At 35.6% G+C, this 72,089-nt stretch overlaps 1 long non-coding RNA gene across 2 annotated transcripts; it reads right to left on the reverse strand.

The window, feature by feature from the left end:
* Nucleotides 1–19,538: 19,538 nt before the first annotated feature.
* LINC01853 (long intergenic non-protein coding RNA 1853) lies at nucleotides 19,539–57,662 on the reverse strand. Of its 2 annotated transcripts, none has more exons than NR_183815.1 (6): nucleotides 57,453–57,662; nucleotides 56,352–56,405; nucleotides 54,003–54,065; nucleotides 27,648–27,752; nucleotides 24,739–24,899; nucleotides 19,539–20,095 (listed from the first exon to the last, which is right to left on the reverse strand). It is a non-coding gene; the product is annotated as a long intergenic non-protein coding RNA 1853 (long non-coding RNA). The 2 variants fall into 2 exon arrangements; NR_183816.1 differs by having other exon boundaries at nucleotides 57,408–57,662.
* Between the last annotated feature and the right edge of the window lie 14,427 nt (nucleotides 57,663–72,089).

Consider the following 72,089-nt stretch of genomic DNA (forward strand, 5'->3'; position numbering starts at 1 on the left):
TGGCTCATTTTGTTCATGTTTTTGATACTCATCCAATTTGTTTCATTATTTTTTATTGCTCTGTAGCATTCCATTGTAATAATGTACAACAACTTTTTATTCATTCATCTCCAGTGGATATTTGGGTTCTATCACTTTTTGGCTCTTATGAATAAAGCTGCTATTCATGTGCAAGTTTTTAACTGCAAGGTCAGAAGATTTTTCTCATACCTTTTTCTTCTAAAGGTTTTTATATTTTTTGCTTTTATATTTAGGTTTATTGTCTAATACAAATTAATTTTCTCTATAGTGTGAGGTAGAGATCAATATTCATTATTTTTCCTTTTAGAAATTCTTCTGCTTTAACAGCATTTATAAAATACATATCTATTGTCATTGGATTACTTTGGTGTCTTTTTACAAAAAACAATGAACATATATATAGTTAGTGTATTTATGGGCTTTATTCTATTTCATTGAACTCTTGTTTATTCTTACACAATTATCACACAGTGTTGATCAGTGCAGCTTTCTAAAACCCTTGAAATCACATAGTTCTGTGTATTTTTTTCAAAACTTTTTGGCTATTCTTCTATGTTTGCATTTCCAGATAAATTTAAAAACTAATTCTAGTGTCCATAAAATTACTTTAGATGATTTTGATTGGCATTGTGTTCAATATATATGGATCAACTTGAAGAGACTAGATATCTTAATAATATTAATCTTCCAATTTATGAACATCATATAACATCATTTATTTACATAGGCTTTAATTTTTCTCAGCAATGTTTTGTCATTTTAAGTGTGAAAGTCTTGAATAATTTTCTTTACAGTTATTCCTAAATTATTACATTATATACTTTTGTAAATGAAACTGCTAAATTCACCTAATAGTTCTTGTTGCCTCTTTGTAGATTATGTAGGATTTCCTACTAAAAAATCTTACCATCTACAAATAGCAACAACTTTAATTCTTTTCCTCCCATTTTTATGTAGTTCATTCTTATTATTACCTTATTGTACTACCTACTACCAACAGCACAACTTTGAGTAGAGGTAGAGAATGAACATCCTTGACTCTTCCCATTTTATGGGAAAAACATTTAATATTAACCATTAAGTATAATATCAGCAGTACGTTTTTGATATACATCCTTCATCAAATTGAGGAAATTCCATACTATTCCTAGTTTGCTGACAGTTTTTGTCACGGATGAAATTGAGTTTTGTTAAATACTTTTCCTGTTTTCACTGAATTGATCAAATGATTTGTCTCATTTATTATATTTATGGGGTGAATTGCATTAATTGATGTTTAAATATTGAAACCACTTTTGCCTCCCTGGACCTCCCTCCTCCTCTTGGTAGTGATACATTACGCTTTTTTATTTTATTTTATTTATTTATTTATTTATTTATTTATTTATTTATTTATTTAAGATTGCTGTGCTAAAATCTTAGTGAGGAGTTTTGTTGATAAGGGATCTAATTTTATCAATAATTTCAAATAGTAAATTGTTGGCTTGGATAATTTTCTCTTTTAATGTTTGTTTTCTTGTTCATAATTTGTTCTTCTACCTTTAACATATTAAAGTATAAACTTATGTCATTGACTTTTTTTCCTCCAAGGACTCTTCTAGATTTATACCATAAAGTTTCATATGTTGTGTTTGCACTGTCATTTAATTGAAAATACTGTGTTTGCTTGTAATTTCTTCTTTGATCCATGTGCTATTTAGACAAGCACAGTTTAAATGCAAATATGTGAGGATTTTCCCATTATTATTTTTGTTATTGAATTCCTTTAATCCTTGATGGCCAGAATCAAACAATATATGATTTCTATATATATAATATAAAATATATATTCTATTTTATCGAGGAGATCTGCGGCAAACCCAAGATTTACCCAGTTTCTCTCTACGTTGGCAAGACTCCAATCTAAACTCTGTTTCTCCTGTGGATTTTGTTGAGGCATGGTTTTAAATTTTCACAGGGCAGGTCTAAAATAGACCTTCCTCTAGAACATGGTTGTTAACTCCTTAGGCATGTATATTCCATCATCTTAGTTGCATGCTCAGAGTGCTAAAATGTTCTCTTCACTCTGACTAAACCAGAATTCTACCATCTCCACGAGTTGCTCAAATTCTAGTATCTCTTGTGTTCCTGGCTCTGTAGCAACCACTTTCTGGTAGACCTGACATAATCTCACTCTTTGCATGCACAACTCTACCTTTGGTGAAGAATTCATGGCCATCCTTCTCCTATGGTTTCACACACACTTCCTATGTAGTTCCCTGCTCTCCAGTGCTCTGCCCATTAGATTCCAGCCACTTCAGCCATTCTGAACTCTGAGGTCCCCAGTTCAGCAGACCCACCATATTTTATTCTATTCTAGCTCTCTGTCTGCAGCCATGAAATTGTCTCCATGCAGAAGAAAAGGAAGGGAGAGCATGGGTTCCATCTCATGAATTCTCCTTCTCTAATTGGTCACAGTTTTGCTTTACCTGTTGCCTAACACCGGAAAATCGCTGCCTTAAATTCTTTCTCTCAGTTTTATGGCTTTTTTCTTTTGTAAGAAGACTAGTCCAGTGTCAGTTATGTTATTACTTCATTGGGACCAGAAGTGAAAGTCTGCTTAATTGAATTTGTTTTAAATTCTTGGCTCACCATCTTCCATCAATTTCAATTTTCTTTAAAATATATGAAAATTCATATTGTTGCTATATATTCTTATCTCCTTAAATGACTCTTATAGAAATAATTCAAAGTAGGAAATTTATGTATTTTTCTAATTTAAAATGATTTACAAGCCTATGTCTTCAATTCTAAAGTTCAGTACTCTATCCTAAACATCTTTAATATAAAATAAATGTATTTTATCTCCTCTAACTCTCCATAAGTAAACTACAAATCAATAATCTTGAGGGTCCTCAAGGAGAAGTGAGAAAGGATTCTATCCTGTGTTGAATATCATTTGTATTACATGAAAATAAATTTATTTCCCTGGTTCCATTAGGCTTATCCGTATAAAAATGTTGTACAAAGCTATTTATGTACATTTTGTCACTGAGATTCTAAAATTTTTCATGATATAATAAGCACAAAATTAATCCCCAAATTTCCCTTCTAGCCATGGATTTCATCTCAATTGAATTTTATATGCTACAGAAGTGTCAGCAGTGCCTAAGTAAAAATGTATCTAAACCTCTCCAGAATACTAGCAGAGTGATTTATTCATAAGTGTTTTTTGTTTTGTTTTTTTCTTTCAACATCTTCCCTAACTAAGGAAACATGTGAAAGAATTGTGAAAGGAGTCTTATATTGTCAGGGAATCAAAATTTTTTGAAGTACAGCTTTAGTCAAAAGATAGTTTTGCTGTGAAAAGAACAAAAGAGAAAAAGAGAGAGGTTCTGCCTGAAATGTATTAGCAATAGAGACCCGACCTTCCAACAATCTCTGAGCAGGAGAAGTTATTATGCAAATTGATGTGTCCAGCTGTTGTTCTTTTCCATGGTGGATAAAATAAAAGGAAATAGGCTCAGATTGCAGCATGGGGGATGTAGGTTTGGCAGCTCTGCAAATGGCCCTTTGCCTGTTAGCCTGAGGAAAGTGACAACTGATTGCCGGAGGGAATTAAGAAATACTGATTTCACTATTAATATATGGTTTCTCCACCCCTAGTTGGAACACAGACCAGTTAATACTCAACTGTTATAATACTGTATTCAACTTAACATGTAATGTAGAACTTTTATATACAGTAAAGAACATAGACAAAATTTTATAGATTTTTTTTAAAATTTGGAATTACATTCTAACAAACAGAAAGTCTTCTCTACCTCCTTGATTTGATGGACAAAAAAAGTACTTGGGTTAAATAATTTTGACTCCTAAATAGGGCAGCAATTGAAGTAGAAATAGATGATCCATACACAGGAACTTAGGCTTTTTCAATAATTTTTGACCTATATTATCTCACATGTTCTTTTATTCCCATTTTACAGAACAGGGAACTGGGTCCATGAAAGATGGGTCACTTGGCCCAGTGGGTATTAGCAGATCTTGGAATAATACTATATCGACATGGGTCTCCTCTTGCTCAATCTAATGATCTTCCCCCAGAAGCTTCCTGGTGCTCTCTCACTCATGCGACGATGTTCAACTCTAAATTTCCTTTGGAGAGTACCAACGGACTTGACTGGTAAAGCCAATCACAGTGCTTGTCATACCCTCAGACCCCTCTAGAAACTCTTCTTGGGAACTGGAGGCTAAAAGTATGAGAAAATAAATCAGTTGCAGATTCTGCTGGAAAGCTTAGGAGACATGACAACCTGGAGTCAAGAGGAAGGAGAAGCTATGGATATTCAGAATAAGATATGCAACAGATAAAGAATCACTGATTACAGAGTGAGAAAGCAGATGGTATTTGAATAGCAGGAAGTAACACTGAGAGAGAGAGAGAGAAAAAAAAAACCAGGCAAATGGAATAATGCAGCAGTGCAGGTTAAACACAGAACACTAAGAGGATCAGAGATCTTTTGCTCCTAAGATTCCGCTCATAGCTTTGATTCTGAATGTCTTCCCAGGGGAACTCTCCTTGGGGAAGGCTTATGATTCCCATTCTTTCTAAAAGCAGGCTACCCGTACTCCCTTGCCTTGTGCTTTTTTCTGAATATGCATGGTTGACATGTTTCTGGCTACTTGGGTGTACTTATCTTGCCAATGCCCCTACCAGCACTCAATATTTGAGGTTTCTTGAATATTATTGGTGTTTTGTCATTAAAAGACTTCAAGCAAGTGATATCAGAAAGCACTGACATCAGCGGCTGACAGAGTTAGTGCTGACAACTGAGAACAGAAATGTTTGGGGAAAATAATTTAAAATAATACTAAAATTAATGATGTTCAGTTCTATCAAGTCATTCAGTTAGTATTTAGATGTATACATGGTTGTGAAATAAACGTATGCTTCTGAGATGAGAGAGTAAACAGATGGATTTTCCTACATATATCTTATTTTTTGACATCCTAGGACAGTTATTTATGATCAGCATTGCAAGATTTAATCTTTATTTTAATTGTTTAAAATACTTCATCTTTGTATTCCTGGCTAGCTAGAACAGAAGTACCTTGAGGTAAAAATTCTGTAGTGTGCTTTCCTTAACTTATAGCAGTATCTTTGGAAAATTCACTGACCAAATTCAGGAAGTTTACTTTTTACTGAGTACCATCATGTTACAGGCAAAGTACTGAGTGCTTTATACTGCTTGGCATTTGATTTAATATTCATAAAAACCTTATTAATGATGTGTTTTTACACACAAGAATATGGTGTCTCAGAATGACAAGTGATATGCTGCACCACGATTTGGATGTATTAATAGCAGAGCTAGAATTTGAAACCAGCATCTCTGATTTAGCAGCTGCTGATATTTTCACCACTCAACGCTAGCTCCTATCAATTCATCGATTCATTCATACAACGCAAATGTGCGAAATATAGCTCCGTGCCAGGCACCGGCCTAGGAACTAGAGATGCAGTGCTGAACAACAACAAAAACAAGACTCCCAGCCATTCTGGAACTCCTACTCTGAGTCTTGACCTTTATGGTTCAGGGATTGTCCCCAAATCAGTAATCTCTATTCATTTCTTCACCCTTATCTTCAATATATAAAATCCAATGTGCAAGGTTACTATGTTGCATATACAAAATTAAGTGTCTAGTCTCTTCAGTTTTCCTTATACAGCCATATGCTTCTGATCCATCAAAAAGTTTCATTCCCAGGGTAAAGGAGTAGACTTTCCCTGAAGTCAGTAAAGGGAAATACACATCCAACCGACCCAGATATGGTAGATCATTTTTTTTCCAGAAGATACCATGGGTTTCAGTAACAAACTTCATTATTTCCAGACTACATTGTGAAATTAATTTTAATTAGCAAAACCCTCTTTTATGAGTTGAATTATGTCCTACCCAAAAGATATGTTGAAATCCTACCCCCTAGTACCTCAGAAGGTGAGCTTAATTGGAAATAGTTGCTGATGCAGATGTAATTAGTTAAGATGAGTTCATACTATAGTAGGGTGGGCCCCTAAACCTGTAGGATTGGTGTCCTTAAAAGAAGAGGAAAAACTTGGACACAGAGATGCACACACGGAAGACGACGGAAGAAACACAAGCAGAAGAATGTCATGTGGTGATGGAGGCAGAGATTGGAGTGATGCATCTACAAGCTAAGGATTACCAAGGACTTCAAATACAGAAACCTAGAAGAGACAAGGAGGGATTGTCTCCTAAAGTTTTAGGGGGAGCATAAGCCTGCTAACATTTGGATCTCTGCCTTCTAGCCTCCAGTATTGTGAGACAATAAATTTCTGTTGTTTTCAGCCACCAGTTTTAAGTAATTTGTTACTTGGTCTTTGAAATTGAATACACCTTTATACTTCTTTTTCTTTTTCACACTCTCTTTTCTCTTTCTCCTTTTTCCTCCTTTCTACTTTTCTTATTCCTCTACTCCTTCTTGTTCTTTTCTCTCATCTCTCACTAACCAGTGGCAAGAATTTTTTAAAAAATTACTTAAGTCACCATGTCTTCCAACTTAATTGATTTCCCAGGTCTGACATAATCTTAGCTGTTACCTTGCAAAAGCCACTGTCTGAATTATTTGATAAAGATCCCCTTTTATCCATGAATGCCAATGAATGCTTGAAAGGTTCAGAAACTCTCCCCTCAGTCTATGATGTTACAAAATACATGAATTGCTGGCAAAGTCTTGGAGCAATGTTGCTGCTCCATTTGGAGATGCTGAAGCATCTGTTTCATTGATCCTCTGGCATCTTTATGTCTTCAAAGACATGCAATATTCTTCCTTAAGGGAGTTGTTACAGTGCACTGCAAACAATTAGCAAGTCTCAGGACATGTGAACATGTGGATGCTTACCAGTCCCAGGTAGATGGGGTATTTTTCCTTGGTACTCAGTGTCACAACTAATCATATTTTGCCTCTCATAGAAGCACTGGGCCACTTCAGGAAGCGATTTTTCTACTCCAGATAATCACACTGCCCTGCTGGCTATGCAAATAATCTAGTATAGAACATCCTTCTTGAAAACCTTTGCTCAAGGAAATGTTATTTTAAGACCTGATTTTGTGCAACTAAAAAGGAACACTTGTCATTGACTATTTCCTTCTTTTAACATCTCAGCTTGCAAAGTTTTCTTGGTTACTTTGCCCTTTTATGTCAGGAACAATAATGAACAAGAAGAAAGCACAAAAACATTAGAGAAAGCTCACTTCATTTTTCAGGTCAATGCAGTTTTAAATGTATAATACACTTTTCAAAATAGGAATAAATAATATTTTCTAAGAAAGTGTATGTACTTTATGTAACAAATAATTATAAAGTGTTTTTATTATTCCTAGGGACCATAAAAGAGACAAGCTGGGAATATTATAATCTATTTCCTTAACACGTTTTCAGTCTAGCAGAGGAAGCAAGCACATACACAGATGACTACCTTTCATGCACAGCATATACAGGGCAGGCTGAATGACACATTGGAAAAATGTGCAGGCTCTGAAGTCACATTATCTAGGTTCAAATCCTGGCTCAGACATTTGCAAACCTCTAATCGTGAGCAAATTACTTAAACTTCTAAACTTCAGTATTCTCACTGGTCACTAAGTCCCCAGTCATGAGGCCATTTTGAGGGCCCTACAAGTTAATTTCAACATAAAGCGTTGGCATTGTTCCAGGCACATTGGGAGCCCTTAGAAATAGTAAGTTTTTATTCTACAAGAGGAAAAGATTTGGGCAAAGAGACTGAATAAAAGTAGCCTATTACAATAGGAATGCTGTTGTGGAATATTAACAATCTGGAAGCTATTCAACTTTGGCTGTGCTGAGTAGCTTCACAAATCTGTTCAACTCTCTCTACAGAGACCAACTAGTGACAACAACCAAAGAAGGAGGAAAAAAAAAAAAGAACTACAGGACATATGAAACAATGACTTAAAAAGAGGCAGTGACATTCTCACCACCTGCCCTGTTGTCTCCTGAGGTATCAGCAGCTGCTCCAAGGAGAACACTATCTATGTCATACATGGCAATTGCTTGAATGATTTTCTACAGAGACTTGCTATTTTTCTGTTGACAAGGCATATTGAATTGATCATTTGGCATTATATCATATTCAATTTACTGTCTCATAACACTTTGTTTTATATAAGGTGCTGTGTGCCAGAGGGCTCTGATGATGTTGAAAATGTATCACTTCAGTCACTCACCTCTACTGCTAATCTTTTTTGCTGCCAGCTTTTTAAACTTGAATTAATTTGGCAACTTAGCTGTGAAGTAAGCGTAGAAAATTTACTTTTGAACATAGGTAAAGCCAGCTGGAAGCTGAGGTGTAAGGTAAAAGAATGTACTTTGTTGGAGTTTGTTATACCAGATTTTTACCATTTGTTAATATAAACTTTTTAAAGAATAAACTATTTTAATAAAGTTTTAGATTCATGGAAAAGCTATGAAGATAGTTCAGAGAGTTACTATACATCTAACAGTTTCCCCTACTGTTAGCATCTTATATTGTGTATGATACATTTGCAGCAACTAATGAACTAATATTGACGCATTGCTATTAACTACAGTCCATACATTTTCAGATTTCCTTAGATTTTTCCTAATGTTCTTTTTTTATTCTAGCCTGTGACCCAGGATACACATTATGTTTAGTGACCATGTTTCTTCATACTCCTTTTGGCTGAGACAGTTTTTTACACTTTCCTTGTTTTTAATGACCTTGGCCAGCTGAAGTACTGGTCAGGAATTTAATAGAATTTCCTTAATTTTAAAGTATTTTTCTCATGACGAGACTGAGAATTTGGGGATTTGTGAGGAGGACTACAGAGCTAACATTCTATGCTCACCATCATATCATATCAAGTGTGCATGCCATCAACAAGACTTAGCATGTCAACCCTGATTCCCTGGTTAAAACAGCGTTTGTCAGGTTTATACATTGTAAAGTTTCCCTTTTCTTCTTCTTTTCCATACTTCATTCTCAGGAGGGACGTCAGTTAACTTGTATGAATTTCTGCTCCATCTCCTTGAGGGTAGAGTGTCTACACAAATTATTTGGAATTCTTTAATGCTTGATATTTGTCAAACCCCCCCATTTACTTATTTATTCAATTATTTACACCAATATGGACCTAAAGATATTTATTTTATACTTTGGGTTATAAACCAATGCTATGCTATTTATTTTACAGCTTAAATTATTTTAGCTTTGGCCATTGGGGTTCATTGAGTTGGCTCTTATATCCCTTTTACATCCCCTCATCATTGTGGGTTGTTTAGTTTTCAGAAATTTTTGAAATACTTCCTTACTTTCTGCAAATACAAGATACTCAACAATCATCTTGCCCCAGACCCATAATTGGCCATTTCTCCAAGAGGAACTTGTTCCGCTTATGGGGGAATACTCTTAGATAGTGAGATCTGACTATTGGGTATGCTCACTGCTCTTGGAGTGTCATTGCTTCCGATACCAGCCTTTTTGCCAATTGCACTTCCTCATAATTCCCTAGGATCTCATGGACCTCAAAATGCCCAGGTCCCCACACTCTAGCAGCTCTGAACAAGCTAGCCATTGGATAGCAGGGCAGAACCATCTTTTCCCCTTCCCCAAATGAAAAGTTATTTACCTGTGTCCAGTTTCTTCACTGCCCTTGCAATCAGCTTCCTAAGATAATTAGTGATTTAAAACTTGGACAGAATCTTACAGTTGATTTTAAATAAGTGTTTGTTACATTGAATTGAATCTGATACTCTAATTCCCATTAAATTGTCAACAACCAATAATGAATGAAAGTGTTACTATTCACACAGGACAATTGAATTTTTGGTAGAAAGTATCTGAAAACACAGCCATGGCTCAAATAAATGACACCAAAAGGTAGCAGATGCTCAGGAAGATGTATATGCAAGGAAGCAACCCTCAGTGCAATGATTTCTGATCTAGAATCTTGAAAAATTAAAAGGATATGGAAAATCCTATAATACATCAAACAAAATTAGAATAAACATTGTTTTCAGAAATTTGGGTGGGTATATATATGTGCCAAGTCATTATGTTCATCACATCACAATTCACATGTTTACGAGGCTATTTTTTTCATAATTTTATGTAAGCATAAAGAAGATATTAGAAATCTGGAAGATTTCTATGCCAAATCCTAATTTGGCAAATCAAATAATTTCTGTTCCATGTTTTTTCATTTCTTTGGAAACATTCAGCATCATTCATAAGGGCAGTGGCATGTCATACTCGTCAGTTTTTCTTTGCTGTGGTCTGCTCTTATGGATATGGAAAAGTAAAATCAATCTGTGAGAGGAACCACATTCTTTGCTTCTACTTCCAGGCTTATTATCTTTATTAAGTGACATTCCCATCCATCAGGTAAGCCGTAAGAAAATTAAGTGTGTGGGTTTAGCTTTATACATAATTCAAGTTCTGTCATTCGTAACTGTGAAGCTTTAGCCCAATAACCTCAGTTGACTCATTTGTAAAATGGAACTAATGATACTATGTACTGGTAGGGTTGTTGTAATCGCTAGGAACATTTAGTAGGGCGTGCATTCAGTAAATATTGTAAGCAAGTCAGTATTTTGTAAACTACAGATGACAACTTCTGAGTGAATCATGAAGTCAATTGAATGAGCTGTCGAAACATTAAAATAATAGAATTATTTTATAAACAGCATGACTAACAGCATACTTAACAGCTCAACAGAGTACACTCAAGTAGTTAGAGTAAATTTAATATCCAAAACTTTTGTTCTGTGTGCATGCATGCTTGTGTGTTTCTGTGTGTCTGTGTATGTGTGTGTGAGACTGTTATGTCTGTGTATAAGAACTAAGTCATTAGTTAAAATGCATTTCCTACTAATGGTCATGATAAGAATTATTTGAAATTCCAGACAGATGCTTCTTTACTAGTAATTAAATTGACCCTTCCCTACCCTTCTTTAAAGCTCAGCTTTCCCTTTTGGGGTAAACCTTCCTTTACCTCACTCTCTTGGTTAAAACATTTCTCACAATGTGAACCCCTAAATTGTACAGTTATCAGAGTCACATTGTTCATGTGATTGTTTGATTAATAGCTGCATCTCTTTTTAGCCAGTAAAGTTGCTGAAAGTGATGATTTGTCCTTTTTGCTCACACCTGTGTTCCCTGCATCTAACACGGTGCCTGGCCCACAACAGATGCTGATAAAATATTAAATGAATGAATGTGTCCTCCATGTCCTCCCACATCACTTCAAGCATATGCAGCCATTATGTCCTATAAATTCTTTGTACTTAATATCCCTCAGGTTCATCCACTCCACTGCATTATTTAGGCAACTTAAATCTTCTTGTATGAATTTCAGCAATATTCTTCTAACTGGCTCCTTATCTATGCCCTGCTGCTTTTCCTCCCACTGAATCCAATTAATTTTCTCCCTAAGTGATTTTTTACTAAAATAAAAATCTGATCATGCCACCTCTCAGCTTAGTATCTTTCAATGGCATCTAATTGCCCTTAGGAAGATGTTTAAACTCTTATTATGTAGGGGGTACAGACATTCACAGTCACAAATTCCATTGTACAAGTTTTTAACTTTATTTTCTTATAACTCGATTTGATTTTCAGATTCCAAACTACAACTATCTGACTCAGAATCAATTTAATCAATTTAATGTAAACTCAGTCCGACTTAGTGATTTATCAGTCAATTAAGATTTATATTTCAGTCACATCAAGGACTATAACCCTCATATTCTCATTTTTTTGCACTGCTTTTCCTATAGGAGTTGAGTCTAATCTATGGGAGAATAAGGGAGGACGACAGAAGGGCCTTATGCAATTGCCAAGACAACACGTTAGGAAAAAGGGCTTCAACTTCTTGTGCTCCATGTGCTGCAGGTTCATATTGGCCTTCTAATTCTGGATGTGCTCTCTGAATCTCCACTGGAGGTGAGCTCATCTATTTTAGGCGACTTGGACAGTCCAGGTATGCTGATGTAGCTGTATTACCTTTTCAGTGATGGTGGTCTATGGAGAGGGCAGTCCTGCACGCCTCCAGTTTCCAGAGGTAATTGTCTACATCAAAGCCTTCTGATGAGTGACCTCTGTGTTGCTACATTAATATTCCAAGTCAGCACTCTGGCAAATGTGTCCTGTATCTTCTCCATCTTCCTGTTTCTGTCTGCCCCTCTCTCCTATCTGCCTCCCGTTTCCCTTCTTAAATACAATGCCTCATTCAGAACCTATGGGAACGGCCATATGACATGCCTTTTAGAAACTGGGGATTACCAATGGGCTGCCACTGTGTCCCTCAAAGCTTTCAACAGGCATTTGGACTATAAGAGCCACATAGCTTCACTGAAGCACTGATTTTTCCTTTTTTCAAATTCCCCAAAGTTGAAGTCCTCAAGGAGGGGATTCTATTCTCTGAGATCCCCATATTTCTCCGCACTTGCTAAACACTCTAGGATATAATATGACTGCAATTTTTCTTCAAAGCCTATAGGAATTTTAGTATCAAGAATGGAAGAAAAAATTGAGCTATGCTCACTTACATCCTGTATTTTATCTCTGGATGATGACTTTGATACATTTATACATGACCAATTTGTCTTTATCCCTTTTATTCTCCCAAGTTGAAAAATTTACTCTGGGATTTATGGTTACTTAGAGACTTTCACAGAAACCTGACCAGTTGGAGTTGGAGGTCGTGGTAGCATTTATTTTGCCAAGCATTGTTCTAAGCACTTTATTTCATTATTTCATTTGATTCTTACAACAAATATCTGAGGAAGGTATGACTACTATTTTTTGCCAGTGGGGAAACACAAATATGAAAAAGAAGTAATCTGTTTACAATTGTACAACATATGGTAAGAAAAAATCTAATCCAGAGACATTTCTGTTGTTGTTCTTGCTGTGTATTGTTTTTGGCCTATATTTACTTTCTCTTCTAATTTTTATTTTTTAAACAAATTTTATTGTTTATATTTGAAGTTTGCAAGATGATGTTATGAGACATACATAGTAAAATGGTTACTACAGTGAAGCAGATTAACCTATCTATCATCTCACACAGTTACAGTTTTTTGTGACGTGAGCAGCTAAAATCTACTTATTTAACAAGAATCCCTAGTATTGTATAATTTTATTAACTATGACCCCCATGTCATACATTAGATATCTAAACTTGTTCATACCACATATCTGCTACTTTGTATCCTTTGACCTACATCACTCCTGTTTCTTTCTCCCACTCCCCCAAACTGGTAACCACTGGTTTATTCTCTATCTCCATATATTTGACCTTTTAAAAAAAATATTGTGCATATAAGTGTGATCATGAAATATTTTTCTTTTGAGTCTGGCTTATTTTACTTAGCATAATGTTCTTCAGGCCCATCTTTATCTACTCATCCATCAATGGACACTTCATTTGTTTCTATATTTTGGTTATTGTGAATCGTGATGCAGTGAACATGGAAGTGTAAATACCTTTACAAGGTGGTGATTTTGAGAGGTGACAGCATGCTGGCAGTCCTCACAGCCCTCGCTCGCTCTCGGCGCCTCCTCTGCCTGGGCTCCCACTTTGGCGGCACTTGAGGAGCCCTTCAGCCCACCGCTGCACTGTGGGAGCCCCTTTCTGGGTTGGCCAAGGCCGGAGCCGGCTCCCTCAGCTTGCAGGGAGGTGTGGAGGTAGAGGCGCGAGCCAGGGCTGCGCTCGGCGCTTGCGGGCCAGCTGGAGTTCCAGGTGGGCGTGGCTTGGCGGGCCCTGCACTCGGAGCAGCCGGCAGGCCCTGCCGGCCCCGGGCAATGAGGGACTTAGCACCCAGGCCAGCGGCTGCGGAGGATGTACTGGTTCCCCCAGCAGTGCCAGCCCACCGGCGCTGCGCTCCGGGCCTCAGCTGCCTTCCCGCGGGGCACGGCTCAGGACCTGCAGCCCGCGATGCCTGAGCCTCCCACCCGCTCCATGGGCTCCTGTGCGGCCCAAGCCTCCCCCATGAGCGCCGCCCCCTGCTCCACGGCGCCCAGTCCCATGGACCACCCAAGGGCTGAGGAGTGCGGGCGCACGGTGCGGGACTGGCAGGCAGCTCCACCTGCAGCCCAGGTACGGGATCCACTGGGGGAAGCCAGCTGGGCTCCTGAGTCTGGTGGGGCCTTGGAGAACCTTTATGTCTAGCTCAGGGATTGTAAATACACCAATCAGCACTCTGTATCTAGCTCAAGGTTTGTAAACACACCAATCAGCACCCTGTGTCTAGCTCAGGGTTTGTGAATGCACCAATGGACACTCTGTATCTAGCTACCCTGGTGGGGCCTTGGAGAACCTTTGTGTCCACACTCTGTATCTAGCTAATCTGGTGGGGACCTGGAGAACCTTTGTGTCTTAGCTCAGGGATTGTAAACGCACCAGTCAGCACCCTGTCAAAACAGACCACTCGGCTCTACCAATCAGCAGGATGTGGGTGGGGCCAGATAAGAGAACAAAAGCAGGCTGCCCGAGCCAGCAGTGGCAACCCGCTGGGGTCCCCTTCCGCACTGTGGAAGCTTTGCTCTTTCGCTCTTTGCAATAAATCTTGCTACTGCTCACTCTTTGGGTCCACACTGCTTTTATGAGCTGTAACACTCACCACAAAGGTCTGCAGCTTCACTCCTGAGCCAGTGAGACCACGAACCCACCAGAAGGAAGAAACTCCGAACACACCGGAACATCAGAAGGAACAAACTCCAGAAGCGCCACCTTAAGAGTTGTAACACTCACCACGAGGGTCTGCGGCTTCATTCCTGAAGTCAGTGAGACCAAGAACCCACCAATTCCGGACACAATTTCATCTTCTTTGGCTATATTCCCAGAAGAGGGATCACTGGGTCATATGGCAATTCTATTTTACAAATTTGCATACTGTGTTCCATAATGGCTGTACCAATCTTCATTCCCATCAATAGTGTATTAGAGTTCCCTTTTCTTCACATCCTTGCCAGCATGTCTTACCACTTGTCTTTTTGATAATAGTCATCTTAACAATGTGACATCATATCTCAAAGTAGTTTTAATTTGCATTTCCCTAATGAGGACTGATGTTGAGCACTGTTTTATTTATCTTTTGGGCATTTTTATATCATCTTTGGAGAAACGTCTGCTCAGGTCCTTTTCCCATTATTTTAATCTTACCCAGAGACCTTTAATTTGGAGTTCATGTTTTCAATTATTTTACTATGCTGCAAACATCATCATGATGCATAGTGCCTCCATATCTTGGTGTCAGATGTTTTCACCTCTGGGTAGAATATTCTTTCTCTGATTTTCTTTTCCTTATCATTTAAAATTAAATGCATGAACCCACCTCCTCTAAAAGAAAGGTATCTTCTTTATCACCTATCTCCCTTTTCCCCTGTTGCCTAATTTCACATTTCTTCTTTGTGATCTTGCCATGCCCCCGGCTGCTCTTCATCCTTCCAGACATCAGTGTCCTGTAATGGCTGCTTTAACTGTTTGTGTGTCAATCAGATCATGAGTTTAGTAAAATTTTGGCAAAAACCATATCTTCTTGATATCTGTACTCCAATGCATAATATAGTGTCTGGCATATTAATAAGTCTTTAAAATAATTTGTTGAATGAATTAGTGAGGAATGAAGGCACCCTGCAGTGTTGATGGTCAAATAAGAGAAACTTTAAAAATGAGAAATATGGCAGGTTTAAATATGCCTGTTTAATAATAATAGAAAATCTTGTTTTTAGGTCTCTGGGAGACGGGTAAAAATAGCAGTTCTTCTGAGGCTAATGACTCTCACTAACCTTAGATATCCATCTTGTTCCCTCGACTTTGAAGAAAACATCTGAAATAGTATGTTTTCCCAAAGGTGTCTATTGTTCATGAGTTTTGAAGTTACTAAAATACCAGTAAAGGAATATTCTTTCTGCTGCTTTCAAGGATTATCTGTGATTTTTCTGAAGTCAATCTTCAGAATCTCAACAGGCAAAAGACTACCACAGGTTCCTGTAAGAAGTCCTATAGATCTGGCTTTGAGCAATAGCTATGGAAAGAATTGTGTGGGCAGCAGCCAGTGGGACCCAAAAAACAGAAGTTGTCACAGCAATGGGGCACAATTAGTTCAAATATATCCAGGAGAAACAAAAAGAGTTTCACGGACTAAGACACCTGGACTCTTGGTAAATTTCCCAACCACTTTACCCACCAGAAAGAGCAGTATTCGGTGGGTAAATGTGGAAATGTGAGCCATGTCTATTACAGCCAGCAGTCATGTTGTTTGGCCAAATGGCTAACTTTCAAGGGTATCCACAGAAAATATTCAAGACTAAAAACCTGGCAGAACTTACTACTAGCCCATTCAAAAAAGACACATTTGTCCTGTTCTCTATATTCCCTAATACAAGCATCTACTAAAGGTCAACTGTTGATTTATTAAGGAAAGATAAATTAGGAATTCAAACAAAATGTTTGCAGAATGTCAGAAACGCAAGAGCCTGAACTAATTACTTGAACATAACTGCTTGAGATTTGACCAAGAATCAATTCATTAGCATTCAGCACCATCTCTTTTGCATAAAGAAGGAAAATAAAACATGCCAAAAAGAATGGACAGTTTCTAGGAGTGAATAAAGGAATAGCCTTTTCAGAGTAAAGCTGCATATCTGCTGTATATTTTAGGTGCAATTATCAAATGTTGATATGCTATTCAGCTTGCTAATTGCATTTCTGAATTCAGTGTGTGAAATATTGAAGGCATTTAAGAACCACAATAGTGGGGAATGGTTTCCAAGTGCTAATAGCTAATGTCAAGCAATATAAGTATGATGAATGCTACTGAATTCTCCAGATAGACATATATACCTCTAAAAATGTAAATAAAGATTCCTAGATTTGAAGACACCTTCTTCCTCTATTTTTATGGTAGCAATTTCTATATACAGACCTTTGATTAACTTTTAAATTAAATTGTGTTTTCTAGCATTGTAACCAATTTCTGAACAATCAATTGAACTATCCATGCAGGTGAATTTGCAAAACTTTCACTATTTTTATAATCAAATGTTGACATACTGTTTTTTGACTTTTGGTTCTTCATTTGTTTGGAGGTCGAGAGTGAACAAAAGCTTCTAGAGAAAATGTTAGCTACACAATTGAGTTTCCTCAATACCCTACTTAACTCTTGATTGTACACGGGTACACAACATTAATCTCTTCTCAGATTTTAAACACAGAAAATTTGTGGTCCTCTTTTCCTTATATCTCAAAAAGCACAAAGCAAGTAAAGGGTATACTGGAAGCAGTCAATTCATACTCAGTTGACTAACTCTACTCATATTCCTTCCAAAACACTGCAACATTTTGCCTGTTGTCTCATATAATAATAGTTCCCTGTATTTTTGTTTGTATGTTGATTTTTCAGTCCCAAACATTCCTCAATTCTAAATAATAAATCTTTAAACCAATTAAGAGTCATCACTGGATATGATTATTTTTTCCAATAATATTAGATACTTTCCAAATATTAATAAGCCTGTTTTCAAGATGTAGTGCATAGCAAAAAAAATAATGAGTATTGTTATGTGTTATAATCTGGGTATTAATGACCATCTGGGAAAGCTGATAGCCCAAGGAAATATCCTATGGTGACTTTATGATTTCTATTGTAGCTCATTGGTTTCATTTTAATTAGGTAAGAAAAGAAAAGAAATCTTTTCCCCCACTGTGGCTGTCTGAAGGAATAATAGTGCCCTGGGCAACAGGTATGCCTGTTTTTATTAAATTGGAAACAAAAATAGGATTCAGTTTCTTAGAACTGATTAACCCTTGGGGAAGAAAGATCTTGAAAGTACTATACAAACTGTCATTTTGCAGCATTTTAATTGATACACACACACACACAACTTCTGTTTATAAAACACCTAAAATAGCATTTTTGAATGTGTTTTAAGATTTTCTGGTGAATCATCAGCAGAATATAGATGTTTCCAGAATAAAATAATGTGATTTGTGACATAATTTTATGCAAGCGAGTGCTCTTTGATTATCATATCAAAAATGCTGTCCTTCTGACAATGACCAAAGATGTTTTTTCACAATAATAAGTAGATTACATGCATCTGATAGTAAATAGTTATAAAAATATGCAGGTTTTTAGTGCTGTTATTTGGTTAGATAATTTAAAATAAATGAATACTGAACATTCATGTACCTCAAAAATTCTTACTTATTGTTATACATTACAATCAGAGATAGAATATTTAAAAGCATGAAATACAAAGCAAGGTCCTTTGCTCCATAAAATATCAAATTCAAATTAAACATAAATAAATTGCTCACTAATGGGAATCGGGAAATGTTTTGTCTTGCTTGTTGGAGCAGAGAGAGGTCATGAGAAATAAAACAAGACAAAGACAAGAAAGTTTGAGGAAAGGCACTGAACAGAAAATTTAGTAGAAAAGATATGGAAAAAAAAAAAACCCTAGGGAGGTAATGAAAATAAGACACTAAATGTGAAAGAAAGATAATAGTAAGATACCATTCACAGCTGGGTGCAGTGGCTCATGCCTGTAATCCCAGCACTTCGGGAGGCCAAGGCCCGTGGTTGGCTTGGGCTTAGGAGTTCGAGGCCTGCCTGGGCAACATGGTGAAACCCAGTCTGTACAAAAAAATACAAAAATTAGCTGGGTGTGGTGGTACACTCCTGTAGTTCCAGCTAATGAGGGGCTGAGGCAGGAGGATGGTTTGAACCTGGGAGGTTGAGGCTGCAAAGGAGCCAAGATCACGCCACTTACTCCACTTACTCCAGCCTGGGTAACAAAGTGAGACTTTGTCTCAAAAGAAAAAAAAAAAAAAGAAAAAGAAATTTCATTCAGCAAATATATAGTTAAGAACAAACAAATACAAAATTCAACTTCATTGGAGAGCTCCCTAATTTTATTTTTAAGGGGTCAGGAAAATGTATTTTTGAATTTATTTTTTTTCTAGAGCTTTTTAAATGAATACTTTATGGGCACTATCTCATTAATCTTTTCTTACTGTACAGAATATAATTACTTCTGTTTTACATTTGAAGAAACATGTTTATGGTCTATTTTGATGTAGAGCTTTGCTGTAGTTCAGTGAACATGAATTGGGAATAAAGCTGAGACAGTCTGGCTCCATTTACCAAAACATGGACAGGACTGTAAATTCAGTGGGCAAAGTGTAAAAGGAGACACAAAATGCTTTTGTGTAGTTTTTTGGTAAGTGAACTGAAGTGATAGATGTCAAATGTGAGCAGTATATTTATTACCCTGCCCCAGTTTCTGAATATATATATAACTTTGTGAAAATATATTGAGCTTTATATGTGTGGGGGGGATTTGCATACTTTTTTAAAAAATTACAAAAAGATACTTTTACGAAACAGTATATAACAAAGAAAATAAATAGCAATCACTTAAAATTTGTCTTAATGAGAAAATTAATACTTGCTAAGCAATCTTTTACCTTTGGGAAGCTCCACACACATTTTATTTTTGCTTTCATTGATTAAAACATTTTTGAACTTCGTGTTTAGGATATATTTTTAGGCAGTGGGGCATTTTGTTGTTGTTGCTGTTGTTGTTGTTGTTGTTTCGAGACGGAGTTTTGCTCTTGTTGTCCAGGCTGAAGTGCAATGTTGCAATCTCAGCTTACCACAACCTCCGCCTCCCGGGTTCAAGCAATTCTCCTGCCTCAGCCTCCTGAGTAGCTGTGATTACAGGCATGCGCCACCATGCCCGGCTGATTTTGTATTTTTAGTAGAGATGGGGTTTCTCCACGCTGGTCAGGCTGGTCTCACACTTCCGACTTCAGGTGATCTGCCCCCCTTGGCCTCTCAAAGTGCTGGAATTATAGGCGTGACACTGTGCCCGGCCACAGTGGGGCATTCTTATAGGTGTCCCCAGGAGCAGTAAAATGTATTCATGTTAGATGAATATTATCTTTGAGAATCATCAAAAGCCACCTGATGCCAAGTCTGGAAATTTGCCACAGCTTCCACAGAGAAAGCATGTACACTAGAAAGATACAAAAGAATCACTACATGACCCATTGAAAATGGAAACCTATGAAGATATGTATCCAACAGTTAAAGATTATTTATGCCCACATCATTTGTCAGTGCAAAATCTTAGAAACAATCTTAATTCCCATACATTGGAGAATGGTTTAGTAAACAATATACACAATGTAAATGTAGCTGTAAGGTGAATGAGGAAGAACTCTATGAACTGATATGGAGTAATTTCCAGGGCATAACCATTAAGTGAAGAAAATAAAAATAAGAGAGAGAGACTTTGCAGTAAGTTATCTGTCATGTAAGGCAAAAAGATTATATCTATCTTTTTTCCACATATATATATTTTCCATATATATATATATATATATATATATACATATATATATATATCCCTTTTGTGGAAAAAAAAAGAACAATAGAAAAAACTAACAGGAATGAATGAATTTGTTTGCCTGTAGATGATGAGTGAGAATGGTATGGAAAGAACAAGAAATGGGAACACAGTAGAAGGGACAATGAGAGAGTGAAACTTCTATAAATATGCCTTTTGTGGTACGATTCTTAGAACTATGCTAATATTTCATATTCTCAAAAAATTAAAAGAATTAATTTAAATCAACAGGTCATATGAAGGAATCAAAAATGAGGCCAAAAAATAGATGTTCCTCTATTTCAAATAAATATCATAAACACATTGAAGTAGATGTAGAAGAAAAGAACTAACCTAATTAATTTTAGACAACAGTATTTTGACTATGTACTCTAAATGAATTAAAACTGTACACAATTGGCCGGGCATGGTGGCTTACGCCTGTAATCCCAGCACTTTGGGAGGCCAAGGTGGGTGGATCACAAGGTCAGGAGATTGAGACCATCCTGGCTAACATGGTGAAACCCCGTCTCTACTAAAAAAAAAAAAAAAAAAAAATTAACAGCGTATGGTGGCATGCGCCTGTAGTCCCAGCTACTCGGGAGGCTGAGGCGGGAGAATCGCTTTAACCCGGGAGGTGGAGTTTGCAGTGAGCCAAGATCATACCACTGCACTCCAGCCTGGGAGACAGAGCGAGACTCCATCTCAAAAACAAGCAAACAAACAAACAAAAAAACTGTACACAACTACACAACTGTTATACTCTAGTTAGTAAATTGCTTTTTTACATAAATATAAGCAACTAATGTTGAGACTATGTGTATTCCAGAATTGCATAAATATGTGACTATAATGTGAATAATGAGAGCCAGATTTCTTACTATTAAATGAAAGGGTTTTAAATAATCTAGAATGAAACATGTGGTATAGGATTAGAACTAAAGGTATTAGCATAAAGTAATAGTTTTTTAAATAGATAAATATAAAATATAGAGATGTATGTGTTTATGTGTTTCCTTACATATGTTTACTAGCTCTTTTTATTGAGAAGACCTAGAAACAATGACATACCAGTGCAAGGAGAATGCCTGTTATCCAGATCTTGGTTTCTAAATAACATTCTCCAACAAAAATAAATAATACTTTTTAGAGCAAGCTTTATTACTGGACTGGTACATTGAATGGACAAGGTAAGACTGGAACATTTTGTGGTCTCGGAAAGTAAGGAAGTCTTAAAAAGTGGTGGAGATGTCAAGGAAAAGTCAACATGAGGAGGCTCCCATGTCCAATTTTAGGACAATCAGATCAAGAAAATAGATGGTCATAGTAATGCATGATAACCTATACTCTGACTGATTGATTAATTAATTATAACCTAAAATCAAGCATATATCCATGAGTCCATACTAATAAGTAAACAATTAAACAATGAAATAAACATGGGAAGAGAGAAAGCTGTCTCTGAAAATAAAAGTAAAGGGAAAAATAACTTTCTAGGAAAGACCTAAACACCACCCTAAATAGGTGATCATAGCTCATATCGCCAGAGGTAAAAAATAACTGTATCATGTAACTTCTGATGTAATACACTGAGGAAGGAAAAAATCCCCATCATTTATGTGTTATTTCTGCCAGAAATTTCTAAACTGAATTTAGTCATGAGAAAACATGTCAAACCCAATTTGAAGGATATCTTACAAAGCAATTGGCAAGGAGTCATGAAAGATAAAGAAAGATTTGAGGAAGTGTTCCAGATGAAAAAAGATTAAAGTGATGTTACATTTTACAAAGGCTATACTGAGATAATTAATATAACTTAAATAAGGTAATTCATTTAGTTAGTAGTATTGTGTCAATGATAAGTTCTGGGTTTGATCATTGGTTATGGTTATGTAAAATGTCAACATTTGGGAAAGCTGGGTGAAGTTTGCATGATAATTCTAAGTATTATCTATGCAACTTTCCAAGCTTAAAATTATTTCAAAATAAAAAATCTAGAAGTATTAATGTTAAACACACCCACACAAATACCCACACACATACACATGCAGTGGGGCAATTATCTGTAAGACATGAAGACAAAGCAGTGGTTCTGATCTCTAGATCACAAAGCATAATGGAGTGATACTAAGACAGCACAGCAGAAGATTGGCCAACCTCAGAGTCAGTCATCACAGAGAGAAAAATTCTCAGCATATCATGACAAATGAATAGGACAAATAGTATCAAACAGCAGACACTGTAATTTTATATTTTAAAAGACCAGCAGAAACTGTAACTTTATATTTCAAAAGACATTTCCTGTCAGGATTGGATGCAGATATAAACCATATTTCTTTCTCTTCAACAGATACTTATAAAACTTGACATCACTTAAATGAAAAGGATAATGATAAGTTAGTGCCAAAAGGATCCACACTACATAATGTAATAGCTTATATTGAGATAGAGGACCTGAGATTTTCACTTGTTACATAACAATTTGTAAATATTTAGTTATACATACCATGTCCATTTGTTAGCACCCACTGGACAAGGCAGACTAGGAGAAGTTGGCTCCCAGAGCTGAACTAAGTCTGAGACTTTAAACAGAACATTCCAGATCTACACAACTGTCTTCTAAGCTATGGGAGAAGTAAAAATGTATGAAGAGCATATCAGTTCTGAATATCTACATCCCAGACTTCAGAAATCAATAAGATATAATGAAGCGAGTTAATAGAGAGAAACCAAGAAGACAACGAGTGTCCTCAACTTGAGATCAGTAAGTCAGAAAGAAGCAACTGTGCATGATGATCTATACAAGCAACTCCAAAGGAAAGGAACCTGCTTCCCAGGACAGAATCTTTTGTGTTTTATGGATTAGGCTGTTCTTGCATTGTTACAAAGAAATATTTGAGACTGTGCAACTTTCAAAGAAAATAGGTTTAATTGGCTCATGGTTCTGCAGGCTATACAGGAAGCATAGCAGCATCTGTTTCTGAAGGGCCTGAGGAAGCTTACAATCACTGCTGGAGGCAAAGCAGAAGAATAGGTATCTCATATGGTAAGAACAGGAATGAGAGAGAGTTGGGGGAATGGGGGAGTTGTCACACACTTTTAAATGACCAGATCTCACAAGAGAACTCACTATCAGGAAGGCAGCATGAAGCCATGAGGGATCTGCCCCCATGACCCAAACATTTCCCACCAGACCCCACCTCCAGCATTGGGGATTAAATTCAACATGTGATTTGGGTAGGAACCAATATCCAAACTATATCAGTATAAGAAAAAAATATTGTAGCTTCTCTTTCATTTGCTAGCTTCTCACATTTTTAATTTCTATTTTTAAGAATGTTTTGTGATGAATATTACACCCAAGTTTCTATATATAATTTATAAAGAAATATGCAAATATGAAAGTTACTAAAAATTTTTGTGCTGATAAGAATAAAAAATAAATGTTGCTGATATTTCTTGTTCTATTTCTATTTGGTAAGCAGTATATATTAATGTTTGCAGTTTGACACATATAGATTACATTTTGATTACAATAAGGGAAAGTGTTTTCAGTAATTTGGGTTAAAAGTTTTCCAAATAAGATACAGGTAAAATCAGATGTAAGAGCTATTCTGCATGAAATTGCCAAGTAATTGACAAGGTGAGTTTGTCTGCCCCAGCTGGCTTGTCACATCTACTCTTCTTTCTCTTCCTAGACACAGATAACTATATGCACTGTTTAAAAATTAGAACAATAAATGCAATATTTGTAAACTGGCCTATGATCTCTGACCTCTGGCCAGAATTATGTTTATAGCAGGTTGAGAGCAGAATTGAGACCACAGGTGACCATCCTGGCAAAAAAGTAGGTCACAGACTGAGATGTAAACCTTATTCCTTGATAAGGTAGGGTCAGAAACCAAGTTGGCCACAGAAATACTAATCAGAAAATATTTATATCTGTGGTTGCAGAAGTTACAGGAAATATATCCACACATATACTCTGTTTAGATAAAAATGCATTCTAAATTGGCAACCTGGATAGCTATGTGTGAAAAATAGTTTCTTCCTGAGATAGTTTGGGTTCAGCAATCTCCATGTCTGGAACATTAATCTTTTGCTATGAGACCATCTCTGCTTAGCAAAAATCCATACACTGTAAAAATATATCCTTAAAACTCAATACGATTTAGCATTCAAAGCCTGTGTCTTTCACCTTAGCTTTTGGCTCACCTATTCATTGCAAATAACTTACAAAAGATCATATTTGTACATTTTTGTGAAATTACCTTTTGAAAGGATAACTCAACATGCAACTGGGTGAGAGGCCATCTGAAGATTAAGAGGGAGTCTAGAAGCAGGGCTGGAGAAATGCCCTCCCCTATCAGCAGAAACAGTTCAAACAGCCCCAGGAGGTGGCCTCATGTGTTAGTCAAGAAGACACAGAGCTCTACAAAAGAAAGAAAGAAAACAGGTAGTTGCACCATGGGCTGGCAGAAGATGCCAGTGGCTTATTTTGGACCAGGGGTAGTCCATCTCCATCAGTCAGTCTGGAGAACGCCTTCCCTTCTAAAAATCACATTTCAAAAAAATAATTGGTCACATCATTGGCTGAATATATTTACTGTGCGTAAGTCATCTGGTACTGAGAAGAGGTAGCCAAAGGTTACTGTTTAGAGTCATTTTTTATAGGAAAAATATTTGCTCAAAGGATAATTAAAATAAAAGGAAAGGAAAGAAAGGAAGAAAAGGAAATAAAAAGAAAGATATTTCAAAATCAAATAAATTAATTTCAGCTTACCCTGGAAAATCTAATTTCTTTCGGTAATATTCCTCTCCAGTTACATGAGAGTTGATGATAAATAATTTGGGTGTTTTCATGAAGTATAGCATATCTAATAAGCTTCTGAGTAGTGTCCTAAATTCCTGGAAACACTGTCAAATACTATGTATCACACATGTTAACAAGAGCTTACTTATTCATGTACATATGAATCAGGAAGGTTAGGCAGTCCCTTACAGGATTTTAAGCTTTAAAAATGAAATAAAAAACAACTCAGAACAACACTGAAAAGGCCTGCTCTGGTTGGCCAGTGAGTATCACAAACAAACAAACATTTTTCTTATTGTAACCTCACACAGCACCCCAGTCCACTACTCCAACCTCTTCCTTCTAAGCAGCTGTTCTAGACAGGTGTCCTGGCTGTAACAGTCTTCCTCAGGCAGGATCCCTGTCTAAGACAGGTAAGGACCACAGCCTTACCTGTCTGCACAACCATGTACTCCTCAAAGATAGTTAAAGATCCTCTTATCTATTTCACAGTCTAATTATAAATCCCATTTGCCATCATCAAGTGGTGATTGTAGATTCACCAGTAGAGTTCAGTGTTTCTCTAATAACTATCTAGCTAGGGAAAAGTTTAGTATTCTGATTTCAGCACAGTCAGAAAGAGCAAATATTGAACTCAGCAGCTCAAGTTGAAGAAAAGACATTGCTCTCCTTAATAAATGCTTTTTATTAGTATCAGGCTGTCATTCTTTCTCACAGATACCCTTCTAATCCTTCCTTTTGCACATGGTCTTTTTTCATCATATTATGTTTATCCATGTAGTGAACATGTCTCTCTCCCCTACTTATTAACAGACTCTTTTAGTCAAGCAAGTGATTTCATTCTTTCTTATTACCAGCTTACTGCAAAACACACACATAAACATACACACACAACAGTGCAGACAAATGTTTCTCGCTTAAAAATATATATATATATATATTTAAAATAATTTTGTGAACCCTGCATTTTGATGTTTAATTTGATTCCATTCCTGATATTCAGACTTACGAACTTTCTTTTTTTCAGGTTCTACCATTTTCTTGTTGTTAGGAAGTAGCTTGGACAAGTTCACGCAGAGGAAAGAATCAGGCTTTCTGTTTCTATGGTCCTTCTCTCCTTCACATTCTGACTGGACATGTGACCTTGACATTTCTCACTGCTCAGTGATTCCAGATCTCCTACAGAAAAGTTTTGCTCCTACTAATTCTGTTTCTAGAAAGTACATCAATACTTTATTCCAAATCAGACACTCTCCATAATATACTAATAGCATTCATTTAGACCTTAAACCCAAATCTAACCAAGAATTTTGCACAGCATCATCTGGAAATAACAGTTTCTCATCTAACTAGATGTGTTTGTAATTAGACAGCCCAGATATACATAGCATTAAATGATAAGGAGAGTAGAGAGGAGACTTCAGATTTAAGTGTGTTGTTTCATTCAGAATTCTTGATATGTTGCTAATAATTTAAATGTGCTTCACATGCATGGAATGACATTAAGTCTATCACTCTATCATCACCAAATATAAATGATCAAATGGTGATGATTTATCTACTACTGCTAATCTTTTATTCCATGTATCATTTATTTTAAAGGTTTTTAAAATATAAAGTAACAAATATTCTTGCATAAAGCTCACAGTGACATCATAGAAAAAAGTTGGCAAGGAGATATTTAATACACCTCAGTATGGTATTTGTATTGATGAGTACCCACTTTGAGTCCAGAATATCTGCTCTTATATCCTAACCTCACTGGTTGGATTAAATTTCAGACATACAGCTCTGTCAGCCTTCATAGTCACAATAGAAGTATTCGTATTTAAAATTCAAGAAATTTCTGGCAACCAATATGAACAGATTGCTAATTTTTTTTACCCCCAAGGAATTTGCATTATTCATATGTTATGTTAAAAAGTATGATTTTCAGTCATCTATTTTCTGTTCTCATTTGCTAGTGTTAATAGATACAATGTTATTTGTTTATTTTGTGAGTTTATTTCCAACAAGGAACAGCTTTCTCACATTTCTCCATTAAATAGGAATAGCAGAACATACAGTCATATTTCATACTGTGATAGGCAACTTTAATGGTCATCTGCTTTATCTGATCAACATGGTCTGGCACATGTATCTGCCCTGAATAATGTGCTATAACTAACAGAGAAAGATCTAATCCCCAAACCCACTTCACTGGGTGATGAACAGTTTCCCCTTCTCCAATATTGTGCTTTAATCTGACACCTGGGAACTTCATCAATTTTTTCCAAAGCCATACCATTTTTTTTCTTACTTTCCAGAAGATAGTAAATAGGGTTGTGAAATTAGTATTGCTCCAGGTCCCCATATTTTGTTACTCACCAACAATGTGTCTTCAGGCAATTCACTTACTTAGTCTCTCTGAGCCCAGATCTTCATACCTGGACTGTGTATGATGATATCTGCTGTATGAATTGATGGTGAAGTCTAAAAAGAAAATATATGAAAGTAATTTATAAAATGCTAAGTGACATATATATATATATATATATATATATATGCAATTCAAGTAGGTAAAAAATATTGTATGAGTATGTCACTTATCTAGAGAGATCTTTAAGATTCTATCTTGGAACACAACAGGAACTGGGAGAATATCCCTTGCCTACGGCCAGCAAATTCGAGAACATCGAAACTCATGCATTCTGGTCATAAGAACCTGTGCACAAACCTGGGGTGGCTGAGGAGCATGAAAAATGAATTACAAAGTCAATCTGTATGAATCAAAATAGAAAGGAAAGTGGACATATGAACTAGTGGTAATTCATGTAGGAAAACAGAAAATGGGTTGAGAAAATAAAGCCAAAATTTTTAAAATTGTGAAATGAGAACTGGGAGAAATTAATTTCCAGGAGAACAGACAGTTGTAAAATTGCTAGTACTGTGTCAGCAATGTAGAACAACAGATGTTTTAAATTCCTGGGCTTCTGTTTTGAAAGCTGGTGGTACTTGCTACTTAAGTGGCACTATGGCCTTGAGATGGCGTTCATAAGCAGCCTTTTCTGAAGCATCTCAGATGCTGACCCTATGAGCTTGAGCAATCAGTCACACTCTGTACCAAATGGTGGCCTTTGAATATTGTGTTCTGGCATGTGCTCTCCTTTCCTCCCTGCTCCATTCCTTCCTCACTCTTGCCCCCTGGGACTGCATGCACTAAAAATGTAGCAGCAGATTTAAAAAATGTAACCATATGATTTCACTGGGGAACCTTACCTAAGAGAGTGAATATGAGGGAAAGGATAGGGTTCTTCCAGGACAAGGGCTGGGGTAGGTCCAGCCTGCCAATATTGAGAAGTTAAGGAGTAAGTGAGGGCAGGTGAGGCGAGGCTCTTGGTTCACCTGACTTACTGCAGAATTAGGCTGCCAGGGGAGTGTTGAATACTATAAAATATCTCTTTCTTGCCCCTACATACTTTCCCCTCTCATTGATTAGAATAAGGAGTTTGATAAGAATCTATTGCAAATTTATCCTTCCAACAATACCCAAGCAGTACTAGCATCAGCGATTCTTCTGAAAAAGTGCTTCAGATTTTTATTTCAACCGCATTTGGCAGGATGAGTTTGGGGACACATCTAGAAAAGGTAGTTTGAAAAATGTCAAATCTATTATCTCTTCCAGTTCTGTAATCTAAAAGTAGTACTTTAAATACCTAAGTGACTTGAAAACCTATTAGCATGAAGGAGAGAAATTAGCTTATTGGCTCCAAAATTGGAGCAAAGCTCAGTATGGAAAATCTCTGCTATCTTCCTTTTTTTTTTTTTTTCTGTTTTTTTGTTTCCTGAGTGCTAAAGTTGTCATTACTAGAGAATTGTATGCCCATTTTTGAAAGAGCAAATTTCCACAATGATTTAAGTGATAAGGAATAACCACTATGAAGTGGTAACTTCATAATAGTCCCCAAATCGCGTACATGGAATGGAGTAGTCTACTAATCTATTTAATTGCCACACCTTTCCTTTTTAAATTTTTTTCTCTCATTATCAAGGAAATTTATAGACAGGCTTGAATCTAAAAGTGTTTTAGCTTTAAACCTGTTGAACTTACCTATGCCCAATCAACAAATTCTAAGCTACCCACACATAAAGAGGAGAAACACGGCAGAAATGGTCATATATCCCATTTTCCAAGGTGCTTATGAATGTTGAACATTTCTGTCATTCTGCTCTAAAAGTGAGACCAGATGTCCCTGAAAAGTTCTGTCCAATAATTTTCAGTGGGATAAAAAGCTTTACCCACATCCTTATTGCTTTTTTGCTTGTCAAGTGAGAAGTACTGAAAATCCAGGGTGGGTGAAAAAGTAAGTGCACATATCTTTTGTGCAGTTACCAATTCTCTCTCCCTCACTTTCCTCAAGACAGTAGCTTGTCAGCAACCCTCTTACCCTCAACCACTTTCTTAGGTCTGGTAAAAACAGCTGTTGGGATGACATGTAGCATTTCGTTTCTGCTCATTTCAAATTTTATTCTGTCTTCGTTTGTTAATTTGATCACATTACTGAGACTTCGGCACAGACTCTTTCACAGTTCCCATTATCTGTCCGTGGTGCTAATAACATATGGTAATATTTTTCTAATTATGCTCCCTGCAAAATACCAAAAGCTGTAATCCTCATCTGGTCACTATGTGCAATGCAACCTATCCACACTTTTTTCTAACATACAAAAACACTTAATATAGGTATAGACTTAACATGCAGTGTGTCTCCACAGACACATGAGTAACTCTGCCTGATACTGTACTGTTACTCTCTCTGTATTACTCTTTTTCACCTGTTTGAAATTGTTTATTTTGGCCAGGCGCGGTGGCTCACGCTTGTAATCCCAACACTTTGGGAGGCCGAGGCGGGCAGATCACAAGGTCAGGAGATCGAGACCATCCTGGCTAACACGGTGAAACCCCATCTCTACTAAAAATACAAAAAATTAGTCGGGCGTGGTGGCGGGTGCCTGCAGTCCCAGCTACTCGGGAGGCTGAGGCAGGAGAATGGTGTGAACCCGGGAGGCGGAGCTTACAGTGAGCCGAGATTGCGCCACTGCACTCCAGCCTGGGTGACAGAGCGAGACTCCGTCTCAAAAAAAAAAAAAAAAACAAAACAAAAAAAAACAAAAAAAAATTGTTTATTTTTCCTATGCCTTGGTTTTCAACTATGTTGGGATCTTGTTCTGTTCAATAAAATAAGATTTGATTATATCCAGATATAGTATAATTTCTACTATTTTATGGTACATCTTGAACTGACAGACTCGAGAAACTTTATTATCTGTGCCAAAACAGTAAATTCTGCAACTATACCTCATTCCCCCCATTTACTCTAGTGTCTTTTAATACTAACTTAGAGATTTTACTTTATCAGGCTGTGGTTATCTCATCTTTTTTATTCACACTCAGCTCTAGTTTTGTTGCATTTACTCAAGCACGTCAAATATTTCTTTGTGTTAAAATAAATGATATAAAGTAGGAAGACAGGGAGCCCCCCACAAGTATCATAATCACCTATGAACAATAGTCTCAATATAGCTGGTAGGATCCTTCCACATCTCTGATAGGTGCCAGATGGTATTTCTATAGATCAACATAAACTACAACTGACCCTTGAACAACAACATGGGTTTGAACAGCACAGGTCCACTTATGCATGATAAAAGTTATGTTGAGTATGCCTGTCTCTGCTGCTTCTCCTTCTACCTTCTTCACCTCTGCCAGCCCTGAGATAGCAAAACCAACCGCTCTTCTTCCTCCTCCTCACCCTACTTAATGTGAGGTGATGAGGGTGAAGATCTATATGAAGATCCCACCTCCACTTAAAGAATAGTAAATATATTTTCTCTTCCTTATGGTTTTCTTAATAACAATTTGTTTTTTCTAGCTTACTTAATTGTAAGAATACAATATATGATGCATATAACACAAAAATACATGTTTTACAACTGTTTATGTTGTCAGTAAGGTTTCTGGTCAATAGCAGGTTATTAGTAGTAAAGCTTTTAGGGAGTCAAAATTTATACACAGATTTTTGACTACAAGGTTGGCGCCTCTAACCCCTGCATTGTTCAAGGGTCAACTGTAGTTGGACATCAGAAAGTGAGTATGAAGGGATTATCCTTTTATGTTTTTTAAACCTTCTTGGTAACTGGGCATATGGATCAAATAATTTGTGTATATAAATGTATATATATATACACACACACATATATACACATACATATATATATATGTTTTACATTTAGCTTTGTTAATCACTCTCTTGGCTTTATTTCAGCAGAGCTCAAACATAGCTCAATATAGTGTAAAAGATCATTCTTTCTGACTTTGTAATAAAATCTCTGTCCTGCAGTTATTCGTAAAACAAGAAATTAAGATTTTTCAAAATAAATAGAAATAAAGGAGATTAAATGTAACAGATATCAATTGTGTAGAGACAAAGAAAGTGTATGAATGGATCATTGATCAGCGACAAGATGAGAAAGAACATCCAGAACGTACTTAGAGGGCACAGAAAACACACACACACACACACACACACACACACACATTTTAAGCCACTGCAAGATACTATTGGTTAAAGAGGCTATCGGATCTCATTAATATAATGCACCAATGAGGTTAGTGAACAAAAAATATGTACTAAGGATATTTTTTCTGTGAAGATTGATACATTTATTTTCATGGTGTAATAAAATATTACAGTTTTTGTTTTTAGTTATGCTAAAGAATAAATTCATTTCAGTTAGGTGCTATTGTCTGGTTTCAGTTCCTTAATTCATAAGCTGTATACTACTCTAGAAAAGCTATACAAACTTTATGACCATTAGTTTTTTCCTCTATAAAATGAGGAGTTTAGGGCTAAATCTATTATAGCTAAGATTCTCCCCAGCTTTTTTAAAATAAAGTTTTTATTTTAATATAGTTTCAACTTACAGAAAAATTGTCAAGATAGTACAGACAAATCTTACATATCTCACACCCATTTCCCCTATTATTAACATCTTACATTGAGATGGCACATTTGTCACAATTAATGAACCAATACTGATACATTATGTTTAGCTGAAGTCTGTACTTTATTCAGATTTTCTAACTGTATGCCTAATATCTTTGCGTGCTCCCAGATCCCATCCAAGATACCACCACATTGCCTTGGTTGTCATGTCTCCTTAGACTCCTCTTGACTGTGAGTTTCTCAAACTTTCATTGTTTTTGATGACCTCGTTAGTTTTGAGGAGTACTGCTCGGTCATTTTGTGGAACAATTCTCAACTCATACGCCTATGTTTTAAAAATAATCCTATATAGGCTTTCTTTGTAAAATAATGCTTGGCACATGGCAAGTAATTACTAGCACATGAATGAATGAAAAACTAGATATTTCATTTATTTGAAGGAACTAATATATTCATAACAGGCATAAAGTATTTCTTTGGTCTGGATGGTCAATACCCATATTGACACTATGTTATTCCAGTGTTACAAAAATAAAACTGAAATATTTGTTTTTTTTCTTTCCCAGTCAAATTGAGCAACATCTTAGAAAGAGACTAATTTAGGATTTTAAAGAGAAAAACTATCATTCGGAGGTATCTCATGGTAATAGAAATGGAAATATGGGAAAATAAAGGGATTCTAAAAAATACTGAGTGATTTCCAAAACATTGCATTCATATCATCCTATTTGTCCACACAATCAGTGGAAGGAATGCAAATATGGATAAGGGAAAAGTAAAAAATATATATATAGTGTGTGTATATATATATATATATATATATATATATATATACACACAAAAAAAAGACAGAGGATACAGTACTCCATTGGAATCAGAAAAGAAATGAAATTAGATTATTCTGCCTATAGGGCAACAATGTGTTGGTAATGGAGTTATGCTAAACATAACCTTTCCCTAACCTTTATTCAAGGTAGTAGCTGAAAATTCTCTTTTCACACATAATTTCATCATGCAATTACCTCAGAGGAAAAAGGATAACAAATACAACCTTGACAATGAAATTTTTTGAAGCAGCCTTTTCTCTTTCTAAAAATCTAGGTCCAGTAGATATAATTTTAGATTAAATACAATGCTAAATTCTCTGACAAGAAAATGGACAATTGCTATGCAGGTTAACAATATATTGATTCATTTACTTTTCCCAATTCAAAAACGTGATAGCTCTTTACAGAGCATTTGGTTGCAATCACTATTATTTCAATTATGAGCTTAGCTGGGTAATAAAACAATAGGCTTTTCCTCAGTAGACTACTATTCAGTTTGTGTAATTTAAGTATTAAGTTTAAAGGAAAAAGGAATTTGCTCTTTTTTCAGTTCTTTCAGGCTGCTATATTTTACCATAATACAACAAACTAATAATTATCAATCCTTAAATGCCTTTCGTTGCAAATTAGTTTTAGGAAAGCAATTTAAAACTTTCTTCATTTTTCTCAGTAGACCACAAGATAATATTCTTTTAATTGCAGGGATTAGAATGCCTGATACTTTCCATTTTTAGTACAACATATTGACTTTTGCAGTAATTATTCCATTTTGTACTTTTCTAGAGATATTTACTTCATTGCTACTCTATTTCAGATAAACTAAGGAGCACAGATTCTTATTCATCCAACAAAAATTATTGAGAGTTCTCGTTGTGCCATGATTAAAAGTGCTTATAAGAGATACAAAGAGGTGAAAGGTCTGTTTTCTAACCCCTCAATTGGACTCTCAGAGGCTAATACAGCAGAAGAGATAATCTGCACCATTATAGCAGAGTACCTCTTGCTTTATCTACATATGTGGCTTTTCTCTGAGTGCATGCAGCTAATGCTACTTAATACCCGAGGGAAAGAAAAACAGAATGAAAAATCTATATTAATTCTTAATACGAGTAAACTCAGCTGGCTCAATTATAATTCACTAATTATTTTGAACAAATATAAAATAACAGGAAATGCAATAAAAGTAAAGCATAAAGGAATAATTTGGACCTGAAGATGTTGATTTTCTGGGGAAACTAAATTTTTACCTATTAAACAATATGAAAAAGAGACTAATAATTCAATTAGGATCCAAGAAAATGGGTAAATTCTTATGATCCCAGGTTTGTGAGGAGAGTTTTCCTAGAGGCAATGATATGAACTAAGTGGTTTTATAATTGGAAATAATTATGATCAAAATGCAGAAATGTCTTCTCCTCTTCATAAGTGAGCTTTTAGGAAAACAGGTTTTGTAATTCAGTAATGCAGTAGGAAGGTACCCCAGGTCAGAGCTATGCCAAAATACAGCTTATGATTAAAGAAAATCTGAGAATTGAAAGAAGTGCTTTGGATCAAGAAAGAGTAAGTGGAAATAGCAAGCATCCAAATATAAACAAGGAGAAGTTTTAAAGTTAATAGTTTGAGGTTGACGTGAGCATAAGTGTAGCGTTCTAACTGAGATCATAAATGGGGGTAGGAGTGAGTGAGGTAGAAGAGTCTTTAGAAGATGGGAAAGTAGAGGAATCATTAACAATGATGTGTCCAAAAAGAGCATTTTGTTATTAAGAATTCACAGGGAAGGTTGCATGCTCACTCACACACAAATAGTTTAATCACTTAAGCTGATAAATAAAACAATTAGCATAAGATTAATTTTGACACTGTGTCAACCACTGGTCTTTAACCACTGAAAAATCTAACATGTAAGTGACAAAATGAGATTAGCACCTTTATTCTTGCTAAATATCCGTGGTCCATGATGATTCAAAATGGCAGCAACTTATAATGTCATGCAACTCTGATCTCTAGAAAGCTTTGGGATGCTAATTGTAAGGCCAAAACTGATTTTCTTTCTCATTGGAAGGAAGTTTTTACATAGTGAAAAGTAGATACAACACGATAAATAGAATACGAAACCAAAATCAAGGGATTAAGCACGAGAGGAAAGCAAATCTGATATAATAAGGAACACAATCTGAGATTTGCTTTTATAGGAAAAGCTCAGCAGCTCAGAACTCTCCAGAAAGCAAAGTAACCATAAGACTCAAAAAGCCCTGATTTGTTGCTTACTGTCATATGTCCTTGAGGAAGTTATTTATCTCTGTGAGTCTCAGGTTCTTTATATATTAAAGGAGATTAAGATAACAGATCATTTCATTTGAGAATAAAACAGGAAAAATATACAAGAAAGTGCTTTACACTGATGTCCAAGCATTTGATAAACATTTAATAAATGAATGTGCTCTTCACTGTTTATTCATATTTTCCACATGTTTAAGGTATTACACTGTATTTGCCAAAGCAATTTTTTGCATATTTGGGGAAAAAATATGTCTTAACAAGTTTGTGTGTTTTCCTTCCTTCTTATGCAGCTTCTTGTGACTGTCTTTTAAGCTTTCCAATAACTGCACCTTAAATATCAATGTACTTTTTCTATAAAACAATTGTGTGTGTGTATTCCTTCACTAAATGGCCCCAAGTTCCTATGCTTTTGGTTTCTTTAAATGAGTTTAAATTCATTTTTATTAATTAAGATGATAGTTTGTTTCAAGTGAGATATACCTTGAATAGTATTTACACTTCTAATTGTTCTTATTTCCCAATTAAAATATATTTCCCAATATATCCCTCAAGAAAAGAATGCTTAGTGCATTTTGAACAAAACTCTCCATCCTCCAGACTATGGGTCCTCAGAAAAATGTTAATATAAAACCTACTGACTTTTTAAAGAAGCTGACTACATCCATACTATTGTGATCTGATTTTGTCTATAAAGCTTAAGTAAGAGCATTAATATTCACTCTCAAATATAACCATTTATAATTAATATCATGATAAAATTCATATTCAAATAATATTCGTAGTAATTTCTACTTAAATCCAAGGACTTACATTGCGAAGCAGAGAGACAGAATGTTGGTAGCTTGGCTGATATGAATAGTCACTATGAACACAAAATACTCCTTTTACAACTACATATGTTAGGTGTTAAGTCAGGAACACAATTAAAGAGTCATGATATAATTGCTTGGAGTCATTGCTGGAAAGAACATATTCAACATTCTCACTAAAAATAATGAATGTAATGCTTAAACTTCCTGGTAAGGCTGATTTAACTTTTATAATCAGGAAGAAAGAGAGACTCTTTTTAGTTTAGCTAGAGTTCAAAATAAAAAGACTTCATTACTGCTCAGGCAGCTGCCTAAAATGACATTTATCTGACATTTTCACCCATATATAAAGGCATCTTATGAAATAATTTTTTTAAGTAGTGAAGTTAAAGTGGTAATTATATCAGCAAAATTCTTCAAGATTACTGTTTTCTTTGAAAAATGTCACTCGGGTTATCATATATTAGATGTGAACTGTATTCTGATATTTGGTAATGTATATACCCAAATTAGCTCTCATTTTGTATCACTGAAAATACAATACCAAACAGAAAATTATTTTCGAATATCTTAGTTTTGATTTAAAAATTCTGTTAAAAAAATAGTAAATATTCAGATATTATTAGTCCATTACTTAAGACATTCCACCTGGGTGACCTGATTGTTCATAGCATAAATTATATGAGGAAAACTAAAATATAAAACCAAATGAAATCTTTCCAGTTACTTTTATAAAACTAGTATAGCCATAAATTGAAGCATGATTTAGATATTTCAGAAGAAAAGTACAGTTCATTCTCACATACCAAAGAAATAAAAAAAAAAATGCAAATCAAATTTAGCTATCTATCAAGTTAATAAGAAAATAAGCATGAGAAAAGATATTATAATAGTGAATATATATTTAAAATTAGGGTACAAATTAATATAATATTTCAAATGAAAGGATCAAAGGAGGAAAATAATAGATTATCTTTAGAGATATGAAGAATGCAAGGTCACAAATCTGGTATGGCTAGAGCCAGGATTGTAAGCAGTTTATTAAGGATTTGTTCAATGCTTTTTAAAAATGTTAGCACAATTAAGAAAGGCATGAATACTTGTGAATATTTAGAGACTCACTTAAATTAACTGAGTGAAATTGCTTACAATTTGAGGTTTCTAAGTCATCTAATTAGTCTTGGTAAGAAGCTTGTTAGTTACAATGTTTTAAAAACCAAAGGAAACCCATAGTGTAAAAGGTGACGCCTGCAAGACACATAAGTGACCTCTAAGGCCTGAATAAACTTCCCTGTGATTGATTTTTCTTCTGCAGTGTTTAAAAATGAAGATAGTCAAATAGATGAAGCGCTTACCCATTTTTGAAAACAACATACAGAACAAAACTAGAAAAAAACTTAACTCTCAAATGAAATGCGACTGGTCAACCATTTGCAACTGAAAACAAAAAGAACGCAAAACACATTAAAGGTCCACCTATCATTTAGTTGTATCTATGTATGTGTTTATTTGTTTATTTTTATTTTTAAAAAGCAGATTAGAAGTGGATAGTTGTCCAAATGAGTTGGAATTTTTTATTTACTAATACACCATCAGATCTAGCCAAAAGGAATTTAGGCAACTTTTTTGAAGTCGAGAGTTAAAGGAGTTCATTTGGTACGAATTCACACTGACCTCATTAAAAAATGCATTTTAAATAATAAATAAATAAATAAAACAAATTAAACTCAATGAGAGACTCAGGTTATCTTTGCCAGCAATCAATTATTGCTTGAGGAAATAGCATTAATAAATCCTAGATTTCTTTCTTTGAAAGTAATACTTGAGCACTGCTTTCCTGCTAAAACAGCATCTTTCAGCAGATTTTTATAGAAAAACCATACCCTCAAGAAAGCTGAACTAGAATGCTTTGTTTATTTCTAATTTTTTATTTTTCTGTGACCTATCAAAAGATGACATTGTTAAAATTAGCTTTGGCTAATGTAAGTTACAATACAAATGAGACTTTAGTCCAATGATTTTTAAATCTTTTTAAATAAGGTTTATTCACCTTCTCTTATGACCAAGTGGAAAAAACAAGATGTAATAACAAAGAATTGGGAAGTACCAGACATAAAACATTTATTGATCATTTCATAAGAAATTACATGACTTATGACTAAAAAACACAACAGATATTTTAATTTTACCAATTTTGATAGAACATGCAAAGCAATTTAAATACTTTTTTTTTTTTAATGTAGGCCCCATAAGAAAGGATCTGTAAGTAAATTTTGGGAAATCAAGTTTATATCTGTTTTAGCAAGAGTGATATAATCACTTATATTTAAAGAGTGGCATACGTGATGCACATATGTTAAAATTCAGTTACTGAGCAATTATTGGCCAAAACTTTAAACATATACATCTCTAAACATTGAAAAGTTAACCCAAATGCAGGTAAAATATTCTCCCAGGAAAAAAAGAAGGTAAGAGGCTCAGTCTAATCTCCTTGTAATATGCTAGTGATAGACCTTCTAGAATTAAAAAACTAAAAACAAACAAAAAAAAACCCAACAGTATCAAGTGGAAATTTATCTATGGAATGTTTCTAGCGTAACATATCTGGGTTGTTTAGGATTGCTTGTGTTAAAACAATCTAAATCTCTGAATTTATGAGGTATGGTTCTCTGGAAAATGCCCCATACTCCAAGCCGCCATTAGAGGATAAAATGAAGGTGTTCATGATGTAAGTAGCTCATTTCATCTATGCGATAAGGCTACACTTCTCATTTATAAACTTTATCTCTTAACTGGGGGGCCAGAACAAGTCATGAAAGAAGCAGAAGAGCTGATGAGGTAGGTTGGAATTCCAGAATGGCTCCATTGCTCTTATTTATTCCTCAAAATTATCCCAAACTTTGAAATTGTTAGCGAAAGTTTAAAATGACTAAGATCTCTCACGTGACTGACTGGACAAACTGATTCTTTGTGTTATGTTAAATGTTTACAAAGTTGCTAAATATTGTACAGCAATCAGCCTTTTCTATAGGCTACAGAGTTTTAAAAAGCAATTTACAAACACCACAGTATAGAAACAAAAAAATTTCATTTGGTAGATTACTAGAAATTAACACAGGCATAAAAAAGATTGTGTGGCATCAACCCTTGAGAGCTGAAGAAAGGATTTGCCTTTTTAAACTCTTTGCTGAGGATAACCTTTACAGCTTGTGCCTGCTGATGGGCCTCAGCAGATCACGCTTTGAAAATAAATTTTATAGTTCATTTTGAGACTCACATATTTAAATAATTTCAGAAAATTATTATTATAATTTGGGAACAAAATTAATATGACTCAAATTCTGAACTGAGTAAGATTTAAGTATCTTACCACAAATATATGAGACAACGGAGAATTAGATTTTTGACTGAGTATGTGACAATAAGTAGAACTACCCCAAAATGACTGATATCGCCAGAATAAATCAGAGAAAACCTTAATTACAGGATTTGGAAGTCATGGAAATGAATCAGACCATGATTTTATTGGCTTCATAAGATTTTATAATTAATTTTTAATCCGTTTAGTCTGTTTAGTTTAGTTTAAAACTATAACACCTGTATGTTACTTTATTTTTGTTATTGTCCCAAAATTGGTTTATTTGATTTTAAGGATACGGTTTTTTCTCTATTTTTATTGGAATTTTAAAAATGTGCTATTTTTCCTCTGTGCTCACAAAAAACTCTGTATACTTCTCTGTCTCATCAGTTGTCACCCTAAGTTTTAAGTTACTTGCCAGTATACAGGAGATATGAATCAACGTCTAACACCTAGCACTAAAGCCAGGGAAATAGCTCACAATAAGAACTGCTATGGTTTGAATATTTGTTCCCTCCAAAATTCATGTTGATTCCCAATGTAATCCCCAATGTGCTGGTATTGAGAGGTGCTATTAATCACCTTTAAGAGGTGATCAGGTCACGAGGGCAGAGCCTGGATTAATCCATTCAGGGATTAAGGGATTCATGGGCTAATGGATTAATGGATTATCGTGGGAGTGGGGCAGGTAGCTTTATAAGAAGAGGAAGAGATATCCAAGCTAGGATGCTCGGCCCCCTCACTATGTGATGTGCTGTGCCATTTCAGAGCTCTTCAGAGAGTCTCCACCAGCAAGAAGACACTCAACAGATATGGCTTCTCAGCTTTCTCAGCTTCTAGAACTTAAGAAATAAATTCATTTTCTTATAAATTTCCCAGCTTCAGAAATTCTGTTACAAGCAACAGAAAACACTAACACAGCACTCAAACAACAAAGGTAGTGATCCTAATAATTCAACCACACAAACACACACAATGTTAATATCACACTTGTCAGAAGAAATCGTAAAAGTATGATATTCACCTCAAATGTTTCTTTCAAATTACAAATAAATGTCCCTGGTTGACTGAATTTAAAAAACAAATGGAACTCTAGCTGCACGGAAGTCTGCGATGTTATTATCTTATAAAATATTGTATATAACAAATGTAAGTGATGTTATTATTTTTACCTTTTCTGTACAGGAAGACACACTTGAAAGAGTCCCTAATGACACTGAGCAACAATTCCCCATGTTTGTTACACTGGAAGTTGTTCTATCTACCTTATGCGCCTGTCTTTAATTCCTGGCATCTCACAAGTCTGAAAGACAGTTATTATCATTTATACAGGAAGAAACTAGGGCTCCTATAGGGGAAATGACTTGTTAATATCATAAGACTAGCAAAGCTTACTTACTCAATTCCTAATGCTCTTCAGAGCATATTATATCTGAACTCTATATTAAATTTGTGGTTGTTGTTTCTAAATTAGTCCTGAATTAAACTGTTTTTTATATTGTGGCAGACTAGTAGGGTCATTTGTAAAATTGTAGTTTTTATAATGAGCACAGTCATCAATTAGTATGTGAAATAAATATACTCATATTTTTATAGGGAGAGGGAGGTAGGGAGAAAGCAGTAACAAACACATGAGAAGTGTATATTGTGTATCTAATTCACAAAATTGGTAACAAATAGAAACTCCACCGGGTACAGTGGCTCATGCCTGTAATTCCAGCACTTTGGGAGGCCCAGGTGGATGGATGACCTGAGGTCAGGAGTTCTAGACCAGCCTGGTCAACATAGTGAAACCTCGTCTCTACTAAACATACAAAAATTAGCTGGGCCTGGTATGGATGCATGTAGTCCCAGCTACTCAGGAGGCTGAGGCAGGAGAATCGCTTGAACCCAGGAGGCAGAGTTTGCGGTAAGCCGATATCGCACCACTGCACTCCAGCCTGGGTGACAGAGTGATAAAGTGAGATTCAGTCTCAAAAAAAGAAAAAAAAAATAGAAAACCCGAACTGACAATTAAAAAAATTGATGGCCAACTTAGGTTTACTCATTTGCTTTTGTTATTGTTTAATTTTGTTGAGACAGGGTCTCACTCTGTTGCCCAGGCTGGAGTGCAGTGGCATAATCACTGCTCACTGTAGTCTTGAATTCCTGGGCTTAAGGGATCCTCCTGCATCAGCCTTCCAAAGTGCCGGGATTACAGGCCCAGAAGTTTATTTATTATTTTGTCCAGTTGCTTTGCATACCATATAAACAGATAATCAAACAGTGGGAGATGTTTAGTTACTTTCCTGAGATCTCAGAGCTAAGAATTTGGAGACTTTAGGTCTAATCACAAAGCCTATAGCCTCATCACAAATTCTTTTCCACTCTTACAGAGGGATTCAGAAAATAGGACCTTAAAACATAATTTTATAATTGTTTTCATTATGTATATATATATCCCTCCCATATAAAATTGTCATTACACAATGATCATAACTAAGCTGTGGAAGAAATGGTTATCATCAGTATTGGGTTAAATAGTGTTTCCCAAAATTCCTTTCTCACGTCAGGAACCTGGACCCTCAAAACATGATGTTATTTGTAAATCAGACCTTATTTGGAAAGACATAATCAGGTTAACATGAGGTCTGCATTAGAATGGAACCTAATCCAATGACTGATGTCTTTATAAAAGGAGGAAAGCTTGAACACAGGGACAGGCACAGAGGGAAGACAGATATACATGGGAGATGCCATGTGACAGCAGAAGCAGAAATTGGAGTGACGTATCTGCAAGACAAAGAACACCAACAATTGTTGGCACCCACCAGAAGATAGAAAGAGGCCAGGGAGGATGCCCGCTAGAGATTTCAGAGACAGCATGGTCCTGCCACCACCTGGATTTCAGACTTCCAGGTTGCAGAACTTTCAGAGAATACATTTCTGTTGTTTTAAGCCATTTAATTGGTGGTACTTTGTTACAGTGACTCCAGAAAACAAATAGACCATCTAATGATAACTTATACATGTAGAGAGATTAATGTATGTGTGTATATATGTGTATTATTTCTATAATTATATATAAATATATACACATTTGAATAATCTAAAATAAAAATATTGCCTTTTTATGATAGAAAAATCTGCATTATTATAGTATTTATTCATTATTTTTCTATAAAATATTTTTGAAATTGGCTTCTATAATAAAAAGCTGCAGTAATATAGTCATCATAAATTTCAGTTCATAAGATTTTAACAGTTGTTTTAAAATTTCTTAAAAATAGTAAAGCAGTTTGTACTTTAAAATAAGCATTTAGATTTAATAAGCAGGTCTTAATTTTTGGTGCCATTAATTCTCTTTATTTGTGTATTGCTTTTAAAATTGATATATAATAGTTGTACATATTTCAGGTTACATGTGATATTTTGATACCTGTATACAATGTATAATATCAAATCAGAATAAGTTGGATGGTCATCACCTCACACATTCATTTTTTTCTTAGTATTGGGAATACTAGAATTCTTCTCCTGTAGGCATTTAAAAATATACAAAAAAAAAATCATTGTTAACTATAATTTCTCTAGGGTGCTATCAAATGCTAGAACTTATTTCTTCTATCTAACTATAATTTTGTACCTGTTAACCAAAGCAAGTCTTGATTTTTTATGCCATTAATTTTTCCACATACATTTCTCATTGTAAATAGTATTAGTTTTCTATAATTAATTTCTTGAAAATATAGGTGTGAATGAAATGCAGGTTTTAAAATAAAATCTAGAAAGAAGTAGAAAATCTAAACTAGAAATGTGGACTAAAGGAATTTAGCTTGATTCCTGACAACATAAATGTGTCTTTCTGACTTAAAAGTAAGGAACTTTAAAAACTAAGAAACTTAAAAGCCTCTTAACCATGTAAGTGTTGGCATAAAACACTGCCTTCTGTGAGATGAAAAATTCATTAGATAATTAATCATTCCAATTGTTTTAGGATGAATATTCATTTTTAATGCATAATTTAAATGAAAACTACCAAATTACAGAAATAACACATGAAATCTTTGGCTTATGGGCATTTTGGGAAAGCTAAAGGATAGCAATGAACATAAAACTTCCAGAAGAGTTCACTTCAAAGGCTTTTTCCTCTCACGTTACATAATTTCTTTTTTTTCCAATTCTATTTATTTTCAGCTGGAAAAAATGAATCTGGGAAAGAAGATGAGAACAAGATTTCAGAAAGCTGTGAGAAAATAACCATGATATCATCATGCCTTTTCTGGATTAAGGTGAGAACAGAAAAATAATTTGCAGTGAATATTGAATGCTGCAGAAATGTATAGAAATAATGTGAAACTATCAAACATGAATTTTTTGTTTATTTCTTCTATTGCATAGTATATTTTTGTTGATATTCTTTTAACAAGTATGGTTAAATTACAAAATACGTAAGAAATAGTTTATCTCTCTCTCTCTCTCTCTCTCGTTGGAAATACAGAGCAAATAATACTTTTTGGCACTAGCTGGTCCATCGTTCCCAGATATTTTACTGAGTATTTTCTACGGGTAAGGCTATTCTCCTACATAAACAAGACAACTGTCAATATCAGAATATTATCTTTGATATGTTACCATTATCTAATTAGCCCAGTCTGTTTGGGTGTTTCCTGTTGCCCCAATAATGTCTAATCCAATTCAGAATTTCCTGTTACATTTAGTTGTAATGTCTCTCCAATCTCTTTTAATCGGGAATAGTTCCTTAAATTTCATGAGTTTGACACTTTCTCAGACTACAGGATAGTTTTTTTTAGAATATTTGTCTGATGTTGCCTTATGATTAGTTTCAGAGCTGCATCTTTGTCAGAAACATCACAAAAATGATGCTGTATTCCTCTCATTACATCCTATCCAATGACATACTCTTTCCAATTCTCTCATTATTGATGATGTTTATCACTTGTTTAAAATGATGTATTCTAGTCTTCTCTATATAAGATAATTCTTTCCCCCATTTAATTATGGATATTTTGTGAGAAGGTATTTCAAAATGCTGTAAATATCTTATTCTTCGTCAAAATTTTAAATTAATTTAATTTTTAATCTCTATTATACTATGGCTTCCTATTTTATTTATTGGATTATAATGTGTTACTATCATTATTTATCTAATTCTCAAGGTATGTCAGATTTGGCCAGTGGAGGCTCATTTAAACTGGCTTTTGTATTCTTTTGTATATTTCCTTTGAGCACTTTCTTGTGCTTTTGTATTCTTTTCTATACATCCTTTGAGCACTTTCTTGCCTAATGTCACAAGAATTCTAGATTAATTTTATGCTTTACCTTCACAAGCCTTCGAACCAGCCATTTCTACAATTCTTTTCGATCATTTCTTAATGAAAAAAGAGTATTTAGAAATAATATCTAAATACTGGGTGGGTTCATTGCTATTGGGTAAGCAATTGTTTCCAAAGACCACCAGTGAATAGAAGAATACATGTATTTATTTACATATATATTAGTTTATTATCTATCTCTCTATCATCCTTCTATCTATATTTCTATGTGTCCATTCATCTGTCTGTCCACTATCCAACCATCCCTCTCTCTACATTAACAACCATACATCAACACCAATACTTCAAATCTCAATCCAACACTAAAGGTTTATTCTAATTTTCTTCCTTTCCATATTTATAACTACCAACTTTGGCAGTGAGAAACATATATTTAATATTTACCTTATTTATTTTAAGTAACTCTTTTTTATGGAAATTTAATATTTACTTTATTAACTTTAACTTCTTTATATGTAATGAATGTGCATCTGCCCTGCTATCCTTTTTCTGGGGTAGACACCATCATCTCTTTGATCAAGCTCTGATACCTTGTTTTAAGCCCCTAAACTTCGTGGAAGTCCTTCTCATCCTGCTTGTTTTCTGGAATCTCATGCCAATTTGTACCTTCATGTGGCATGAAGTTTTGGTAAGAGTATAAATTGTTTATGGCCATAATCTGGCATATCTATAAGCAAACAAACTGTATTTTCCCTTGGAAATCTTTCTTGTGTTAGGAATTTAGCTTAAATAAATATTCTCACTTGTACACAAGAATGTATGTAAAACAATTTTTATAGCTTAAAAAGTACAAACTGCAAATAGCCTTCAATATGGAAAGTGGAAAGCTATATATAAAAACTCCCCTACACACACATACATATATATGTAATGCACATATGTAGATAAAAGCGTATCTCATTTTCTTGCATCTTCCTCATTGTGCTTTGCAGATATTGCATTTTTTTACACTTTATCTTAGCCAAAAGGCTGAGAAGCAACACATTTTTTACAAATTGAAGGTTTCTGGCCACACTGCATGAAGCAAATCTATCGACATAATTTTTCCAACAGTATGTGCTCCCTTCAGGTCTCTGTCACATTTTGGTAATTCTCACAATATTATATCTGTTATGGTGATGTGTCATCAGTGATCTTCGGTGTTACTATTGTAATTGTTTTTGGGTTCCATGAACTGTGCCAATGCATTAACTGGCTGTTCTCCCACTTAAGTGGGAGGGTTAAGTTCTCCCACTTAACCTCCCTCTCCTATGGCCTCTGTGTTCTCTGAGATACAACAATATCGAAATTAGGCCAAGTAATAACCTTAAAATGGCCTCTGAATGTTCAAGTGAAAGAAAGACTCACATGTCTTTTGTTTTAAATCAAAAGCTAGAAATGATTGAGCTTAGAGGAAGTTATGTCAAAAGTCATGATAGGCCTCTTGCATTAAATAGGTAGCCAAAATGTGAATGCAAAGGCAAAGTTCTTGAAGGAAATTAAAAGTGCTACTCCAGTGCACACAGAATAATAATAATAAAAAAAAACAGTCTTCTTATTGATATGGAGAAAGTTTGAGTCACCTGAATGGAAGATAAAACCAGCTATAACGCTTTCTTGAGTCAAAACCTAATCCAGACCAAGGCATTAACTTTTCAATGCTGTGAACTCTGAGAAAGGTAAGAAAGCTGCAGAAGAAAAATTGATAGCTTGCAGAGTTTGGTTCATGAGTTTTAAGGAAAGAAGTCATTTCCGTAACATAAAGGTGTAAGGTGAAGCAGCAAGTGCTGATGTAGAAGCTGCAGCAAGTCATCCAGAAGATCTAGCTAAGATAATTGAGGAAAGTGGCTACACTGAACAACAGATTTTCAATATAGACAAACAAACAGCCTTATATTGGAAGATTATACCATGTAGAACTTTCATAGCAAGAGAGGAAAAGTCAATACCTGTCTTCAAGGAAAAACAAAACAAACAAACAAAAAAACAGGCTGACTCTCTTGCTAGAGGCTAATGCATCTGGTGACCTGAAGTTGAAGCCAATGCTCCTGTACCATTCCAAAGACTCTAGAGCCCTTAAGAATTATGTTAAATTTATGCTGCCTGTGCTGTATAAATAGAATAATAAATCCTGGATAATGGCACAACAGTTTGCAGTAAACCTGTTGAGTATTTTAAGCCCACTCTTGGGACCTACTTCTCAGAACAATTATGTCTTTCAAAGTATTACTGGTCACTGATAATGCGTCTAGTCACTCAAGAGCTCTGATGAAGATGTACAAAGAGATTAATGTTTTCTGCCTGCTAACACAACATTCATTCTGCAGCCCATAGATCAAGGAGTTATTTTAACTTTGAAGTCTCATTATTTAAGAAATACATTTGGTAAGGCTAGAGCTGCCATAAAGAGTGAAACCTCTGATAGACCTTGGCTAAGTAAGTTGAAAACCTTCTGGAAAGGATACCATTCTAGATACCATTAGGAACATTCATGACTCATGGGAGGAAGTCAAAATACCAACATTAACAGGAATTTGGAAGAGGTTGATTCCAACCCTCATAAGGGGTACAAAACCTCAGTGGAGGAAATAACTGCGGATGTGGTAGAAATAGCAAGAGAACTAGAATTACAAGTGGAATCTGAATATGGGACTGATTTTTTGCAATTTCATGATAAAATTTGAAGAGATAAGGAGTTGCTTCTTATGTATGAGCATGGAAAGTGGCTTCACGGCCAGGCGCGGTGGCTCAAGCCTGTAATCCCAGCACTTTGGGAGGCCGAGGTGGGCAGATCACTTGAGGCCAGGAGTTCGAGAGCAGCCTGGCCAACATGGTGAAACTCCATGTCTACTAAAAATACAAAACCTAGGTGGGCATGGTGGCACACACCTGTAATCCCAGCCACTCGAGAGGCTGAGGCAGGAGAATTGCTTGAACATGAGAGGCAGAGGTTGCAGTGAGCCGAGATCGTGCCACTGCACTCCAGCCTGGGCGATAGAGTGAGACTTTATCTCAAAGAACAAACAACAACAACAAAAAAAGTGGCTTCTGAGATGGAATCTACTCCAAGTGAAGATGCCGTAAACATGGTTGAAATGACAGCAAAGTATTTAGAATATTCTATAAATGTAGTTAAGCAGCTGCATGGTGTGAAAGGATTGTCTTCAATTTAGAAAGAAGTTCTACAATGGGATAAATGCAGGCATGAAAACAAACAGCATCGCATGCTACAGAAAAATTTTCTGTGAAAGGAAGAATCAATCAACGTAACAAAACTCCACTGTTGTTGTATTTTAAGAAATTATTACAGGTACCATTAACTTCAGCAGTTACCACCCTGATCAGTCAGCAGCCATCAGCATGGAAGCAAGACCCTCCACAAACAAGAAGATAACAACTCTCTGAAGGCTCAGATTGTTAGCATCTTTTAGCAATAAATTCTTTTTAATTAAGATATGTACAGTGTTTTTAGACACAATGCTATGGTACACTAAATATACTACGATATAGTATAAATACAACATTTATATATACTACAAAATAAAAATTTGAGTGACTACTTTATAGAGATATTTACTTTATTGCATGCTCTAGAAACAAACCTGCAATATTTCTGAGGTATGAGGTTATGTATGTAAACACACACACATGCACATACATACATATATTAATTGACCATAAACACCCCTTAAGATAGTGATAAAGTCAGTAAAGATGTAAATAGAAATAGAAATAGAATAACTATAAACAATGACAACTGCAAACAAATTAAAACGTACGTAGATAGATATGTAGATAGATATGAGAGCATCAAACTGAAAACATATTATGCTAGGAGAATATTCGCAAATTCATACAGATATAATTTTGATAGACATGTAAAGCATTCATTTCTATTTTAGCCAGATTGAACCTCTTCTTGTTGTCTTTACTTCTCGACCTTTGCCGACTCATACCCTCCTTCTGTCTGGATCACACTGTGTATTCCAGTCTTCCTCTCCCCCTCCCCACCAGCCAAGGAATCCCAGGAGAATTTGCCAACTTGGCAGAATCTTTCACCACGTTATTTAACCTGGATTTGTTCCACCTGAAAATATCAAGTGCTCTAAAAAGTTGCCTTTTTTTCTAATGTAAACAAGCAATGTAAGGCATTTCTAGAAAATTACCTTGTAATTATCTAGAATCGGTTCAACTTGAACTAATTATAGCACAAGAAGATTCCCTTTCTGAGACCATATTTTCATTGTAAAGACCCTTTTCATCCTTAACCCATCATCCAGGGACAAGGGCACAAGCAGCATTAGGGGAAGCTAAACTTGCATCAGACTCTCTTGTGCTGGCAGGATTCTATATTGATTGACTGCATAGTGTTTGGTAAGTTCTTAGTCACATTGTGTAAATAAGTAAAACAAAATAACTAATATGCATCCAGCAGAATGTAGTGCATATAACACCCTGCATTTATTTATTCTTTGATGCTTATTTAAGTACTGCTTTAGCTCCAGGAGTTGGCAGAATGGCTACTTGAGGAAGATATTCTAGAAGCCCAGAATTACCTGGATGCCACATTACACCAAAACTTTTCCTTTTTGAGTTTTAAAATGTGGAGTGGCAAGCTCTACAGAAAATCTTGGCCAGATTCAAAACATAACATATTTATTCTAATATGCAATCCTCTCCTTCACTCTCCTTTCAAATTTCTTTAGCATATAAGGACATCTGTTTTCCACCCAAGAAAATTTAATATTATAATTAACTATAGTTTTAGCAGTTCGGTGAAATATAACTTTCTCGGATGTCTCTATAATTGAAAAAAAAATTCTATTTAAGTCTCTTATTCCACCCATTGGGCAAAATTCACTTGAGACTATTCAGGGAAATTTCATTCATTTAAAGGCTCTTCTTCTTTCTGCTCAAGGATGTGACTACATTTCCTGGGATGTATTGGTTTAAGTATTGATCTGGTGGGTTTTGGAGGGAGGAAGTTCCTGGTTTCATTCATGATCATCCTCAAAGATGTGCACATTAGGACAGACTCAGTTTCATCCATCTGATCATTGTGGTTCCATGTAGGTAATTACAGTGTATTATTTGTCCTGACCAAAATATATATATATACAACACCAGATTTCAGTGTCTTTTAGCTCCTCATTGCTGTTTGTGTGCCACAGGAAGCATATAACTACACTGGAATTCTGAGGCTATGCCAAGCCCACCGGCCATCATTGCCACCTTTCCCATTCAGTGGTTTCCAGGGCCTTCACACATATGATGAGGAGCTAATCTTTCTAATGCTTAGAAAAATAAGACACATTGAGGAAATCTGTTTTCTACAACTTTCCAGCAGAATGTTAGTGGGGAGGAGAGCACAGGGTTTATTTTCAGAGTCATCAACCAATATGTAATACTCTGGGTTCTATTAATACTCTTTATCTTCCCCCAGGCTATGCTAATTTCAACTAGTTACGGTAGTGGGAGAGGAAGCTCCATGTCTGAGAGATTACAGCCTGTTCTCCATCAACGTGTAACCCCAGGTTTTAAGGTCAAGAAAAACAAAAGTCAAGGATGTTATTATGTTCTTCTAAGTCTTTCTCTTTGGCAAAGAATAATATCTTTCAGAGTTGCCACTGGCAGGAAGGAGGGTCCATTGCAGAGTAAAGAGAAAAATTCCAACAGGTAATATTTTAATATCTTGCTTCACACTTGGCCAGTAGAAAACTTTTCCCCTTGTTGCCCTTTAAGACTGTGTTTGTGTATATCCTCAAAGCTACTAAAAAATGAAAACAAAAACAAAAAACTGGAGACTGTGATTTGCAGCTTTCAACCTAAAAATGCTAGAAAAGGGGCCAATACTGGGTCTTACTCTGGAAAGTTAAAAAATATCTTGAAAGCCACATTCCTCCTCTCCACCAAACTACCTGACTCCTACCACAGGGGCTGTGGTAGTGATGACAGATGAATAATGAAACCAATACTTTCATAAAGAGTTTTTAAAAATATGCTGATCCCAGGACAACTAAGAATTACATTATTATAATATTCAGAAAAGAGGCAGGCTAGTCTTTATATTTAATAAGAAATTCAGATGATTCTTTTCTTCCATTTGGAATATTCTACTCTACATGTATATTTTAGATGAGATTTTAAAAACTGACTTTCAAGTATGAAAAATAAGATAACATCCAGCAGAGAAGGCTTATTTCAAGCCCAATTTGGATTATATAAAAAAATCCCTCAGAGGGATTATTATAACGGATTTCAGAAAATATTAGTAATTCCATTCCTATGTTTACACACTAAAGAAAATAGCATAATAGCATCGATCAATGTCCCTAAAAGTTTACATTCTAAGCTCCACAGGATCACCCGTATTTCAAGAGATTACTTCAGTCTTTTTACTTCGGATATCTAACAATAAGTACTCTAGAGCAATCACGAAAATAGACTTTAAAGATTTATTTTAACATATTTTATAATCTTTGGGAGCAAATGCTTCCTATTTTAAAAGATTAGCATATTTAAACATATAAGCTCTATAACTTTCTTTTGACAGAAAAGTTAAAAATATAAAGGACAAATTAAAAATTGCAAAACAATATTCATAATATGTGTGCCAGACTTTTAAAAGTCGAAATATAAAATTATTGACTTTATAAGTTAATAATTTTAAAAGGTCTACAGCCCAATAGGATAAAAGAGAGAATTTTGGCTGGGTGCGGTGGCTCACGCCTGTAATCCCAGCACTTTGGGAGGCCGAGGTGGGTGGATCACTAGGTCAGGAGTTCGAGACCAGCCTGGCCATCATGGTGAAATCCCATCTCTACTAAAAATACAAAAAAAAATTAGCCGGGCATGGTGGCGGGTGCCTATAGTCCCAGCTACTCGGGAGGCTGAGGCAGGAGAATGGCGTGAAACCGGGAGGCGGAGCTTGCAGTGACCCGAGATCGCCCCACTGCACTCCAGCCTGGGCAACAGAGCAAGACACCGTCAAAAAAGAAAAAAAAAAAAGATAGAATTTTGAACCGTTAATCTCTGATGGCAACCACTAGAAACTGTGAGTGGTCATGTAATCTAAGGGAATGCCAGGCACCTAGGTTTGAAATGGAGATACCTGGGAGCTCCAGAGATGTGGAAATAAGAGAAAGAGGTAGAGAAAGAGTGAGGGCAGGACATAACTAGAATGAATGAATTGCAATGATTTTGTTAGTCCCTTTTTTAGTGTGCTCCAGGTTCGCATTTTAGTCGAGGAGTTTATGATTGGCTCACTTGTCTAAGCCTTGAATAGGAATGGGCTCAGCAGCTGATTAAACTATTACCTGATAAGGAAAAGGACTAATCTCCAGAGGTTAATCAGGAAGATGACTGGAAACAGAAATTAATGCCAGGCAACCAAAAGTTACAAGTTTTCTGCCAAGGACACAAACATTTCATGAAGGAATAAATGCAAGGAGCCAATAAAGTAACAAAAAATGTTCCAGTACTTGGCTCAAAGAAATAAAGAATTTCAACACAATATTTTTGATACTTGAAATTGTAACATATAGAAAATATTAAAAATACTTCCCAGGGCAACAAATGGGTGCTCTCTTAAATTGTACATGGAATATAAAATACTAAAAACTTTTTAAGTCCAATCTAAGTAAATTTAAATGTGCATACTATTTTATTCAACAATATTATTTCTAGTATAGAATTAAAATGGAATTATTTAAAAACTGTAAGGAAAGAAAGAAAAAGAGAAAGAGAAAGGAAGGAAAGAGAGAGAGAGAAAGAAAGAAAGAAAAAGTGAAAGAAAGAGAAAGAAAGAGAAAGACAGGGAGAGAAGGAAGGAGGATGGGGAAGAAGAGGGGATATGAGTAATAAAAATTAAACTGAAATTTCTAACAACGATTAATTTATTAAATAATATTGTTTAAGGAATTCTTAGGGGTTATTAAAATTAATGTATTCAACAAATATCTATTGAAATTTTCCTAAATCAGACAAGGTACTAATGAATTAATGCTATCCTACATCTATTGACATGGAAAGGTACACATTATATATCTGTATTTATGTATCTGTCTATCTATCTATCTATCTAGTAGATATATATATATATATTTCTTTTTTATTCATTTTTTACTCATAATATATTTTTAAGTATAAAAATTAGTGACAAATAGTAGGCATAGTATGATTTAATTTATGACAAAAATATACAGCTTTGATTTACACAGACACACACAGCTTTGCATGGATTATTTGTACACGCTGAGATGCTGCTACTTTTTATTTTCTTTTTTATGTGATGCCAATTTTCTTTTCAATCAGGCTCACCATTCTGCCTTGTACCTCCTGGGAGACATGTTATGTGCTAGTTTCTTGTATTTACCTCCTCGTCTACTCTGTTTGGCTTTGAGTATTCATACAATCTTGAGAAATGGCATTCAGAGTTTTGAGGGGCATGAGAATCAGGCAAGTTTTGCCTACAGTTAGAATTTGTAAATGAGCCCCAAAAGCCTGACAAAAGCCTGAACTCATATAGGTTTTGAATAAAATTTATTTTACTCTTTTTTTTTTTTTTTTTTGCTTTACTCTTCTCCCCTGACGTTTTGGTTGCCTTCCCTTTGAAACCTCCCTTCTTTCTTCTAATTTTTTTCTTACATATTTATTCACTTCACACTTCATTCTCCCTGTTTTTTTTTCTTTACCCGTATTCCTTAACCTGCAGTAATCCTATTCAAATATTGCATCAAATTACAAAAATTAAGATCATTTTATATCACATAGACTTTGCAAGTGTGTTTTTCTCTAATGTAACTATTGTTTAGAAATACACTCACAAGGGCCAGGCACGGTGCTCACTCCTGTAATCCCAGCACTTTGGGAGGCCGAGGCAGATGGATCACCTGAGGTCAGGAGTTTGAGACGAGCCTGACCAACATGGTAAAACCCCATCTCTGTTAAATCCAAAAACATAGCTGGGCATGGTGGCACATGCTTGTAATCCCAGCTACTTGGGAGGTTGAGGCAGGAGAATTGCTTGAACCTGGGAGGCAGAGGTTGCAATGAACCAAGATTGCACCATTGCACTCCAGCCTGGCTAACAAGAGCAAAACTCTGTCTCAAAAAAAAAAAAATATATATATATATATATATACTTACACGTATTACATGACATTCAGGAAGGCCAAACATCAGGTGCTTCAGCAGACTGTTCAGGTTCCACTTGTGGAAAAAAAAAATGAAAGAAAAAATACTGAGGCTTTTGACCACTCTTATATTTTGACAGCAACTTGAGCTTGCAGAATCAAAATAAAATGATTTATAATATAAGTCCATGTGGGTAGGGTAGAGGAAATGCTGCTCTCTTAGCATGTTAAGGTAAGAGATTGGTATGTACAAAACCAAGATAGAACTAATTTTTTAAAGAGAAATATGAGCTTCTCATTTAGGTCAAAAGATGAGGGGGGCAGATTTTCCATAAATAAAATTAGTCTTTAAAGAGTAAAAAAATCTGATTCAGATTTTTTAATTGTCTATATTTAAGGTGTACAAAATGCTGTTTCAGTAGAGATATACATAGTGCAAATAATTACTACAGTCAAACAAATTAACAGATCCATCACTTTCCATAGTTACCATTTTTGTTTTAGAGGCAGAGTTTCTCTGTTGCCCAGGCTGGAGTGGGGTGATGTAATCATAGCTTGATGCCATCTCAAACTCCTAAGCTCAAGAGATCCTCCAGCCTCAGGCTCCCAAGTAACTAAGACTACAGGCACATGCCACCACACCTGGCTAATTTTTTAATTTATTCTTTGTAGAGATGGATCTCATTTTGTTGCCCAGGCTGGTCTTGAACTCCTGGCCTTACGCTATCCTCCCACTTTAGCCTCCCAAAGTGCTGGAATTACAGGCATGAGTCACTGTGCTCAGCCCATAGTCACCATTTTTATGTATGGTAATATCTCTAATAAATTTCAGCATAAATATAATACAATATTACAGATTTAAATACTCAAAGAGGGAGAGCACCCAGAGCAGAAAGGCTCATATTTTTTCCCTGGATCATTCATGGATAGCCACAGAGATTGCTGGAGTCAGGAGCAGCAGAAAAGGAGCTGGAGCCCATCTCTCCCACATGGAAAGCAAGAGGCATGGCTGGGCAGGGAAAAACTGCCTTACTTCTCAGTCCCACCAGCCTGGGAACACTTCTTCTCTTGGAACTTTTTCTAATACTTTGTTGCTTTTATAAAAACTGAGGCTTGGTTAATGGATCTTATTCCCCAAGCTCAAAAGATGATGTAAGCCATGTCCACTATCTAGCCATTCACCTCTACACACCAATATGCTCCAGATGCCAACACACACCCCTTTCATTAGTCCTTTATGTTAAATTTGCAATTCACTGGAAAAAGATGATGGAGACTAATTAAATTACTTCATTAGGGAAAGGTAACTGACAGTGAGGAAGGGCATGTGTTGGGCACTCTGGAGAGTCAAGTTTAGTTGAAGGGCATTGGGATGTGAGAGATGAGGAGAGAGTGAGAAAATAAGACAAAGCCGGCAAGTTTTTTGAAGACACTGAAAAAGTCTATGGAGTGTTCATTGAGCATCTCAAAAAAAAAAAAAAAATGAAGCTGAGACAGTGGTCTCCTGGTGTTATGAGAGGGAACAAGACAGCTAGAATAAAGTTGCCACTTCATTATTGCTTACCCCACCCCCAAATACAAATTATTGTATTAAATCTTTTTCATTTGAGGCATCAACTGTGGTTCATGTTTTTTGTTTGTTTGAGACGGAGTCTCTGTTACCCAGGCTTGCGTGCAGTGTCACAAACTCAGCTCATTGAAACTACTGCCTCCCAGGTTCAACCTTCTCCTCCCTCAGCCTCCTGAGTACCTGGGATTACAGGTGCCTGCCACCATGCCAGGATATTTTTTGTTTTCTTTTGTATTTTTAGTAGAGATAGGGTTGCACTATGTTGGCCAGTCTGGTCTTGAACCCCTGACCACAAGTGATCTGCCTGCCTCAGCCTCCTAAAGTGCTGGAATTAAAGACATGAGCCACTGCACCTGGCAGGTTCATGTTTTTTAACTGGTACATAGTCTCCTTGTGGAGACCGATGTCAAACAAATAGACACCAAAATAAATGTAATCATACATTTTAAAAAATAAAACAGAAAAGAAAATAACTAAAAAAAAAACTAAGAAGGGGATCTACTTTAGGTCATGGGAGGGGCAGAACACATTTTGATGCAAAATCTCTTGTAGGCTTCAATGGCTAGTCCTCAGTCAATGGCTCCTCAATATTTATTACTTGCTCTGACAACTTCCTCATGAACTAAACTTTGTCTCTCTCTTATTTCCTGGGTATCTTCACCTGCTTTTATCTAAAATTTAACATGTTCAAAAATCTTATCCCCTTCCCATATATTTTAGTCCTTTTGTTACTACTATAATAGAATACTACAAACTGGATAGTTTATATTAAAAAGAAACTTATTAACTCACAGTTCTGGAGACTGGAAGTCAAATATCAAGGTACTGGTGTCTTGCAAGGGCCTTCTTGTTATGTCGTAACATGACAGAAGAAAAGAGGGAAAAAAGAAAGAGAGCCCATGACTAAAAACTCTCTTATTAAGGCATTGAATGCACCCATGAGGCTGGAGTCCTCATGGCCTAATTACCCGTTAAATGTCACACCTCTTAATATTGCTACAATGATGATTAAATTTCAACATGAGTTTTTGAGGGAACAAACATTCAAACCACAGCATCCTACAAATCATCTTCTCTTCTTTGTTGGTCCCTCTCCCATATTTGTGCCATTTCAATTTCTGCATTGTCTTAGAAAGCCAAAAATTTTAATTCATTTTTCACTATTAGACAAATTTGGGTTACTACTATTGCTAGAAACCACAAATAAATCTGGTTTCTAACTCTTCCCAACTCAGTTCATCCTAACTACTCAGCTAAGTAGATGCTTACCCACATTCTGGCTGTGATACTCCCTGTTCGAAAAGCTTTAGTGGCTATCAACCAAAACTCTAACATCCAACATCACTTATGAATTACTTATAAATATTTTTTTAATTTAATTCCACAAGTCCTCTATGATCTAACCATATTGGACTACTTGTAGTTTGTCACATGTGCTCTAAAGCTTTCTGCCTGCCTGATTTTTGCTTAGTTTTATCTCTCCAAGGAACATATCCTACTTTTTACCTTTTTTGCTTCCTTATCCCCATTTTCTATCATTATCTTAAATTTCATATCATCTATAAAGGAATTCCTTGTGCCTCTTGATAATAAAATTTCTCTGTTAAAGCTTTTTTTGTGTTTTTTTCTTTGTACAATTTACATGGAATTTTTCATATGCTTTTTATGTGATTTTGACATTCTCTCATTCCTCCTTGACTTTTGGAAATCTCTTACTTATCTGTTTGTTTCTTAGTGCATATAGTGGGTGCTCAGAAGTGCATCAAAATCCCTCAAGGACGTTTAATAACATGGGCAGCAGAATTACAAAAGGCAGCATCCAGAAAGTAATACAGAGTGGAAATTCACCTTAACTTGAAAAGCCTTGCATTCAAAGAGAATTCAACAACATACTTGTGTAGTGGAACTTGTAAAATGTTTTTGTCCCAGAGCAAGCTTAATGATTAAGCACTTGGCACTTCAGAACTGCATCATTGCACATGCTGGAACTAAGCCAGGGAATCAGTTAAGCAGATCTTCAGTTCAACCTTGCTATAGTCTCCGAGATCATTTGACAAGTTGAGAACTTCCCCAGGTTGATCTATTTCACCTATAGTAATGACTGGAGAAATACAGTAAGCACAGAATAGAACATATAGCAGAATTCTATTCCCAGAGACCTTTTATTATCCTTCTTTGTCATTGAGTTCTACTTGCACAATAAAATCTGTTATTTCACTCCTCATCAAGTAATGTTTTACACACTTATATAAATATGGTCCAAACCTCTTCAAAGAACAGCCAGTACTTACAAATGAAATTTTCATCAGATCAATTTCTTATTTCAAAATAGAAAGATAGTAATCTACATGTACTAGTGAAAAAAAAGACGATTGAAAAAGTACTGAATGATGATGTTCATCTTTGATAGTTTGCTGGATTTAACAGAAGACTTATAAATGGCAAAGCATTTGATCAGATTGGGTAGAGGGTAAAACTTGAGTTTTTTAATTCTTCTACCAATTGAGTAAGATGAGTTGGTAGAAATTAATCGTCTTAGTTTTTATGTCATTAGATTTCAACAGACTGAATTTCCTCTGACAAGGAAGGTACTATGCAATGTGCAATAATCTTTTAAATGTAATCATAACCTGGCATTGATAAAATATTCTCTGAAAACAAAAGTCACACCTCAGTCTTTGGTTTCAACAGCAGCATATAAGAATTCTCTTGGCAAGAATGACAGAAAAAAGATTTTCTATTCAATTTAGTCAAAAGCCTTTCAATTCATTTATCTTACTTATTAACAGTTTCTCTTCATTCGGCTTTTAATACATTTTGTGTAAGAAAAGTGAATCAAAAAGTAAATACATGATCTTTAATAATAACAATTACACAGAAATGTATGCAGTGAGTGGATGATGGTTTTCCAGGCTAATAGTATAAAAATAATTCAAAAAAAGAAATTGAATAGTAGGAAAAGAATTTAAAAATAAAACAGGACAGGCAACTATCTTTCATCACTTAATTTAATTCATAAAGATGATATCTTCTCTTATAAGTATGTCCATTGACTCTGTGAAGCTCAGGGAACATCTCAGCTCTGAAAATGGCATTTTATTAATATGAAGTAAATTTAATCACATATTTATAAAAAAGGCAAAGCTCTCCTGGCTTTCCAAGTGGGCCTGGAAATATTTTTTAAATGCATTTTCTAAGAGTCACATATGGACAAGAGATGAGGACCTCAAAAGAGGAACAGAGCAGAAAAGTGAACATAGCCCTGAATGAGATTAGAATCAACTTTACTAGGTGTTAGTAACCTTTCTGTCAAGGAGAAAGTGATTTATCCTAAACATGAATATTTTCAGCCATGAATTGACATCTTCACACATTCATTAGCAAATCATTTGATGGTTTATTTTACATTCTTACTCATTTATGTCTTCATATTCACATGAATTGGCATTGCAATTAAAATGCAAGTTGATTAAGGGCAAATATCATATCTCATTTTGATCTTTACCGAATATAGTATTATGTTTGAAAAATAGTGGGTGATCCAGTAGTTTAGAAGGCAATAGAAATTGCAGTGTTACCTTAGGCAGTTTACTCAATGCCTGCTGGGAAGTTTGCTGACCTTTTTCTTTCTTTTCAATCTATATGTCTATTGTTATGATAACACATTCCACCTAGTTTATGTTGAGTAAAAAAGAAATTAACCAACTAGAACAGGTCAATTACTTCTTTATCCTTTTAAGATAGAATGTCTCCAAAATGTCTTCTTCCTCAAATATACAAAATGCTGAAAAAAAAAAAAGATTGAGAATTTTACAGTTTTGAGAGTGATAGTGAAGATTGTGTCTTAAATCTTCTATATCCAGTCAAAATATACTTTTGGTATAAAAGCAACAGAAATCTAGTGCTAGATATTAAGAAAACTAACAAGGTTACTTCATAGGGATTTTTCATTTTACATTAAAATATGAGAAATGTATAATTATGTATAAGGAGAATGTAATGAAATAAAAATAATAAAACAAAAATGCTTTTGCAAATATAATCAGGATAAAAATATACAGGTACACATAGTTTCAGGAATTAAAATAAATTAAATAGAAATACAGAATATTAACATTTTAATACTATATATATATATTATTTTAAAAACTGGAAAACAACAATTAAATAAAAAATGTCTTGGAAAATGCTAACTACCAAATTGGAGCAAGGAGAAATTGAACTAAGTTAGGACCTATTACCAAAAACCACATTGTTCATATGGTTTAATTGGTGACTTCTACTTTTATCAGGAACTTATATATTTTCATTTCATTTAAATTAGTTTAGAGTGTACAAAAAGATGACAAAGCTTTGTTTTTTGAGAATGACCATCAAGACACCCTGAATGGTCCTTTTGCTAAAAACAAAACAAACAAAATGAAAACCTTAAAAGTGTTAAAACTCACACAAACACACATGCACACAGACATACACATCACATATCCATAGTAGAGCTACAAGGAAATACAGAACCTTTAGAGGCCAAAATAAACTGAAAGTAGGAATCCTGGGGTAGAAGTGAAGGTATTTATATACGAGTGATGGCTTGGAGCTTATATTTTGTTGGCTTCCCAGAGTACAAATGGGCCATCAGCGTTAAAGTTTAGGGCCCACATTAGGAAACCAGTGTTATAAAAGATGTATGCATAAAATGGAATCCCAAAGGGTCATACCTTCTGTGTAAGGCAGAAAGAAAGAAATATATCATGTAGAGGGGACACCAAAGAAACTCACTTCTTTCAACTTTGGTACTGAATGAAGAGCAAAAATGTCTATCCTCGGAATTTATAATTATAAGCCTGTCTTCAAGTAGGTTTACAGGCTTTCAACCTAAACAACAGAGAGGAAGACTCTCTAAAAGAAAATAACATTTATTAGGGAAGAGGTATTGCAAGGGAAATATGTGTGCCGTAATAAACTATGTGCATATTCAAGAAGGTAAAGGAAGACAAAGGTTTTTAGAGGAAACAGAGAGAGGATTACATAATTGTTTTGAGATAACTATCCTTGGCTACAAGGATCAATAACAAGGGTGATGCCAGTCTGAAGCTGGACAGACAGTTGCTGAGCAGATGTCTTTGCAGAAGTATTCTTTTGTGTAAGGTTGTGATGGTCTTTGTGCAAGGCTGTGGTTTTTCAGTCTTTTGCGATAGTTCTTGTTATCGAGAATTTGTGCTTGAGACCCTTCTCTTCATGGCATTCCTAGGCTTGATTTGTCAGGGTTTTTAACTCAAGTGACTCCATTTTAATTTTGACAACTTTCACAAGACTAATTTAAAATCACCTGTATTAGCCACAAATCCTTGTAATCAAGAGGAAGACTTCAGTCTCAATGTTTGAGTAAAGATAGCTTTCAAACTAATACCTCTCCCTCTTTTTCATCACATTTGGGAATCTGATTTAAAATAAAATAAACATTCATGACCTTACCTTAAGGTCAGTGGGAAGTTTTAACTATGCAAACCCCATCCCTCAAGTGGAAATGTGCACCCTGGCCCACCTTCCAACCACATTCTTATTTCCAGTCTTGCTTTATTTACTCTTGCCACCTGGACCAGCCTGCACCTACTCTGCTCACTCTAGAAAAACCTATGGCATGAGTAACAACTATTTCCCTATGCTGTTAGTGGATGTGGTGTCATCAGTCTTCATGACATCCAAACTATTCTATTGGGAATGTGTCCTTCCCATCCTCCATAGAGTGACTATAAAACATTTACTTTGAAAGCTACAGGAATACCTTGAAGATACTGCTGGTTCAGTCACAGACTACTGCAATGAAATGAATATTGCAGTAGAAATTCACACACAAATTTTTGTTTCCTAGTACATTTAAAAGTTATGCAAATAATTTGTATAGGAGGCAGGGAAATAACTAGGCAGAAAAAAGAGGGGTCCCTGGTGAAGCCTCACACTCAAGCCTGGACCCCCAGCCCAAAGTGAAAGCATGAATTCCTGTTTTCCCACAGAATGTTGCCTTTTCCAAAACCACCCTGGGCTGCCAAGTCCCCCAACCTGTACCCATAAAAACCCCAGGCTCCACAGGCAGCAAAGCGGCAGAGCAGTGGAGCAGCAGAGAAGGAGAGAAGAGAAGAAGCACCTGAAAGTCCAGAAAAGCAGCAGCTGGACATCGGAGACAATGATCGGAGAGGAGTTCGGTTGGGGATGGTCGAAACTCAGGCGAAGATTACCTTCCCGCTCCATCCCCTTCCCAGTGCCTCCTTCCTGCTGGAAACAACTTCTATAGGCAATAAAATCTTCTGCATTCACCACCCTCCTATTTGTCCATGCATCCTCACTCCTCCTGGGTGCCGACAAGGACCCAGTTTCAGGTGCAAAAGACTGTCACACTGAGCCTCTGCTGAGCTGTTTAATACTTAAGCCATCCACGGATGGCGAAGCTAAAAGAGTGCACTGTAACACATGCCCTCTGGGACTCTGGGAGTAACTGGCAACCCATAGATGCTGCTGCAGGCCCGTAGAGTTCTGTTCCTGCCAGTTTCCCAGAAGCACACATCCTGGCCTCTGCACCCGCTCATCTGTGTGCTCTCCCTCCAGCAAGGGGTTGAGAGCTGTGGGATGAGTAAGAGCTATGGCATGAGTAGTCACCCTTTCATGAGTCCTGCAAAGGGGTCAAGGCAACTATCGCATTTCACTTACACAAGGCTGTAGTGTATTAAGTATGCAATAGCATTTTGTCTAAAAATATACTTACATTAGTTAAAATATTTTATTGCTAAAAAATGCTAACAATCATCTGAGCCTTTAACAAATCATACTCTTTTTGCTGGTAGAGGGTCTTACCTTCATCTTGATGTGACTGATCAGAGTGGTGACGACTGAAGTTGGGTGGCTGTCGCAATTTCTTATAATAAAACAAGGGTCAAGTTTGCTGCATCAGTTGATTCTTCCACAAAAGATTTTCCTGTACCATGCTATGCTACTTGATAGCATTTGACTCACAGAACTCTTTTTAAAATTGGAGTCAAGACCCTCAAGCCCTGCCACTGCTTGATCAATTAAGTTTATGGAATATTCTAAATCTTTTATTGTCATTTCAACAATCTAGCTATGAAAGTTCTACCTGTTATGCTCTTCCAAGATAAGGCTGTTTTGTCTACATTGAAAAGTTCTTGTTTAGTGTAGCCACTTTCTGCAGTTGTCTCAGCTAGACCCCCTGGATAACTCGCTACAGCTTCTCCATCAGCATTTACTGTTTCATCATGCATTTTTATATTATGGGGATGACTTCTTTTCTTAAACCTTATGAACAACCTCTGCTAGCTATTAACATTTCTACTGCAGCTTTCTTACCCTTCTCAGCTTTCATAGAATTGAAGAGAATTAGTTCCTTAGTCTGCATTAGGCTTTGGCTTAAAAGAATATTGTGGCTGGTTTGATTTTCCATCTATACCAGTCTAACTTTCTCTATACTGGCAAGAAGGCTGTTTCACTTTCTTATCATTCATGTGTTCACTGGAGTAGCACTTTTAATTTTCTTCAAGAACTTTTCCTTTGCCTTCACAGCTTGGCAAACTGTTTAGTTCAAGAGCTCTACCTTTTGACCTATCTCAGCTTTCACTACGCCTTCCTCATTAAGCTTTATCATTTCTAGCTTTTGACTTAAAATGGCAAAGTGTGACCCTATTTTTGTCTAGAACACTTAATTGGCCTAATTTTAATATCGCTATGCCTCAACAAATAGAGTGGCCCCAGCAAAAAGAGAGAGACAGGGAGCAGCCAGTTCATATATGGGTGTGGTTCATGGTGCCCCCAAACAATTACAATAACAACATCAAAGACCACACCACAACAGATATTGTAATAATGAAAAAGTTTGAAATATTGTATGAATTGCCAAAATGTCACACAGAGATGAAGTAAGCATGTGTTTTTGCAGAAATGGCCCCAATAGACTTGTCAGACTCAGGGTTACCACAAGTCTTCAATTTGTAAAAAAGAAAAAAAAAAGTAAAGTGAATAAAAGGAGGTTTGCCTTTACAATCGAATGATACACTTTAATAAATTACTGCAGTGAATTCTGTCATGATGCACCAGATTCCATTTATAAGGCTGGTGTATCCAGATGCTGTAATTGTGGCTGCTGAGTTCACAGCTCTTTTCCACAGAGTAGGCCCGAGTGAAATGGGAGCCTCCTGCCTGGGAAATTTTGTCCCCTTAGTAAGCACCTCACCATAAATGATTCTGGAGTGTAAGAGCTACCACCCTTGTTTCAAGGTGTTGCTAATTACGATACATTTCTCTCTCGAGAGCTCCCTACACCATCAAGATAACATCTATATTATATTCTAGGTGAAACCATATTTTTGCCTTCCTTTCCCGTGTTCTGTATGTCACACTCACTTTCTCGTAAAATAATCCCTTAAATTACAAGCACATAAATTTCCATCTTAGGAGCTACTTCTATGGAACATGGCCTAAGACAGTTATGTATAAGTGAGGATGAAAACAAATTGAAAATGAGAAAGACAGAAGCTGATTTTCCGAAGATACCTGCTAAACACATAATTTTGAAACCATGAAATTATTTTGCATAATTATAAAACAAAATTAACTCAGTTGCAACCCTCAGAAAATTTGATTCAAAATGAGACAAATAAACAAATGAATAAATGTCTATCCAGTTATTAGATATAACTACACAGGAGGAACTGCTTTAAGTTACATCAAAATGCTGCAATTTGTCTGTATATGTTTAGTGGGATATAGTCTAAGGGTAAAAAGAACTGAAAAAAACAAAGCTTAAGCTGCATGTTTTTGTTTTTTTCCATTTTTTGTTTGTTTGTTTGTTTGGCTGGTTGGTTTGTTTTTTTGAGACAGAGTCTTGCTCTGTCACCCAAGCTAGAATGCAGTGGCCCGATCTCGGGTGACTGCAACCTCTCCCCCCTGGGTTCAAGCTGCTCTCCTGCCTCAGCCACCAGAGTAGCTGGGATTACAGGCATGTGCCACCACACTTGGCTAATTTCTGTATTTTTAGTAGAGATGTGGTTTCTTTTTGTCGGCCAGGCTGTTCTCAAACTCCTGGCCTCAGGAGATCCACCCGCCTCAGCCTCCCAAAGTGCTGGGATTACAGGCTTGAGCCACCCCGCCCAGCCATGTTTTTAATAACCACACTTTTGAAGGAGTCTTGGTATTGCTGTTCATGACTACTTTATATGTGTATTTTAGGATAGAACAAATACAAAATTGTATTGGTAATGTTAAAGGCCAATGTTTTTAATATAGAAAAAAGGAGAAGATATGCTTTAGCCCTAAAAACAAAATTAGAAGTAGCCTCTCATAGCCACTGAAAAAGTCCAGAATCAAGCAAATGGGACACCATGCTGTGCTCTCTAATACCTTACCATTTTCTTTAAAAGGCTTTAAAAAGGAACCAAGGCTTCTAGTGAAATGGCTGATTCCAGATTTAGGGTAGGAAATGCACAAGGCGAGTCTGCATCAACTTGTAATATATAAAGCAGAAAAGCTACCACCGACAACAAGGATCATATAAAATAGTTACCTAAGCCAACTTGGATAGTTTCCTGGAAGACAAAACTTTGTTATATCCATGAATTAACACTACTTAAAAATGAAATGTATTTAGGTGTGTTTATGTGTGTATCTATGTCTTTAGAATCTATCTAAAATTTTTGGAGGATGCTAGGGAACTTATTATTTTGAAAACTGGTATATAGAGAAAAAATTCAACTTCTTTATACATGCCTTTCAGATAATAAATGAAGAAAGAACGATAAAATAAGATGTAGGCAATATTCACCAATGGCTAGTAGTATCACATAAATAGAGATAATCAAATAGTACAGAAATCCTAATAATAATAATAATAATAATACAGAATGGCATGTTTAAAATGCTTTACGAAACAGTCAAATCTAACTCTAATAAAACCCCTAGATTTAACTACCAATTTACATTAAATTCGGATGTTGGGGAAACATACTATATGACGATTAGGGATGCAATCAGCAAAATCTAAAAAATAATGAAGTTCTACAGACAAAAACTAAATTGCCAGACAAGACAGAAATAAAGAAGGACAAAGAGAGGGTAGTAGTGGGGGGCGATGCAGAGGTGGGTGCATGGAAGAGAGAAGCATTATCAATAGCAGCAGTTTTCTATTAAAAAGATTGACACTCAGATCACAGCCCATACCAAATGAATTTAAATTTATGGGGATGAAAACCAGGCATTTGTATTTTTTGAAGATTCTTAGGTGATTTCAAAAGGCAGCAAAGTAGGAGGGTAGGGTAACAATCATGTATAGATTAAAAGAGACTTAAGAGAACTACCGAACAGTGTTTCAGTGTGTGGACTTTCATCAGATCCTGTTTCAAACGTCAAATATAAGAAATAACAAATATTAACCAATTTGCAAAAGGTAGACTCTGACTGGATATTTGGTAATAAAAATAAATTGCTTTAGATGAAATCATGATATTTAATCTTTAAGGAGTGCTTAGTTGTTAAAGACTCACACCAAAATGCTTATGTGTGAAATGATATGTCTTATGATCTTGGGATGGGGGGTAGATGGATATAGATGTATATAGGAAACGCTGTGTCATAAGGTGATCACTGTTGAAGCCTTGTTACAGGGATAGGGGAGGCCAAGAACACAAAGTTTCTCAGATTTTATCCTACTTCCAAGCTAACAATTTAGCTTGCCATAGTTTCATGAATGCTGACAAAAGACCACAAAATTTCATGATTAGAGACAATACTTTATAATTCACAGTAATTGCAACAGGGTATCAGTGCTAGTTCCCTGAGCCACAATTTCCACAAGCCAACATGAAAAGGGCCAGGTTACACCAAAAAAATAGATTGTGTTACAGAAGAAGAATCTTGAGCTTAGGGAACTGAACCTTTCATGATCAACGGTTTGCTTACCTTACCTTTGCCTGAGAGGGAAATATCTTTATTATACTAAACACTAAATACATTTTCTCTTTGCTCCAGAGGGAGACACTATCTCTAGCTTCCAAAGCTGTTTACTATAGAAACAACTTTTAAAAGACCTCTTTGTTTAGTGCCTTTGCTTGGACAATTGGCAGAAATGCAAAAGACTCATGAAGAATTGGATCCCAGTAGGTAAGTTCATTTTACTAACCTATCATTGTACAGTTTGGAATTATTATAATAAAAAACACCAAATATATCAGTAATCACAACTAATATAAAAAGAGTAATCTCTCCAATTCAAAAAGCAATAATTACCAGAATCAATTAAAAACAATTCTATCTATGTACAATTTGCAAAAGCCATAAAATACAAAATAAGGAGACACGAAAGCTTTTGCAATAAAATTCTAGAACAACATATACTAGGTAAATATTTACCAACAGAAAGCTCATCTTGCGATATCAAATATAATAGTCTAAATATAAAAAAGACTTACCAGAAATAAGGTTAAAAGTTTAGTTCAGCAATAAAATAATGTTTCACAATTTATGTTCCCAGAAATAGACTTAAAATACATAAAGCAAATATTGACAGAGTTAACGTAGAAACTAATAAGTTCATTACCATGGTTAGAGATTATTAACACATCTATTTAGTAATTGAGACATCTGACCGGCAAAAAAGTCTGTAAGCATCTGTAAGATTTGATTAAGACACTAGCAAGTTTAATTTAAATGCCATTTATCTAATAGTTCACTCAATGAAAGAATAGTATGAAGCATTTATTCTATTGCCAGATACAAAGCTAGAAAGCCAGCTCCAACAAATTTCAAATAATTTTCTCTCAGGCAAGACAAATTCCCTGACTACATTGTGACTGCTAGAAATCAAGAGCAAAAAGAACACTAAAAAAATGTGAAAGCTTTATAGGTTTTAAAACACAACTCAACTCAGGACAAACAAAGGAAAACTCATAATAGACAAACAGTTTTATTTAGGAATTGCATATCAAATCTCAGGTAATATAACTAAAGCAATACTTGAAAAAATGTATTAGCTTCAATCAATAACTTCAGAAAAAAAGAACAGACTAAATATTAATGTGCCTTGTTGCCAAGCCCAAAGTATTTCCTACTTTGGGAACAAAATGTATTAGCTTAAATCAATAACTTATAGGAGTTATAGGACTTCCAGGTCATCTTTTTTTTTTTTTTTCTTTTGAGATGGAGTCTCACTCTTGTTGCCCAGTCTGGAGTGCAATGGCGTGATCTTGGCTTACTGCAGCTTCTGCTACCTGTGTTCTAGCAATTCTCCTGCCTCAGCCTCCCGAGTAGCTGAGATTACAGGCACCCTCCATCACACCTGGCTAATTTTTGTATTTTTAGTAGAGACGGGGTTTCACCATGTTGGCCAGGTTGGTCTCAAACTCCTGACTTCAAGTGATTCGTCCACCTCGGCCTCCCAAAGTGCTGTGATTAAAGGCATGACCCACCGCGCCCAGCCAAGATCATCTTCTGAGTTGCTGTTATAGGACTGAGGTTCCTTTTTGCTGACAGACTATGGCTGGAGGGTTCTCTCAGCAACCAAAGATTGCCGTCTGATACTAGCAATGTGCCTCTTGTACAACATGAAAGAATCCTTCTTCAAAGGCATTAGGAGCCTCTCTCTCCAGTTGGCTAAGACGGAGGCTTATAAAACCAAATGTAACCAAGGAAGCAAGTATCCAATCATATTCACACTCAAAACTTTGCCCACACTCAAAGCTTTGCAATTATACAGCCCTGTGTGCCATAGGGTGGGAGTTTTCGGGGTCATCTTAGAATTTCATTTTAAACCCTATCTATTTTAGGTATTTATTTATATATTTTCTTTCTGACTTTTATTTTAGGTTGAGGAATAAATGTGCAGTTGTTACATAGTTAAATTACATGTCACAGGGGTTTAATGTATAGATTATTTTGTCACCCAGGTAATAAGCATAGTACTCAATGGGTAGTTTTTCCATCCTCACCTTCCTCCCATCTTCCATCCTCAAATAGGCCCCATTATCTATTGTTCTTTTCTTTGTCCTTGTGTACTTAATGTTTAGCTCCTACTTAACAAGGGAGAACATGTGGTACTTGGTTTTCTGTTTCTGCATTAATTCGCTTAGGAAAATGGCCTCCAGCTCAATTTGTGTTGCTGCAAGGCCATTATCTCATTTTGTATAGTTGTGTAGTGTTCCATACGGTGTATGTACCACATTTTCTTTATCCAATCCAGCATTGATGGGCATCTAGTTTAGTTCCATGTCTTTGTTATTGTGTATAGTGCTGAGAGTTACATATGCATGCATGTGTCTTTGTGGTAGAATGGTTTTTATTCTTTTGGGTATGCCCAAGGATGGTATTGATGGGTTGACTGGTAGTTCTGTTTTAAGTTCTTTGAGAAACCTCCAGACTGCTCTTCACTATGGCTGAACTAATGTGTATTTCCATCAGCAGTGTATAGACATTCCTTTTTCTCTGCAACCTCGCCAGCATCTGTTAGCTTTTGAGTTTGTAATAATAGCCATTCTGACTGATGAGAGATGATATCTCATTGTGGTTTTGATTTGCATTCCCTAATGATTAGTGATATTGAGCACGGTTTTACATGTTTGTTGGTCACATGTAAGTCTTCCTTTGAGAAGGGTCTGTTCATGTTGTTTGCTCATTTTTTAATGGGATTGTTTGTTTTTTGCTTGTTGATTTGTTTGATTGAATTCCTTATAGATTCTGGATAGGAGAATTTGTCAGATACATAGTTTGCAAATATATTCTCCTATTCTGCAGGTTGTCTGTTCTATTTACTCTGTTGATAGTTTCTTTCGCTTTGCAGAAGTAAAATCACTGTTAAATTCTTAACTTAAAATAGTTTTCACATCAGTATCTTTTAAAATTTAATTGTATAATCTATTTATTTTCTCTTATTCCTGTTTAGAATCTAGTCATCATTAGATTAGACACCTTCTCTGACTTTTTCACTGCTCTTTTTTCATGCTTATAATGAACCTTGAAAGAGGGGAAATATTCTATAGTGCTGCACATATAAATATATGATTTAATGGTCTCTAAAAAGAAGTCATACATTCAGGGGAAAAATATATTTTTATGTCTACCTTATAATGGAACACCAGAATGAAATGCAGCTGAGATAGCAGATGAAATGTAAAGATATAAATAAAGCAAAGATATGTAAAGTGCATATGCACATACATGTGTATGCACAAATATATTAAACCTTGTGGATTGAGGAAGCATATCTAAGAATGATGCCAAATTCAGGAATCATAAAGAATAAAAGATTTGACTACATAATAAAATTTCTATAGACTAGAAAACATTATTAAAATGGTTGTTTTTTTAAAAAAGACAAACTCCAAACTTTTAATAGATATGATTTTAAAATAATTATATATAATTAGAATATACAGATTTTTATTTTATTTTATTTTTTGACAGAGTCTCACTCTGTTGCCAGGCTGGAGTGCAGTGACAATCTTGGCTCACTGCAACCTCTGCCTCCCAGGTTCAAGCGAATTCTCCTGCCTCAGCCTCCCAAGTAGCTGGGACTATAGGCACACGCTACCACGCTCAGCAAATTTTTGTATTTTTAGTAGAGGCAAGGTTTCACCATGTTGGCCAGGATGGTCTCGATCTCCTGACCTCGTGATCCGCCCACCTCGGCCTCCCAAAGTGCTGGCGTGAGCCACTGCGCCCGGCCATGAATATACAGATTTTTAAGATAAAGACAGACATCCTAATTTTTGTAAATGGACAAAAAATATTAAAAGAAATATTTTAGAAGAGATGCAATGGGTCATGCTAATAAAATACTTTACTATATTTTCCTATCAGAGTAGTAAACATTAAGCCAGTGAAGTGCCATTTTTTTTTATCTTTCTGTTGATAACAGTAAAAACAATGATGCTACTCAATATTGCTAAAAAAAAGCTTCTTATACACAGTCAGTAGGAAGGAAAATTGATGCAACATTTCTGAAGAGAAATGAGGTAATCAATATCAAAATTTATTTTAATCTATAAATTCAACAGCTTGGAACTGATTGGACATCATCTAATTAGTGTTCTATAGAAAATTGGAAACAAATTTTTGTTTAATTAAATATTATGCTAAATTCATAAAATGCTATATAATTTATTCACTTCAAATGAATTATTTTATTTTAAAATCATTTAATTTATTAATTTAAAATGGTGATATAGATTTATCTTTTCTTTCTTTTTTTTTTCTTTTTTTTTTTTTTGAGATGGAGTTTCACTCTGTTGCCCAGGCTGGAGTGCAGTGGTACAATCTTGGCTCACTGCAACCTCTGCCTCCCAGGTTCGAGCGATTGTCCTGCCTCAGCCTCCCAAGTAGCTGGGATTACAGGCATGTGCCACCACACCCGGCTAATTTTTTTTGTATTTAGTAGAGATGGGGTTTCGTCACGTTGGTCAGGCTGGTCTTGAACTCCTGACCTCAAATGATCCACCCGTCTCGGCCTCCCAAAGTGCTTAGATTACAGGCATGAACCACTGCACGCGGCCCAGATTTATCTTTTATATGCAGTGCTAGACATCTAAAATATACTTCATATGCAAAATTACATAGATGTATATAGTTAGCTAAATATCTCTCTGAAGGGCTAAAGAGGTTTTGGGATCATTTTACTCTAACTAAAACACTTTAAAAATAAAAAATAAAAAAGAGAAGAAAATAAATAAACCTCCCTGACACCCTGACAAAAGTTTCAGTAATCTGTTCAAAGTTAGTGACACAGCTAATGGCAGATTTTTCTCTTTTTTGTATTATGCACTTTTTATTTTTTTGCTTTCTATTATAAATGTGTTGCTTCTGTGCTGAAAAAGATGTTTCAATGTTAGTTTTAATTAAATCATTTTCAACTAGGCATTAAGCTCTTAAAAAGATCATTTATAAAATAAAGTGTAAAAATACTCAAAATCACTCAAACATAAAAATGTCAAGTATCTAGGATTATTTTTATCTCTAACACAATGGCCTCAAAGTCTAAGTAAAAATAACCAGTTTACCTGAACAGAGATCACTAGACTGAAAAATCAATCCATTTGTATCAAAGTCCTCCACAGAGTGTCCTAGTCAGATAATCTGCAAGTCTTTTGACTTCTCAGACTTCTTCTCTTACTTTTTTTTTGCTTTCTGTAGTAGAAACTGCTGACTTGTCAGCTAATGCAGGCTGAAGGCACTATGGTGTAGAAAAAAAAGCACAGGGAGGACAAAAAAAATCTTAAATCATCTAATGTTAATTTAAAAAACTAGACTACATGCATCACAAGAAACGAGGTGAAGCTCATTTGTTGCAACTTGAACAATTTTATTCCAGTAGTCCTCAAACTTTATTATGCCCCAGAATCACCTGGAAGGCACTGTAACACACAAATGGCTGAGACCCACCTCCAGAGTTCTAATTTAGATTTTGTATGAGCTCCTAGGCATAGTTAGTTCAGGACAACATTTTACAAATCACTGCTGCAGTGCCACCCTTAGTTGACTACTTTC

The sequence above is a fragment of the Homo sapiens genome, chromosome 2 (assembly GCF_000001405.40).
Source record: "Homo sapiens chromosome 2, GRCh38.p14 Primary Assembly".
Lineage (NCBI taxonomy): Eukaryota > Metazoa > Chordata > Mammalia > Primates > Hominidae > Homo > Homo sapiens.